Source organism: Urocitellus parryii, chromosome 5 (assembly GCF_045843805.1).
Source record: "Urocitellus parryii isolate mUroPar1 chromosome 5, mUroPar1.hap1, whole genome shotgun sequence".
NCBI lineage: Eukaryota > Metazoa > Chordata > Mammalia > Rodentia > Sciuridae > Urocitellus > Urocitellus parryii.
This window is the reverse complement of record NC_135535.1, coordinates 70,453,512-70,525,600: the sequence shown is the minus strand read 5'-3', so window position 1 is coordinate 70,525,600 and position 72,089 is coordinate 70,453,512. Positions and strand designations below refer to the sequence as shown.

General features: G+C 37.0%; 1 protein-coding gene across 1 annotated transcript; it reads right to left on the bottom strand.

Moving 5' to 3' along the window:
• Window positions 1-18,902: 18,902 nt before the first annotated feature.
• Window positions 18,903-51,292, bottom strand: Dbx2 (developing brain homeobox 2). Its single transcript, XM_026401406.2, has 4 exons — window positions 50,893-51,292; window positions 36,765-36,860; window positions 24,328-24,515; window positions 18,903-19,235 (listed from the first exon to the last, which is right to left on the bottom strand). Exons 1-4 carry the CDS (start codon window positions 51,290-51,292, stop codon window positions 18,903-18,905), a joined length of 1,017 nt encoding a protein of 338 aa, XP_026257191.2.
• Between the last annotated feature and the right edge of the window lie 20,797 nt (window positions 51,293-72,089).

Below are 72,089 nucleotides of genomic sequence, written 5' to 3'. Positions count from 1 at the left end.
TTCATGAGATCACTTCCCCCTCTTTTTCTCTTATTATGGTTTGGACTTTTAATGCCTCCCCCAAAAGCTCATGTCTTAGGCAATTCAGAAATATTCAGAGGTAAAATTATTAGATTATGAGAAATGTAACTTTATCAGTGCATTAATCAACTTGCTGGATTTATATTTGTTTCTTTTAATTTTTTGAAAAGGATAATTTATTGGTCAGCTGATTCAAAGAGAAGAAATAACCACTTCTTATGAATAAGATACCCAGTGTGCTGAACAGGAATCAACACCAAAATAGAATTATAGATTTGAATTCCACTAGCAAATCACCTTCAAAGACTTTGAGTTTTTTTTAATATACTATGTTTATTCTTTGCAACCATACCTTTTCTTTTCTTTTTTAGCCCTTTTGATATTGTTTTTTTAAATACATGACAGCAGAATGCATTACAGTTCTTATTACACATACATGCCACAATTTTTCATATCTGTTTATATAGAAAGTATGTTGGCACCCACTTCAAGTCTTCATACATGTACTTTGGAAGGTGAAATCTATCACATTCCACCGCCCTTGCTAATCCCTTGTGGATTTATAATTTGAATGGACTACTGGTGGTAACACCATGGGCAGACAGGGAATAGCTGGAGGAAGTAGGTCACTGAGGAGTGGTCTTCAGCAACATCTTATCCCTGGTTCTTCTCTCACTTTCTCAGATCCCTGTCTGCCATGAGCTAAGCAGTTTTATCTGTCATACCCTTATTAAATGATGTTCTACCTCATTGTGGACTCAGAGCAATAGAGTCAGCTGACTATGGACTAAACCTCTGAAACTGTGAGCCAAAGTAAACTTCCTTCTCTAAATTGTTCTCATCAAGTATTTAGGTCATAGCAAAGAAAAGCTGAGTACCACATCTCCCCAGCTTCCACATGTGAGAGAAAACATCTGATTTTTTACTCTTTTTGCATCTGGTTTATTTCACTTAGCGTGATGTTCTCCAGTTTCATCCAGTTTCCTACAAATGACATAATTCATTCATTTTATGACTGAGTAAAGTAAAACTTCATTGTGCATTTATAACACATTTTCTTTATCCATTCATCAGCTGATGGACACCTAGTCTGGTTCTATAACATGACCTGGTGAATTGCACTGCCAGAAACATTAGTATGGACTTATATTTAAAAGCAAAATTCTACCACTATATTCTGCATCACTTGGACATTTTTGAAGTGGTTGAAATATTAAATAATTAATATAATTGTCTAAGCTATATGAATATCATGTATTTTCACATTTTTGTCCAAGTTTTTATAGTTGTTTAAATTTTAAAGTCCTGGGCTCTATAACTTAGTATTTTGTGACCAAAGTAGAGTAAATAATGGAAATTATTGTCATGATCAATTCTATTAGGATTTTTTCAATAGCTGGTGATAAAAACCCCATCTCAAACCAGCTTGAGCAAAATAGAGACTTCATTAGCTTAAGTAAATGAAAAATTCATGGGTTTCAAGCTTTGGGAAAAGGAGGATGTGTGCCTCATAAATGGCTCTCACTCTCCCTTTCTTGGACAATTAACTCTTCTAGACATTAAGAATAGTTTCTGCCTGCAATACCCATTAATCATGTTATCATGGTAACCTTTCCAAAAGAAAGTTGCTTCACTATTAGTTCTGGAAGACAATTATGAGACATCTCTTCCCGAACTTAACACTAGGGCCATTCGACTGGGATGCTCTAATTAGTCAGATCTGGGTCATGTGTACTCTGCATCTGGGAGATGTAAAATTAAAATGTAATACCTACTTCAGTGGGTACTGTATAACTAAATGAGCCTATCACAGTATCTGGAACATAGTAGATATTCAATAAGTGGAGAGTCTGTCATTAGTTATTAGTGCTCATATATTTCCTGTGCAGAAATAACCTTCTTCCCATTATTCCCTTGTCAAATCCTTCAATACTTTCTTTTTTTCTACTGATGGATCCCCAGGTCCCAGAACTGTGCCTGCAATACAATAAAAAGCTCAATAGGTATGTATAGAAGAAGTGGTCTGCCTTATGTTCTACCCCAAATTGTTGACTCATTGAGGAGATGGACTTTGATTAATTCATTTCTTATTACCCCAAATTCCTAGTTCATAGCCTAGAACTCGTTGAACATACCTGAAGTGCTTGTTGAGTGAATGGATGAATGGATTAAAACCAAAATGATTGCCTCAGTATTCCATTTTCACTTCTTAAGCACTAATATATTCATTAATGAACATTTTGATGCCAATCATAATTATAATATCTAGGGTTTAAGTTCCATAAGAAGAAGGGGGAAAACAGGGTACAAATAACTGGGCATGGTGGTTCATGCCCGTAGCCTAAGCTATTGGGGAGGCTGCAGCAGGAAGATCACAAGTTCAAGGCTAGCCTAGGCAACATGTGCAATGCTGTTGCAAAATAAAAAGGGATGGTGGGGTAGCTCAGTGGTAGAGCACCTGTGTAGCATGCTAGCTTCCATCCCCAGCATCATAAGAAAAAAGAAAAGAGTACCAATAACACACCATCATGTTCAATCAAAAACACATGCAAACCAAAGTTAAAAGCATAAGGAATGACATTTATTGTTCAATGGCAGTAAAATATAAAGATTGCTCAATGAATTGGATTGCATTTGTCTTAAAGCTGTCTTCCTTTCAATCTCAGAACAATAAATAGCAAATAGCATGCATTTAACAAAACATTTCTGAAGTCAGAGCACATATTCAGTGATGAATAAAATGTGCCTTTTAACATACACAGCACTGACATCATCAGTTCCTTAATGAGTCCCCAGACCACAGAAAAAAGTTTTATAAATTTCAAATTAGTGATATTTTTATGAATATTATTAGCACACTTGTTCACCTAAGAACTTTACACCATATCCTGAAATTCAGAACTGCCTTAATGAGGCAACAGTTACAATTTTGCTTTATTAGCAATTTAATAGAACAAAGATCCATTTAACCATCACTTAAGTCATTTCTCAAGCATTTGCATATTGAATAAGCATGATAAAATAAGGAAGAGATTACATGTTTTCACCAAATCCTGATGGGATTGTGTATATGAACATAGTTTGAACCCATGTTAGTAAATCTCCTAATGGAAAAATATGACCTCCCACCATTAAAAATTAAATAACCCTTTGAGACTTACTAAAAAAGAAGTCTTATCCAACTTTGCTAACATCAAATGGCCCATTCAAAATAACATTTTGATGTATTAGTATATGAATGAAAAGCATCTGTTCTCATGTTTGGCTTAACATATACATTAATTTGAAAATGAAGTGGAAAGGTGTTTTAAAGATGTGTACTTTGTTTCAAAGAATGTAAACCATTAAACACATTTTGATGCTCTTCTAAAATTTAATTTGTTGTTTGAAATACAACTAAAAGAAATCTTTTTTTCTAAGGCTAGATACAACCTTTCAGCGGGGAGTCTTGACCTGAGACCAACTGACTCAAAGTGGATCTATAAATAGGCCTCAGGAAGTCCCTGAAATCTCTGAAACTGCCAATGTTTTAGGTGTTTTGCAGACATGCCTTTAATTAGAGGAGCATTTCTTAACCTTAGAACTACTGAAATTTTGGGCCAGATAATTCCTTGTTTCCGGGTAGGGAGTACTATCTAGTAAGTTGTAGAATGTTTAGCATCATCCTCAGCTTCTACCCACTAGAAGTCACTATGAGTTATTACCAGGGGACTTGGATGCTCTAATTAGTCAGACCTGGGCATATGTCCCCTTCTGCATCTCTCAAACAGAAAAGAACACATGTTTTAATACAGCCCCAATTGTGACTTTCAAAAATATCTCCAGACATTACAAATATCTCCAGAGAACCACTGATCTAGCAAGAGGGTCCATAGTGTTTATCGGATTTCTACATAGGTCAAGAGTGAGTGCTTCTGAGTATAAACAAGATACCTAATCATCAATCTACTGGGCCTCAGAATTAAGTGTACCTGTCTGGCTTTGGGTATTTTCCCAGGTTTTATCCTAAAATAAAATGCATTGCTAACACTCTCACATCAGGAAGAGAGATGGGTTCCTCCCATCCCACTTTTCCCCTTAAGAAGTGTATCACCTAAAGATTAGTTTCCTTGTCTCAGATCTCTCAGTTGCCAAATGGCTTCAGAAAGTCTAAGGACTATGTTTAGAGGAGAAGAGTTTTAGCTGGGCACAATGATGCACACCTGAAATCCCAGAAACCCCAGAGGCTAAGGCAGGAGGATCTCAAGTTCATAAGCCAGTCTCAGCAATTGAGTGATTCTCTGTCTCAAAATAAAAAAAATAAAAGGTACAGGGGATGTAGCTCAGTGATGAAGTGTCTCTGGGTTCCATTCCCATTACAAGAAAGAGGGAGAGAGAGAAGAAGAAAGAAAAGAAGAAGGAGAAGAAGCCTTATAAACATCCCACATTGGCTGAAGTCAGGTATCCCATTTTTTTTTTCATCTTGGTTTGCTTCCCCATCACCGAACTCAGAGTCTGACTCATCTAATCAACGTGTTATTTGGTTAAGTGATTGTGAAACCCATAGCATCTGTGAGTGTTTATTCTTAATTAAAAGATTCATAGGAACAAGGTCGTTATGGAGTAACTGCTTCCCAAAGCCCCGATTTTCTCTACTTACTTTAAACCTATTGCTTCATGGATCCACCCCAGGGAGAACAGAGCCCATTCCATGTCATTAACTTGGATTCTTTAGCAGCAGATTTCCTCTTTGATTGATGCAGGTTTGGACCCATGTACAGATCGCAGTTATCCCAGAAGCTATGCATGGTATCGTGCCAAAGAAACACTTGGAAGTATGTGGTAGCCATCATGCTCTCCTCTTTCTGACAAACAACAACAAAACTTCTCTCCCTAAAACTGCTACCAACACCCAGTTTATCTGACGTTCTTTTCCAAATCTAACTCTGATAACTTTGATAGAGATATTTGTAATGTCTGGAGATATTTTTGAGAGTCACAATTTGGGCTGTATTGAAACATGTGTTCTTTTCTGTTTAGGAGATGCAGAAGAGGGCACATGCCCAGGTATCAAGTCCCCTGGTCCTAGTGCTTAGTTCAAAAGAGTTCTTCTTGGTAATGGCTCATAGTGACTTCTCGTGGGTAGAAACTGAGGATAATGCTAAACATTCTACAACTTACTAAATAGTTCCCCCTGCCCAGAAACAAGGAATTATCTGGCCCAAGCACCCTTCTCCTACCAACCCCCACACAACTTTCCGTCCTATTCCACAACAAGCTAAATGTGTTTTTCAAATTGTTTAATGGGAAAAACAAAAGAAAATTATAAAAATAACTTAATGAGGAGAAAGATAAAGTTATGCTCTTACAAAAATCTCACAATTTTCTCACTGGTTTATATTTCTTCACTTAAAGAAAAATGTTAACTGGAAGCTTTGCTGATTTTTTTCTCATTTTTGTTTATACAAATGGAACTCACCAGGCATATGCCTTTCTTTTTTATCCCAGCCATTATGTAGATCTTTGGCTTTTTTATCCCTGCCATTATGTAGATCTTTGGCTAAATGCTGGACCATTCCTGTTGAAGAATCACAATCATCTGGAAAATTGTAAAAGTAAATACTCTAGGGTCCCACCCAGATGAAATGACAAAAAAAAAAAAAAACAATTTGCACATCTTAAATTGCCAAAGAGAGAGGGGGAAGAGTAGTCTTTTCCATAGTCACTCAAGAATCAGGCTGGTGGAGATTCTATCATCTTCAAAATGGAGCTTCCAAGATTGTTACTATCCACTCTGTAAGAAGGAAGCATACAGAGAAGCATGTGTAGGACATGTAGGTAGGTCAGGCTGGGAAGTGACATATGATCCACTGGGTAGAACTCAGTCACATGGCATAGAAACTGCAAGGTTGACAGGAAAATGCTGCCTACTTGTATCCCCAAAAGCCAGAGGAGAATATGAACCTTGGTGAACAGCTAGTAGTATCTAGGAGTTGAGATAGCTCATATTTTTTTTAGCTTGAAAATGCACCATACTGTACAGTTGAATAGAGTAGACCCCAAGGTCAGGGTACCTTTATATCAGTGGAACAAAACTGATTCAATACAACATCTGATGTTTAGTTAATTGATAATTTTAATTAATGGATTTTTGGAGCACATTAAGGTCTACAGCAAATGTTGTGGAAATATGGAGTTCCCATACATCCCTGACAGCCCCGAGTTATCCCTATGACTCAGCTGGCATTAGCTTATTTTATTTATCACCAATGAACCAATGGCAGGGCCACCAGAATGGTCTGATATGAAGAAGCCACCATGTGTCTTCATAAGCATGCAAAGGAAGTTATCATGCACCTGCAGCCCTCTTGAAAAGTCAGATTCTTATGCCTCCACCCTCAGCAACAAAATTGATTATTTTCACACCTTCTTTAGGGACTGGATCAATAGAAGTCTTACAGGGCTGAATATGATTAGGAAAGTCCAGGTAACATTGTTTCACCCCAGTAGCAAAAGGGAAACGAGGGAAGCAAGTTTTCAGTTTCATCCTTACAGAGGCAGGCTCATAGACTAGACATTTCTGTTAAAGAAGTGGTAAGCAAGTATAAAAAAGGGGGAAAAATCACACCACACAGATAATTATACAACACTTAAGAAATAACCCCAAATATATCAGGAATTATGACAAATACAGGACAGTGATTGCCAGACTTGATTAAGCAAAACAGTTCAGCTACATGCTATTTACAAGTGATGTCCTAATGTAAAAGAACATAAAAAATTAAAAGTACAAGTATGGAATATTACCCAATAGAAAGGTTATATAGTAAGGGGACCCCCAGTACAATAGCATCACCAAAGTTAAAGAGGTTTATTGTACAGTGAAAAAAGTCTTGATCCACTGGAAATGTACAATAAATCTAAGCTTACATGAAGCTAATAAAGTAACTTCAAAATACAAGAACCAAAATTTGACAGAACTATACAAGCAACTTAGCAAATCCTCTATTATAGTGAAATTCTTACCATAACTGTCTCAGTAACTAGATCAAACTAACCCCAAATTAATAAGTGTGGATTTAGCAATACTACTAAGTTTATTCCAACATATGTATGTCTAAAACTTTGTTCTCTGGTCCCATTTGCTTTACAAGATTTCTAGTAAAACTACATGCTATCTCCCAATATCTCCTTTTTGTACTCTTAAATGTGGTGTAGGTGGGCTTTTATAGCCACAAATCCACTGAAACTATTCTTGTCAAGTTCTACACATTGCTAGATCCCATAGTTATTTCTTAAGTTCCCATCTTGGTATATTATTAGAAGCATGGACCCAGTTGATCACTCTTTCCTCCTTTATTTATTTTCTTCATTGATTTCTGGTACACTAATCCCCTTGAATTTCCTCTCACTTCCAAAGTTTACTCTTCACAGTCTCTCACTGGTTCATTGTTTCCTCTTGGACCTCTGAACATTGGAGAGCCTCAGGTCTCCACAACTGGTTCTATTCTCTTCTCTTTCCATATCCATTTCCTTGGCAACTTCATTTAGCCTCAGAACTTAAATGTCATTCATATGCTAACGACTTCCAAAAGTCTGTCTCCAGACCAGGATCCTCTCCTGAAGTCCAAGTTTATAGATACAATTACCTACTCAACACCTTCACTTGAATAACTCAGTGACATTACAAATTCAGCATGTCCAAATCTTCTAGGCCAGGGATGTAGCTCAGTGGTAGAATACTTGCTTAGTATATATGAGACTCTGAGTTTGATTCTCAGTGAAAGGAAGGAAGGAAGGAATGGAGGGAAGGAAGGGGGGAGGGAGGGAAGGAGGGGGAGAGAGGAAAGGAGGAAGAGAAGAAGAAAGAAAGGAAGAAAGAAGGGGAAAGAACAGACTTAACTCTCAATGTCTCCTTGTGAAAACCTAACTCACCCACACACTTCTCTTTCCTTATTAATGATCGTATCCCTCCACGAACTCAGACAGAACCTTGACATCATCCTTGACCTCCCTGTCCCATACCACCTCTATCTCATACCACCACTTTTCTGTCAGGAAATCTGTTTGGCTCTATCTTTAAAATACATTCAGAATTCATCCCCTTCTCTCTGTCACTACCAATGGTTAAGGCCATGGTCAGCTCCTCTGTGGAGTATTCTACCATCCTCCTAACTGGGCTTCTTCCTTTCATCCTTGCCTATTAGTCTATCCTAAACGCAATAGCCTCCGTGACCTTTTAAATTGTAAACACATCATGTCATATCTCTGTTCTCTCTTTCTCAGAGTAAATGCCAAAGACCTCATAATGATCTACTCCCTTATTATCTGACCTCATCTCTTCCTACACCCCTTGTTCACACCCCTGCAGTTACACTGTCTCCCCGCTGCCTTTTGTACTGAGTGTAACACACACACTCCCGCTGACCAACACCTGAATCTGTTTACCATCTCCCCTGGTAGTCTTAGCACTGACTATCCCCTCTGCCTTCAGTTCTCTTCCCTCTGATATCGACATAACTACAGAGTATGCTGCAATGAAGCCAAAGGTGCCAGAGGTTCTGGGCAGAATTTAAAAACATAGCCAAAACCCTGAAGGCAATGGAGACAGTATGAAGAGTAAGATGTGCTGAGAGAAAGTCCAGTGAGGAGATGGTGGTGAATGATGAAGTTGTGCTCAGAATGAAGTACAGACAGTTTACACAGATCTGTGTAGGATCTACTAGAGAATTTAGACTTCATTATAAAAGCAATGGGAATTATCCCAGTTCTGTGACCTCCTTGTCACCAAGGACTTTCCTTCTTCTCTACCCTCTTAGCCATCCATCCTTTACCCCATCAACACTAAACCCTGCTCTACCTTTAAAATTCTAATTTCAAGACAAGCATTGAGACCCACACATATAATCCCAGCTATGTGGAGGCTGAGGCAGGAGCATTGGAAGTTCAGGCTAATCTATATCTATATCTACATACTTTTTAAAAAAAATTAAATTCACATCATAGACCACAAATGGGTACTCAATAAAACCCAGAAATCTTACTCTGTTTCTCTAATGGACTCACTTTCCTACCCCCTCATTTTCTCTATTTTGTCCTCTAACATCCTCTCCCCACCCCCCAAAAAATCCCTTCCTCAGCCTTCACCTTCACTCTTCATGCTTTACTCAGAAGCTACAAGCAGAGACTCTTTTTCTCACCCTCTTCCTACAAAGGGCCTGGCACCTACCCTGTTCTCCACAAGTCCAAGTCTGTGGAGGAAGAGCTCTCTCCTCCCAAGGAAGGGCCCCCACTCCCCACTATGACTCTTTCCCCAGTCCCTCTTGCTATCATGGAACCTGGATCCCGATCTCCCCTCTCTACACTGTCACCATTCCTTCCCAGCTAAATGGCCTACCCACTATTATTCTGGTATTCTCCACTAGCTCCCAACTTGAAAAAAGGAAAACGTTTCACTTCTTTGCATAAAATCCTCCAAGTTTCTCCCTGTTTCTGTGCTTCCTTTCAGACAAAAATGGCTCCAAACTTTTTCCATATTCAGTTCCATCCTCTGTCTCACGTTTAATCTTTCTTCAACACATTGCAGTCTGGTTTTATTCCCTACCATTCCAGGTAAGACTGTTTGATATATCAAAGTCATGGTTGTCAAATTCAAAGAACTCTTCTTTGTTTTTATCTTACACCTCAGCCATATTTCAGAGGACGTTATCCTTCTTGTCATGAAATAATCTCTTGACTATCTTGACACAATAGCATTTCTGCTTTTCCTCTTATTTCACTAACTCCTCTGATTCTTTCTTTATTCCTTCCTTTCTATCTTTTGCAAACGGTTGGTATTACTGAGTCACTCCACATTCCTAGTCTCTTTTTTATCTATATTTTTTCTAGAATGGTCACATCCAATAGTTTAAAACATCACCTGTATTTTGATGACTCCCAAATTGATAGTTCCCATATAGATGTCTCCTCTCAAGCCCAGATACTGATAACTAACTTTGACCAAAATCTTCTTGAATTTCTCACTATCTTGAGTACAAAATCCAATTTCCAATCAAAATCTGTTCACATACCTTCACCATTTTATAAAATGCTTTTGTTGTTCATCTTATTGCCCAAACTGAAAACCTCAGAATCTCCCTGGTTTCTTCATTTCCTTCATCCCTTACATTTAATCCATCAGAGAGTCCTACTGATTCTAGCTTCAAAATCTACCTCAACCATGTCAGTTTTTTTCCATCTACAATGCCATCAGCTTTGCCTAGAGCACCATCATTTCCCATTTTAGAGTCCTTATTCTCTCTTGCACATCCCTTCCCACTCCATTCCTTACAGTAGTAGGTAATATTTAAAAATAGATTATCCTGTCACTCATAAAGGGCTTCCTATTTCACTGAGCGTAAAATCCAAACCCCCCACCTTATAAAACTGAGTCTGATTCAGGGCCTGCACAATACTGTTCACTACTCCCCTTTTCTGATCAATGCTTAGTCCCAGAGGCCTTGCCAGTGTTCCTTAAACAAAGAATGCTCTTTTGCTTCAAAGCATTTGAACATGATTTTTCCTTTAGTGGAACATCATTACCACTACTCTTTGCATATCTAGTTTCTTCTCATCCTTCAGGAGGAACCTGAAACGTTATCACCCCAAGCTTACCCATCCTCACTTTGTTTCTTTTACAGAGGTTATTGTAATTTAAGGAAATCAGTTAGAAGGACAGTTCAGCTGAGAGAGAATGACCTGAAATGGAATATGGATGAAAATGGGCAAATGTTGACAATGTAAAGCTAACTATACGTTGTGAATTAACTATATGGGGGAAAGAGGAAAAATGTATGAGGTCCTATGGGTGAGGCCATAACCTGATAGGACTGGTATCCTTATAAAAGAAGAGGAGACACAAGAGATCATTTTTCTCTCTTTCCACATATCTGCATAGGAAAGGCCATGTGAGGACACAGTGAGGAGTCTCCTACCTGTGAGTCAGGAAGAGAGCCCTCACCAGAAACCAACTCAGACTGTGAGCTATACCATCAGCTGACCCTTCAAACTTGGATTGAATCACGTAACTTTCTTTCCTGGTTCTCCAGCCTGAAAATAGCATATCATGATACTTCTGGGCCTTTGTAATCATATGAGCGAATCCCATAATAAATCTCCTGAGAGAGAGGGAGGGATGGATCCAATTGTCTGCTTCTCTGGAGAACCTGAACTAATATAATCAGATTTGCATACTAGAAGGATTCAATACAGTCCAAAGAAAGAGTTGGAAGGCTGCTAGAAAGAATGCAGAGACTTCTAAGAAACAAGAAGCACAGGCAAGAGAGGATGGTGATGGAGATTTATTAGTGGCTACTGGAGCAGACTGAACAGATGAGGAATAGACAGAGGAAGTGTTTAGGGGGATGCATGGACAAGACTCAGTAATTGCTTTTATATTAAGGGAGAAAGGGAGGACAGAATCAAGTTGACTCCCATGTTGTGAAATTCAACAAGTGGTGTCCTATTTTGTTATTTGATGGGAAAAAATGGTGAAGATTTAAGGTGAAAGAAGAGCTTATTTAAACTTAAGATGTCAAGGAATCATCTGAGGCAAAGTGTACACTTCCTGATTTAGCAGTAATATATGTATAGTAAATTACTTGGAAAATAGAGAACATAGAAAAGAAAGCACTCATCCTTAATCCCACTACCCAAAGATAGCCATAGTTAATATATGAGTGTGTATAATCTCTAAAATTTCACAAACATAAGCACACACACACATGTACACATGTACACATACACAATAGTAGTGTCATTAACATATTATTGTGTAATCTACTTTCCCCTTAACAACAAACCATGCTCATTTTTGTATGTATCATTCTTGTACAATTTTATTTTCAATGGGTGTCAAGGATTTCATTATATTTGTTAAAATTGACTTAACTCTCTTTTGTTATAAAAATATATTATGAGAGGATTTTTAGGGCAGTAAAGCTATTCTGTATGTCATTATATATTTGTCATAACCCATAGAATGAACAATACCTAGAGTGAACACTATGTAAATTATGTACTTTGGGTGATAATGATATATCAATATGGGTTGGTCAATTTTAGTATTAAATATTTCACTCTGGTTAAAAATATTCATAGTGGGGGACACTATATATTAAGGACAAGATTGTATGATAAATCTCTGTACCTTCCATTCATTTTTGCTGTGAACCCAAAACTGCTCAGAAAATAAAACCTGATGTATTTATTGAGAGACAGAATCCTTATATACAAATTTATGATAAATTCCAGCAAGTGGAGATGTCTCATCAAAGGACATGCTCATAACATAACTTTATGTTACCAAATAGCCCTCCAGAAAGTTTTTAATGACTTTTACCCCTACTCATATGGTACACTTGATTCAATTTTCATTTCCAGACTCAATATTGCCCCTATTGCACACCTCCATTACCCTGTCCTCAAAGTTGTACTGTAAAAACATTATTGGATATTTGTCAACATCCCCATTTTCTAAACTAGAATATAGTACAAAGTTCATCCAGTCTTTTTGATTACCAGTTAGTTGCGGCTCTGTGTTGCCTTCCTAGTTGTATGCCATGCAAATTTGTCTTTATTTAAAATTTCAAAGGAATTCCCACATGGATACCAGATGTTGACCATTTAATACAAGAAGGTGTTTCCTCATTACACAAATACAGTATGTGTCCAAAGTATTGGCATTGTTTAGTTTATGAATTACTTAAAATAACTACATCACAAAAAAACAATGGTTCATGTGTGAGTCACAAATTAAACAATGCCAATTTTTTGATGTGTACCACATTTGTATAATAAGAAAACACCTTCTTGGATTAAATGGTCAACATCTGGAATCCATGTGAGACCTTTAAAAAAAAATTAGTGTTGCATTTTCTTAAAATTTTCCACATAGAAAGAAATGCTAAATGGAGTCCATTTTCACAAAAATTTCCCCACTCCAAATATTCTTGCAACTAGTGAATCTCTTAGTTGGAACAAAAGCTTAAATCAAAGCAACAAACATCAAATTTCTTTACAGGGGGTGCCAAGGGAATCTAAGTGTTTTTCTTTTGTTCATTCTGGAATTTTACTCTGAAACTGTAGAATACAACCAAGGGGATTGAACCATGTTCACCCAAAATATATTGCACTTCCTAACCCCTGAAACCTATGTATGTGGCCTTATTTGAGGAGCACACATACACACTGAGATGCAATTAAGTTTAAGGATCTTGCTACATGACCATGGCTGGATTTGGCTCTCATCCAATGACAGGTGTCCTTATAAGAAAAAGGCAGAGGGAAATTTGGGCCACAGAAACATGGGAGGGTATATAGAGAGGACTATCTAAAGATAGAGGTAGAGATTTTAGTCATGTAGCTCAAGCCATAGAGCCACCAGGGAACTGGATGAGACATTTGCTAGATCCATCAGAGGGAGCAAGGACCTGCTGACACCTTGATTTTGAATTTCTCCACGATGTGAGAGAATAAATTTCTGTTGTTTTATGCCATCCAGTTTGTAATAATTTTTATAGCATCCCTAGAAACTGCAACAATTATTCAGTGTGTGATTGAAATGGAATTCATAGCAATTGGATCACATATATGTATATCATACACACACACATATATTATATATAATGAAATAATGACATTACTGTGTCTTAGATTTGACATGCCTGATTTTTTAGCTTTCAGTTAAGATCAAGGACTTGATGGTTCTACTTTAGGTTTAAATAACATTAAATTTTGTCCCATCATTCCAGATGTGGAACACTTAAAAAAACTTAAATTGGACAATGAACTTACGATAACTTTGAAATATTTACTATTTTTAGAGGTCTATTCTTTTGAGAAAAGCAGATGCTGCAGTGAATGAATGTGTGTGTGTGTGTGTGTAAACACACATATAAGTTCTATATTATGATTTTCAACCTTCTTAATACACCTGTGACAATTTTGTTGAAATAGTTGCAGAATTAAAAAATTGGGACCTAATGTGTTAAAGGTTCTCCAGTTCCCTTTTAACTTTGGAATATTCTTATCCCAAAAGATGCTCCCTCAAATTTTTATCATTTAAGTAACTTTGAGAAAATATCCATGAAGTTGTAATAATTCTAGACTAGTTGCACAAACCAGCCTTCTCATTTCAGTCTTCAAAGTGGTGATAGATGACCGATCTCCAAGAGTTTGTCTGACTGCTGCTCACTTTGTAAACCAAAATATAAACTAAAAAAAATGCTGAATAATGCATTAATAAGACTGAAAACTAAAATTAGATAGACTGTTACACTAAATGATTATGTTTGCTGTGGATTATGAGTATTATAAAATCTGAGTATTTATGCCCTTGAACTTGGAGTGGATAGGTACATTTTGATTAGTTTCTTGGTGGCTTTCTGAAGAGACTCTCCCATTGTCATGTGTAATATTACTTTATATCCAACACTAGTGAAAGCATAACTCCAAGCTCCCTCACAAATTTCATTCTGTTTAATTTGCTGAGGTTTTATATAGTACAAAACCATAAATTATTATTCTTAAGCACAGGATCCTATGGCCATTCTTTCTATGCCATGCTATCTTGTGGCCCCAACCCCTGGTCCACCTCAAAAAGTAAAGGATCTACAATGGAATATTATGCAGTCACAGTAAATAGTTTCAAGTAACTTTTAATGACATGGGGAAATGTTTCTGTATACAAAGTTGAGTAAAAAAAAATTGGGAAAAATTGGATATACACTGCGATCCAAATCTGTTGAGACACAAGTATTTACATTAACATACATTTTAAAATGACTAAAATTTTTTCATAAAAGAGCTAAGTTGGCTATCTCCAGAAAGTGGAATTACATATGAATTTTACTTTGTTAAGTGTGTTTTTAGTCTATTTCTTTATAACCTCAAACTGATAATGCAATGTAATGTAATATAACCCAGGCAATAACTGGAAGCTAAGAACCATATTTGTGGCATAAGTCCTATACATCATTATGGTAGTTGCATAATTCAGAAATGGTTTGAAAAGGATATAAATTAATCTTGCAACATTTCCCTCATATATTCAAGAACACTCATCATCCTGAATTTCCCTGCTTCAATTATCTGCTTTTTCTTCTGTCTTCCTATGGAGGCTGAGAAGGCTGAAAGAAAAAAAAGAGAGAGAGAGAAAGTGTCCACCTAAACAAAATGGAACTGCTTAATTCATTTCTGGACTCTTTCTAACTCCTCCTGGACTACTATGGCCTGGAGGAGGGATAGCATAGAAAACCAGCACTGTTGAGCAGCTTGTATTTTCTGAACAGTAGAGCACATAAGAATTCTCTTCCTGCAAATAGAGAGGCAGGGTTTTTGGAGGATATCAAAAGTTTGTTTATTTTTGCCCCAAATTCAACAGATCCTGTCAACAGCAGCAGGGAATATTTCAAAAGCTGCGTGGTGAAAAGACGAACTTATAAACTCTGAGAGGGTAAGGACTATGCTCTTTCTCATATTTGTTGGCACAAAGGCTAGGACAATGTTTCTCATAAGTGCCCAATAAGTGTTGAATTCCAGAAATCAAAAATACTGGGGGGATTTCAGACAGCTGAAAATGCAGTGTTTAACAAGCTTCTGAGTCCAGCGGAATGAAATTCATGGTTTTTAAAGGCCAACAGAGATTGATGGAACCAGTAACAACTGAGGGATGGATGGGGCATAGAACACATTGAGGCATGTGTAGCTTTTAAAGGAAGTGCATTAAAAGAGTTGATACACCCAAAATGCATCAGAAAAAGGGAGTGAACCCCATGTGGGTTGGACGAGTGTGTTTCTTTATGGTTTTATGTTTGAAAAGTTAAAAAAAAATGTGCATTGAGTTTTAAGGGTGGATTGGAAGGTATGGATGTTGAAGGAGTATATATATTCAGATATGTGTGTATATACAAACCTTGGTGGAAGGTATGGCATGATCATGTATATGATTTTTAAACTCTGAGAACCACTGAGTTATTTATATAATTGGGTTCCCATGCAAACCATCTGACTACTAAGAAATATCCTTTAAACTTTAATGATCATGGCCTTCAATGTTTCCAGAGCCAGTGATAATACCTGTTCATATATTTCCAACCCTAAATATTTTTAAAAAATAGAGATAATGCTCATCATTTATTTTTTCTCATCTGCTTAAGAGCCACTTGATAATTTATTTTGACCTCCTTCTACAGCCCTGGTGCCAATTAAAACAGCATTTATCTGAAAAGCAGACAGCAAATATGCTAATACATGATCACCTGCAGAAAAGGAACTGTATCAAGATAACAGGAAAATGGACACCCCAGGCCATGAGTCGGTAGGGTGGGACAGTTAGCAGGAACATGAGCTAAGAGAGAAGGGAGACCCTTGTGGATGGAATATCAGTGCTCAGTCCTTTCCTCCAGCAATTCTGGCAACAGAAAGCAAAATCAAAGCATAAAGAATGAAAGATAATTAAAAGACTGATTTGTATATTCAAATATCAGGCCAGTTTTACAAAGTGAAGCCTCAGCTGGGCCTCAGAGCTTTCTGATGAAAGTCATTTAAGCACCGATTAGCCCATTTCTACGATCTAGGTAATAAGACGGCCTTGACAACTTTCTCTCTTTCAAAATTCAAGTTATTCTCAAGAAACTTTGACCATAGACAAGTACTTCATGATTTTGGGCAGTGAGAGATTAAAAAAAAAAAAAAAAAGCATTTCCGTTGCACACTTAAACACTCCCATGGCACTTACTTTCCCTAAACTTCAAAATCTGGCAGAAAAGAGAATACTAAAGAGAAAATCATTAAGAAAGAAATTATAAAATATCATGTGCTTCTGAATTTCTTTAATAAATCTCACCAAAATTGGCAGAATGTATCTTTTATAAAGCATCCCACACAATGTAAATACATCCCATAGTGCTATGGACCCCTTGAGTCTGGTAAAAAAAACCTCGAGACTTGAAACTGGACTGGAAGGGTCCAAATCCCATTTATTAACCTCAGGACCTTATATAAGCACTTGAACCCTGATAGTAATACTGTCTACATTATAGAGTTATTTCTGTGAGGATTAAATGAGTTAATATACCCACATGCTTAGCACAGGGTCTAAAACCTAGAGAGGACCCTAAAAATGTAAATGAGGTTAACATCATATAAAGAAACTGTACTTTAAAACAACTCTTAAAATTTAAACCGTTGTTAGCAAATCCCTGCCCCCCACTCCCAGCAAGAAGGCATTGAGATGAGCTTCCAAGATGACTCTTAAGTGAAAGTAAAAGATCATGCAATAAAGACATATACCAACAACAACAACAAAAATCCTTTCATAAAAAATAATTTCCTGATGTTGATTAAAACCATTATCTTCTGAAACAGTGCCTTTTCTAAATGTCAACCCTTCAAAGGCTATAGCTGAGAAGGTAAGCACATTAGAAGCCACCATCATTACGTAGCTTGTTCACTAACAAAATGCCACATAATGAACTTCTAGGAATGTTTCTTATCCACAGATCAATGACAGCTTGGTTCAAAACCACATCATTTCCTTTTTCTGCTTCATTTCCTTCAAAGTGAAACATAATTTTTTGTTGGACATGAAATTAAAATTGCTGGATTAACTAAGCAAATCGTTACCAGAAATGTAATTTTATAAAAACACTATTTCGGGGTTGTCAAAAACATAAAACATCTGTGCGGTGTTTGTTAATACATAAAATAACCCAATATACATAGTGAATGCCAACTAAGTGGAAAATTGAGCCTGTAACTAGAAGTGCAAACAGAAATCATCATAGATTCCATCAGTATTGTGTTTTTAAGTCCAGTTGGGAACATTTTAAGAGCCATAACACTGCAGCTTTCTTTATTTTTGGCCAGAGGTCACAAACTACTTGACACAGATGTTTTGTTTGGCCAACACAGGGTTGGAAAATTATTGAACTCAACTACCTTTAGGTAAACCATGACCTCTGTTTATCTACTAGGCCCTCAAAGGCATCCATTTCATTTTGCAAACCCTGCTCTAAGCCTATCTCTCTTTTTTTGATTCTCTTTGAGAAAGAATAAAAAAATAATTATTGGTTAAATGGATACCTCTCTCACTGATGGCCTGATAAAGTCCAGAGACTTGAAAATTAAGCATACTAACAGTTATATTCAGAAATTCTTGGGTTCATTTTAATGTATATCTTCAGTGTATGTAACTGTGGCTCATTTGATTAGGATTGCTGAGTTGCAATTATTCACTTATAGTTGGATACTAAAAGAAGTCATAAAATAAGAGAATTTTGTTTTCTTTTTTTGCTATTCTGGGGATTGACCTAGGGCCTTATGTATGCTAAGTAAACAGTCTACTACTGAGCTACAGCCCTAGCCCCTGAGAAATTATCAAAATATATTCTTGTGGTATGAAAGTTTGGATAAAGTTCAAATTTTACATTATTTCCAAAAAATTTATAACATTCTGTCAGTGGTTTATTTTTCTTCATAAAAAAAGGAAATGAATTTTCTCAATGCAGTATTTGAAGATAATTGAGTCTCTACCAATGTATTGTAATGAATATTTACATATATATACACATACAGACATATGCATATATACACATACTCAGGGAAGGGACTGAGCCAATGCTTGCTCTTATTCTTTTTAGTTCCATCATCTGTCCTGGAAGATTCTATTCCACTTACAAGTTAAGTCTGAGTATAGGGCTAAATAAGAGAACACTGGAGTGGATTTTTCTAAAGCATTAGTTCATGCATCATTCTGAAGATGTTAGGTTTTAGGCAATGATGAGGCACAAGCTAATTGGCTTTAGATTTCAAATGTTGTTGGTTAAGTGTTCTTATAAATTAACATGGAGGAATGCTTCCATTCATATGGCCCTAGTAAGTGCACCCTTGTCTCCAGCTTCTTCCTCAGAAGACAAATACAAGGCACCATGCAGTGAATTTGCTTCTGGGGGTGGTGCCCCTGAACTCTCCTGGATTAGTTTTTCTGAAGGTTCTGGAGAATTCTCCCTCCATCCTGGACTTGAGTGCTGTTGGGAGACTTCCCATATTGAAGGACATGGAGAAGAGAAACCCAGAGCAGATTGTGAAAGAGGATCCTCTTGAAGGCTTACATCTTGGATGCACCTATTGGAAAGCACTTCCTTTTCTTTGGAATTCCGCCATTTCATCCTTCTGTTTTGAAACCAAATTTTCACCTATTGATAAAATAATTGGAAAAAATAATAATTTATTCTCTGTTATTCCACGTAAACATTTTGTTTATTCATTTATTTGAAGCATTAGGGATGGAACCCAGGGCCTCAACTGTGCCAGGCAAGCACTGTGCCTCTGAGCTGTACCTCCATCCTCTTATTTTAGCATTTTAAACTGTACTTGCTTCTATATCCATTCTACAGGACACCTTATTATGAGACCCAACCTAGAAAGTCCCTGTGGCTTTTCACATTGGCTTATACAAAAATATCTAAGAAATTACTTTAACATAATATCCCCACATATATTCTAAAACAAAATAACCGTAGTAAATTGGTTACATTCTATAAGCCTCATGTCTTTCAAAATTGACTTTCTCAGGTATTTAAACATATCATTTGGTCTGTGCTAAATTATTTATTCAAGGAACTTTATGAATTCACATAGCATATGAGCATGTATTTTGTACCAAGCATCAGACCACGCACTGTAGGTGGATTTTACACTTTGATCCTTACCATGGCTATAAGAAGTCTTCATTTCACATATAAGACAACTGAGGTTTAGGGAGATTAAATGCTCAAGATTAAATAGTTAGTATAAAGGAAACGCTTAGACTAGAATGGATGACTATCTAAATCCAGTATCCAGGCTCTTGTAAAAAAAAAAAAAAAAAAAATGCAACCTCATCATATTTTTGAGACTAAATTGAGAATATATTTTATAATTCTTTGTTAAATTATAGGCTTTATGTATTCCTTGGACTTGTCACACCGTGATAATTAGGTTTAATAAGTAACAATTGGTTGTAATTAAGCCCAAAGTTCTTATGATGGGTTCTTGATTAGAGCCACAGCGTCCCCCAATGCACCCAGCATAATGCCCTCTATATTATTAATATTATTTTACTTATATATTTTTGTTGGTACATTATAATTATACATAATAGTAGGATTTCTTGTTGCATTCTCATACATGCACACAATGTAACAATATAATCTGGCTAATTTCATTTTCTAGTACCACCACTTCCTTTCTCTCCCTCCCTCCTTTCTTCTACTCTACTACTAACTCTGTTATTAGCTATGCTTTTTATTCACTGTGTACTCAATGGTCCCTGAGCAGAAGATTTCCCAATTGGTTTTCCTGATATTCTGAAAGTCAATCACATTATTTTTACCAGTTCCGATTTCCCATTCTACCCTTACACTAACAACTTAGATTTTCATTTTAAAAACACAACTAGAAACTTTTTACCTAGATAAAGTATATCAACCAAATATTTCTCTCAATGAAGAAAAAAATTCTATCTGAAATGGTCCTTCTAAATTGACAAAATAATTTTTTTATTCCTTCAACTTGATTGACAATGTTTAGAATGGCTGCAAAATAAGTCTACCCAGACAACTGAGTGTAAAATACTGCCAGCCCAGTTATAACTTTGTGATTAAGGCTTTTCATAAGAAAATAGCTCTGAAGTACACATATCAGAGCATTTGGTTATACTCATGAACTTGTTTTTTATTTGAAGTTGGCATTTACTTCTACAAAGCAAGCAAAATATTTCTAATGGGTTTTCACTGAGTTATTTGTTCCCATTAATGAAGCTGGTCTTTCTCATCATATTCGTTATTTTCTTCTTCTCTTAATCATTCTGTATGTTTAGAAATATTTAAGTGCTATCAAAATTAAAACACACACACACACAAAAAGAGTTTTTTCACAATCAGTGGTCTTGGGACACATACATATATTTGTGACAAGACACTAAAGTTCTACCTCTTTCAACAAATACAAAAACATATTCCAGGTAGAAACAATAAGAAAACAAAACTATCAGAGTCCTAGAAGAAAACATAACAGATTGTCATTATAGTCTTGGAGAGATGAATGTTAGCATGCCATAAATTACTAAGGCTATAATGGATAAGACAGATAGAACTGATTATATGAAAATGCAAAATTTCTATATAAATAAATATATCAGAAACATATGAAAAAGCTAAAAGCTATTCAAAGAATTAAAATCACGGACTCAAACAGATATCTGTATGTCTATCATCATAGCAGTATTATTCACAATTACCAAAACATGGAAACAACCAAGTTTTCATTGACAGATGAATGGTTAAATAAAAATGTGGTATGTCCATATGATGGAATATTATTCAGTCTTAAAATTATGAATATTCTGACACATGCTACAACACATATGAACCTTGAAGACATTGTGTTAAGTGAAATGAGCTAATCACAAATCATATAGCTAAGCACTATATGGTTCCATTTATATGAGATTCTTAAGAGTAGACGTTCATAGAAAAAGACAGTATAAAGGTTGTTGCCAGGGGCTGAGGAGGGAGAAAGGAGGAGTTGTTTTTGGATACAGTTTCAGTTTCATAAGAACTAAAAGTTCTGGAGATGGAGGATGCTGATGGTTGCACAATAATGTCAGTTACTGAATGCCACTGAGTGATAAATCTTATATTTATTTTACCACAATAAAAAAATCACTAACTCAGGGATTTTTATAGCATCTATAGCAGGAAAATGTAAGTAACTGTAATATTCCAAATATGTTTATTAATATCCAAAATAATTGCTATACATCAACAAGGCACAATATGATAGAAAAAAATGCAGTATGGAAAGGCCAGTGACGAAAAGACCTCAAATTCTAGAAGTTAGAAAAATTCAAACTAAAAAATAATAAATACCATTGTCCATAATATTGCTGATATTATTTAAAATGATAAATGGTAAAGGGTTTGCAAAAAATCATTTTTGTTAATAAGAGTGAAATTTTTACATAATTCATCATCTAATTTTATATAATATTGTTTTAGAAAGAAATTTTTAATCTGTCACACTTTAAAAATATACATATACCTTAACAAATAATCCCACTCCTAATTCCCTAATTTGCAATAATATTTTAAAAGTGCATAAATAGATGGAATAGTGAAAACTAGAAGTAACTTAAAAGTTGATGGTAGTTAATTGAATTATTCTATATCTACACGATGATCTGTAACGAGACACACATCAAAGAATGAATTGATAGGTACCACCATGCAAGGATGCATCCTGTAACATTTGAATGCAGGGAAATAAAAAGTAAAACAGTACAATCCTCAGTAATGTTATTAACAATAGTCAAAACTGGGAACAATACATATGCTCCCTTCGGTAAAATGAATTAATCATTTTATACCATGTAATGATAATACAAACCCAGCATAAGTAGAATGATCTGCTACTACATGCAACAACATGAAGAATCTCATCATCATAATATTAAGTGGAAGAAGCCACATACAAAAGAATACATACTGAGTGCTTAAGTTATAGTACAAAAACAGGCTAACTTAATCTGGGTTGTTAGAAATGGGAATAGTAGATGTCCATGGAAGAAGTAGATGATGACTGGGAGGGAATCTTTGGGGTCTTCCCGTATCTACTGCTTGATCTGTGCACTGTGTTACTCAGGTGATCTAAACTGTTCTTTAGGAAAAGACAAAATATATGCATAAGATTCTGTTTATAGGAACACAATACACACACTAACAGATTTTCACACTTTCTTAGAGTACTGTAAGATGGAACCTTGCTACTTTTCCATCTTTCAACAGCTATGTCCCCTTTAATTATCATATGGTCTTGTGTTGTTATCTAACTTTTCATGAGCTTCTCCCAGGTGTACAAGTTTCTGGGGTACAAAAAAAAAGTATGTCTTTCTCAGTACTCACCATATTTCCTCTTCCTGCCTTTCTCACATAGTATCTTGCACACAAGAGACCAACCATCAAGATGCAGCTACTAATTTATCTGTTACATACACAAAATTGCTCTGAGACCTAGACAGAATTCCTTAATTGCTCTTGTTCTTTTAAGTGAGAAACCAAGGCACAGGGCAATCAGTTGAGGTTGTGGACTCATTAGTATCACAGTTCAAGAAGGGCACAGACTGATGGATCTAGGTCAATTACCCTGTACCACACCATGTGCTGCATCCTACCACTCCCAAAATTTGGACATGAAAGGCAGTCTATGGAAACAAAGCACATCCCTAAAGAAAGAAAGCAATCTTGAAGAGAGTGCCATACAATAATAACTGGTTTTAGTAAGGTCCAAAATGTAGCATAGGTCATCTATAGTGAGGAAGAGGAGGATGGCATGATTAAGACAGAGCCTCTGCTAGCCCTTCAGTTTCTTTACACTAACTGGCAAAATGCAGGTGGATGTAGGCCTGACCAGGAAACCTATTCCCGCTGCCATCCTCCTGCTAGCCAAATGCCTCTGAACAGTGAACACCCTGCACAACTGTATACAGGGGTTCTAGTTTGAGGAAAACATAAATCCAAAGTCAGGATGCCTAAGATAGAAGCCCAACTCCCAAACAGCTTTGCTACATGACACAGGACCTATATTCAGTTCTGCACATTTATTCATCTAGAAAAGAGGCTTATTACAGTGCATTGTGATGAGAAAAGGGATTAAATAGGAAAATGCTACAGTCTTATGTGTTAACTATTTGTAAGTGGGTCAAACTTTAGAGTAATCTTCACTGTCAAAAAGGCAGAAAGTCTCATTCACAATTACATTAAGTGCAAGAAAGGTGTGTAAGAGTTGCAAATGTGAATGACTAAACTGTACATGACATAAACCCAAAGTGCAAAATAATGAGACCCATTAATGAGTATTCATAAGTCACTTATTCATGCTTTGATTTTGGGTTGAAAATGAAGAGAAAGACAAGAAAATCGTTCCTGCTTTTGAAAGAAATTATTTAGCCTGCTTCTCTGAATATAAAGCAAAAAAAAAAATATATGCTATAAATGCTACATCCTTAGCATTTCACTTTGTTTTGGAAGAATCAATCAGTCCAATGGCAAGACCTAAACCTCTCAGCAATGGTTCTCTTTCCAAACAGAAATCATCTATTTCTACCCACTAACAAATTATGAAAAGCATTTTGAGAACACTTCAGGGTTCTGCACTGCGCCTAGCACAAGAGATATTTACCAAATAAATGGATTTCATTGTATGTCTTCAGAAAGGAAAAGCAGGAGACATCTTCCTGATCATTAGTACCTGTGACTCCTTTAGTCCCAAGTTGATGGCAAGTTTCTTTCGATCTGTTTTGCTGATGTATTTTTGCTTCTGAAACATTTTCTCCAGAGCCTTTCTCTGGTCCTCGGAAAATACAGCTCTTCTTAAAATGCCCCTCCGAGTTTTGGAATTAGAGTCCTGGGTCAGCAAAGGCAGCACACTCTCTTCTCCTGCAGAAGGTGGAGATGAGATACAAAAGCCCAGTTAGCATTGGAGAAAAATCAGTCTGGCATCTTCCTACTCTGCCTTGGCCAAAGGATTTCATCTCAACTCCACACACTTAGAGCAGTGCTTCCTAACCTCTTCTTGGGGGGTAGACTCCTTTGAAAATCTGATGAATACTCTTTGCTTCCCACAGGAAGGGAAGAGGGGCACATGTGCTTGCCCTCTGATTTTGTGTGCTTGTCAGGAAAGCCCAGGGTTTCAGGTTACAAAGCCCCAATGCAGAACAAGTCCTAGGTGGTTTAAACATTTCATTTTCATCTAATCTTTGCTTATTTATTTTTTCATTCTTTTTTTCAACAACTATTTGAATTCTTACCATATGCCAGGTCCTCTGCCCAATACCACAAGTTGAGAAATAAACCATATCTGTTTTCTCTTTACCTGTAAAATCTAATAGATGGGAACTTACTAAACTAGCATCACACAATCAATAAAGTGTGCATTCTTTTTTATTAAATATTTATTTTTTGGTTGTAGTTGGAGAATACAATACCTTTATTTTATTTATTTATTTTTATGTGGTGCTGAGGATCAAACCCAGGGCCTCACACGTGCTACGCAAGTGCTCTACTACTGAGCCACAACCCCAGCCCTAAAGTGAGTATTCTTTATAAAGGCACTTGGAGAACACAAAGCAAGGTGTCTGATCCAAATCTGTGATATCAGAGAAAGTTTGCAAGAATCAGAGATGCTTAATCTAAGAACCAAAGGGAGAGCTAGAGGAGTCTCAGTAACCTTCCTCACCAATTGATTCCATTGACAAACAACTTCTTGAAGACAGAGACATTTTCTCCTTTTTTCTCCCTTTCTGTGGCTAGCACAACACTGGTTGCTACCCTCTGTGTGTTTGCAAGCATTCATCAGCCATTCGCTCATTCTGTTTGCCAGGTATGTCAGGCAAGAGTAATACTCCCTGCACCCCTTGTGCCTGCAAAGATGTCTGTGTTCTAACCAGAATCTGTAGGTGTGGCAAGGGGTAACTAAGGCGGCAAATGGAATTAGGGTTGCTAATCAACTAATCCTGAGCTGAAGAGAGTGCCCTGGATCATTCAGGTGGGCTCAATGTAATCACAAAGGTCCTTGTAAGTAGAAGAGAAAGGAAAATAGGTCAGAGTCAGAGACAGATTTGAAGATTCTATGACTTGCTTGGAAGACGGAGATACAATTTGTAAGCCTCAAAAAAAAAAAACAAAAACAAAAACCACACAAGGAAACTGATTTTCTCCAGACCCTCTAGAAGGAACACAACTAACACTTTTATTTTAATCTAGTAAGACCCATTTGAGACTTCTGGCCTCTAGAATTGAAAGACGGTTAAACACGTGTTGTTTTAAGGCACGAAGTTTGTGACAACTTGTTACAGAATCACTAGAACACTAAGGCACTTAGTATCAAGCCCATTGGACTAATTGCTAAGGAAACCAGACAAACAGCACCCAATCCCTGCCCTAAAGGCTCTCACCTTCTCATGGGAGGATTGACACATGATCATTCACTCCGAAATTGACGTTCCAGTAGAACAGGGGCTCTGGTTTATGGTTGTAGTTGGTCTGTGTTTTGGTGCTTAATAATTATTTACTGAATAAATAAGTGAATAAATGTATTAACAGAATAAAAATGGCCGCAAGATGTTCTGATATGACAATGAAGGAAATAATGAGTTCAGCAAATATAAGATTGAGCTACATCTAAAAGAACAGTTAGAGAAAGATCCAAGGCCAGTCCAGACACAGTGGCCAGGGTGTCTGAAACCATCAGGCACAGGGGAATCAAGTCTATCGAGGGAAAAAGAGCAGTCTGCAAGAGTGGGAAAAGGCATGAAGCAGAGGGTTTCCAGGTGCTACTAACCCTAACCAGCCTGCAGATTGACTTTGTTTGGTCTTATAGTGTTATTTAACAATTCTAATTTCATTTAGATTTCTGAGAATCCTCCAGCTCTCCCTTTGGTTCTTAGATTAAGCATCTCTGACTCTTGCAAACTTTCTGTCACATCACAGATTTGGATCAGACACCTTGTTCTGTGTTCTCCAAGTGGCTTTATAAAGAATACTCACTTTAGGGCTGGGGTTGTGGCTCAGTAGTAGAGTGTTGTTTAACAATTCCAATTTAATAGTTGGGGGGTTTCACACGAAGTTTGGGTTTCTGACACCTCTTCAAAGGTGATGAACTCACTATACCAAGCTCATCTTCCAATGCAAATATGAGAGTCATATGCCCACTTTAGATGGAGCATGTAGTCCTCAGCTTGCCATAGTCTGATTTTTATCTTCCAAGACCTTGAAGACCTTTGGACCTTTGGTGAAGAGATTATGGAGTGGAATGGAGCCAGATCACAGAGAACTGCAAGGGTTTGGGGCAAGGAGGTAGTGAATATCAATGGAAGATGAATAAGCAGAACATGAAATGATAATAAACATACACTGAACTGAACTGTTACATTTACTCCATGTTAAGCCACTGAAGCACAATATTCCATTTAATTCTCACAACAAATTTATGCCATGAATACTACTATTATTCTCCCCATCTTACAGAAATAAAATGAAGCTTAAGAAAGTCAAGGGACTTTGTCCAAGGTCACATAGCTAGGGTTTCAAACCCAGGAAGATTGACACCAAAACAAAAGCTCTTAACAATACTGATATGATCGGATTTGTAGTTTAGAAAAAAAAAAAGAGGCCAATAAACTTGTTACTTCTACTTCTGCAATGTGATGACTTCCTTTTCTATTTATCTAAAAGATTATAAACATCTCCTGGCTATTCTCTCTGCCCTTAGGTATCTCTCATTCCAGTTCATCCTCACCCTGCAAGAAGACCCATACTGCCTCTTTTCTGCCTGTAACTCTACATCTCCACAGAAACACTGTAGCTCTGGGATGGAATCAAGCCTCATGCTTCACCAACGTTCACTTTCAGTGATGTTCCTCTCCATTCATCCTCACAGAGGATCCTGACTATTTCCTACTGCACTCATTCTTTGTGCCAAGAACATACATGGAAGTCAGGTTTTGACAAATGGACTCACTATTCTTTATAAGAGATTTAAGAAGTTTGTTGTTGTTGTTGTTTTTAGAAGTTTTATAAAATATTGGTCAATTATAAAAAAAAATACTGTGAATATCTCAACATGCTCCTTTTTTCATAAATGATTTTCTTCCATGAATATTCTTTGGTATGAAGGTCCTAGAATTGCTCCTTCTGCTTTTATTTCAGAGTATATCTTCACCAGTGGGACAACATCTCTCGAGGAAGCTTAAGGATAAAGGACTATGGAGTACAGAAGAACTGGGTTTGGTCTATGGCCATACCACCCTGATCTCGTCTGATCTCGGAAGAAGAACTAACTGGGTTTGGATCTTGGCACTTATTGTGTGACCTGAAATAAGTTGAAAACCTTTTCCAGCCAATCTTCTAAAGCCGCCCCAAGGATTCAGTGAAATAGCATAACAATATTTGAGTGCCCAGCAAATATTAAGAATCCCACAAACCTCTTTCATTTCCCCTTATTAGATTTCATTACAAGAATCATATGCCACATTTATCAGTACAGATGAAGAAGATCCAAAGCCACACAAAGGACACAGCTTAATTGGCACCAAGACCTTCTGAACTCAATACTTGGCACTTTCCTCCACATTCTGGCATTCTTAATTTGTAAATATATCCCATCTATCATTATCATAGTGATACGTCTTAACAACTAGGATAAAAACACTAAAGTTTTAAAGGCAAACAAATGCATAAACTATCTACTTGGTGACATTTTTAAAAACTGCTAAAGATGAGGACTATGAAGGCCAGGCAGCAGCAAAGAAATATTTACACTATAATTTTTAAATTATGATACATAAGAGATATGCTAGGTTTACAACTAAGGAAAATTGCAAAGGAAAATACTGAAAAGGCAAGAATAAATATTAAGGTAGGCTATTGCAGAATTATGGGCAAATAATTCATGTCCGCTATCTATATTTTAAGTTTGGTTCTATTTTCAAATGGAACAAATAAATAGCATAGCAACCTTTGGGGGAATAATTAGGCAGTCATTTAGTGGATGCTGAGTGACAAGCGAAGGTGAAACCAATCCATCCTTAAGGTACTCACAGTTGATAAGAAGAGGCCCACGAAGGTTACAGACAACCCAATATAGAGAGATGAGGATGGTAGACGACAGCAGAGAAGGCATCAGAGTGCTGGGTAAGAAGCTGATGAGTCTGGGAGGTCCTAAAAGAGCAGCGCTCAAAGCAATTCCTCAGCCGGCAATCTTGGGAAAGTCAGGCAGAGGCATGAAGCCAGGTGTGGACCAGCGTGAAGCAGGTTGGGGATGAGGTCAATCACACAGCCTGGTATTGCAGACTGCAGGGTCTGACTGGAAGGACATAGGAGATAAAGTGGGAGGGTAGATAAGGGCCAATGGCAAATGAAACAAATGTGGGTTTTAATTTGACAAGGGCAACTTTTCAAGAAGACAAGACTAACGTAGTATTTCAGAAAGGCAAATATTTTCTGAGTTAATAAAATATTTTACATCTCTATATAGGATCCAAAACAAATTTATAGACCTATAAAGGTAACAAAAATATATACATTTATTTTTTTTCTAAGTAGAGCTTTAAGTAAGGCTCATGACTATGATTCCACTTAATTTAACCCCTTCTTCACCAAGATCAATGGGTTAAAATAAAACAAAGGGGAATGAAGCTCATATAAGTGCCCCTAAAACTCTTAATTGAAAACTGTAGGTTTTCCTAATAAGTTATTTTTATTTTTTATGTATATTTTTAGTTGTCAATGGACCTTTATTTTATTTAGTGATACGTGGTGCTGAGAATTGAACCCAGTGCCTCATATATGCTAGGCAAGCGCTCTGCCACTGAGCCACGATCCCATCCCTAATAAGTTATTTTTAAATAAAGAGAACCAAGTTCCCATCAAGTGCTGCAGTCTGGCTGGGCAAAATAACGGGGGGGGGGGTGACAAGCAACTTGTGAAGGTTGATACAGCGGGAGCCGCTTTATTATGGGACAGAGAAGTATATACCCAACTAATTACACACAGCTTAACTTAAACTAGATACAGCAGTCAACCAATAAGGAATCCTCATCATCTTAATGATTACACACAGCTTAACTTAATTGACATAATCTAGACACAGCAATCAGTCATTAAGGAATCTCCATTGTCTTAATGGCTCGCTGGTGTTACTTCTCAAACCACTCCTCTTGGCAAAGTGCCAGGCACCATCTTGACTTGTCTGTGGCCGTCATCAAACAAGGGGATTTACAAATACATTATTCTCACCAGTGTGATAATAATTTTAACATTTCAGAGGCATGAATAGAAACCAGATCTCAATCTCTAAAAGAAAGATCTGGTACAACTGTGACGGTTAAAGTATTAACTTCTGGGTCTGGTTCTAAGCTTTTAGTGCCCTAAAATAAACAAGAGTACATTCAGTAAATAAGCAAGAAATGCTACAAAGATAAAGAATATTGCATTCTTCCTTGCTTTGCTATTGCCAAGTCTCACCTACTGTGGTTCTCAATATATAAATTATTCTTGTTTTCCTAAAGTGGTGTGCCCAGAGTTCCCCCCCAAATTATATTACAATGCTGCCATTACTACCCTTGGTGTTCCTCCCCATGCCTCACCCATGAGTCTTTCACAGGCTATGTCTGAATCCCATCATAAATCACATTGATGAACCCACAACATTTTCATACCCTGTAAATAAGTGCCCAAAATTTACTCCTGCAAAGCACTTCAAGAACTTGTTGGTGACTCAAAAGTCACTCAGAAGTTACTGAAAAGCTATAAGTAACAAACACTTCCAACTATTCCTAAATTCATGACAAATGTCTTGTACGAAGACTTCCAAGTGACAAAAAATAAATAATGCAAAAATGAAATAAACAGATACAGGGCACAAGGTATTTAGGCACCTCTATTTGAGGAAATCATTAGTATTAGTGTTATTTAATACTGTATCTTCCATACACATGTGGGGCTCAACAGGGGTCTATGTGTGTGCCAACTACATGCATCATGTCATGTCATCTTTACAACAATAGATATTACTATCCTCATTTTCCACAGAAAATAAACGAAGCTCCAGAAAGAAATTGTGTGTTCGAGAGCACACATCAAAGCAGAATAAAGCAAAGCAATGTTCTTCAAAATTACATTGACATTTTTCAAAGTTCTAAGTGAGCAGGGAAAGAAGTAAAGAGATGGGGAGAACCATTAAAATGGCAGAAAGACTTAGGGTAGAAAACGTTTCAGAGGCACAACTCTCTGGATCCTGAGTCATTCCCCTACTGCCTCCTCCAGATAAGCCCTGTGTGAAGGGCCTAGTGAAGGGCATGGCAAATGGAGGTGTGCCCTAGGTGCTGCTACTCTTGGGAGGAGAGGAGGGAGAGACAGGGAAACCAGCATTAGAGAATTCTAGTGACATTCATTGCCTTTCACTTTGGCCTTGACCTCTAGAAAATGACAACGCTGTCATTTTGCTGTCCTAGCAACTGGACAGCCCTATAGAATAAAGAAGGACCCCTGTCATTTTCTAAATATTGGCCTAAGACACAGTAGTTGCAGCTCTGTCCTATCCTTTCCCACTGTAATCCAGCAGAATCCTATCCCAAGAACAGTAGGATGCCAGCAATCTGTGTGGCCTTTACACTCACCTAGGCTCATCTGAATCTCTAGATTACTTCCCCCATTTGGGGCGGCACCCTTTGTCCCATATCCTTTTACCTATTGCTTCAGGAAGTCCTATAAACGTTTCTGGATCATGCCAGTTGCCCTTTGTCCCATCGTAGCTTCTAGCCCCCGCTGTGGTCCTGGCCCTGATCTCTGTTCCCTGTTCTATTCAGGCCTCTATGCCCAATCTATGCTGTGTTGGGGTCACAGCAGGCCAAGAAGTGCTCTCTCCTGCCATTCCTAATAAGTTGCATAACTTCAGGTTTTCTTTCTAGTTTCTCATATTAAAAACTAATTCCTATCACAGTAACCCCCTGACTTTGTAAGAAAAGTGATAAAACTAGTCTACGAAGTACCACCAAATCCAAATCTATCCCGACTTTTATTAAAAAAAATATTCATGATTATTTCAAGACAACTGAAGCTCAGGGCTATCAAAACCCTTTCAGAAAGAGAATTCTTTCATCCTTTTAGTGTATTCAATAACTTCTCAGAGATGGAACAGACAAGTGGTCATGTGTTTAATCTAGGCCTCTGCAACAGGCCAGCTAAAATGCCATCAGCATTTACTATTTACTCAAATGTACATTATTTCAAACCTCACATTGCTGTTCCTCTCTTCTGGGATCAGTGTCCCTCAAAAGTGAGGGAGCTCCCCTTGGTGGGCTCATCTTTTCCTACAGAAGCATTCTAACAGCTGTAACTTCCTGTCTCCTACGTTCAATATTCTCCTCTAGGATTTTCTCTTCCATGAAAAGCTTCCTCACCTTTCTTATTTTCTATCTTTGATGTGTGTACTCATGCATGCATATGTACTTGTGTATTATCAGACATAATTTTGGTAGATTTGAAGTTTGGAGGGAGAAGACATAGTATTTACCTAACCTGTCTATTTAAATTAAAAACCTGTCCTCCAACCTCCACATAGTCTAGTGATTGGGAATGCTATAATACTTATCACATACCTTGAATTGCTATAAATGTCTCTTATATTAAGCCCAAGTTTACCTTCCTCTATTCATTGGTCTTAATTCTACCCTTTAAATCCGTATTTCAGAAGGAAATAATATTTTTGTTTTCAAGCCAGGGATATTCAATTACTTTAAAAATTCCTTCACTATTTCAGTTGTTGCCTATTTCTTAAGCTGGTCTTTATAGGAGAGTTTGCTCAATATACCTTTCAAAGTGGGTCTCCAGAACTGAATAGGGTAGGCAATCTGAATATTTCAGTGTCCACTAGGACTATGGTCTTCCTTGTCTGGACAGCTGATCATTTAAAGCACAACCCAACAACCTCACATCATTCTGTAGGCACACAGAGCTCACAGTACATTCCTTCCCAGTTTTGCTCTACCCAGCAGTTCTCTCCCTCCTCTACCCTGTACTTGCATACTTGTTCTGGGGAACCTCAAATTAGTGTAAGCAGCCCTGTTAGATTTCATGTTCTGCTCAGGCAAGGACTACCTATAAGATCAGGGACAAGCACTCATATCTCCAAGCAGTTACTCCCCTCATCACCCTCTGGACTAAACATTTGGAGAAAAAAGGAACTCCACTCTAGGAATGTAACTGCAACACTTTCACTGCTCTCTTCAACTGCTGAATAGAGTCATCAACTTGGAAAACCCATTGTCTTTGAGCCTCTGACTTCTTTAAACATTCTTCTTGGTTGACCGAATGTCATTTATCTATGGAATACCCCTCCCTTCACTTTTGAGAAGACAATACCCATATTCAACTATTGCACAAACTCAATTACATTTTAGACAATATAATTAGGCTTCTTGTTTTATTGGAAAAAAAAATGCTACATCTCTCTTAAGATCCTACAGTGCTAAAGTTAAACATTCTATATATTTTTTAAAAAATTATGTGTGTTTGTGTATGCAGCCTTGTGTGAGTTTCCATAGGTCCTGGTTCGCTTCCACAGCCGGCTCACCACTCCAGCTGAGAGAGTAAAAGACTAACAGGTCAGATGATGAGATCACTAATCAAAATACAGCCCATTGTTGACAATTAAACTCACAGAACCAATCTACATTTGCAACAATAAAAAGAGTGTCCCTTCCCTGTCACCTTCAACTAAATTCTAAACTCAAACTCAGAAAGTATATTATGTTCTCTTCTGTTTCAACAAGGCAGGTAAGATGGTAAAATGATCTCAAAACACAAAATGTGAGTTCCTATCCTAAGAAAAAGGCAGAGTGGTTTGTGTCAGAAAAAAAATGTTTCCCCTGTTCAGACTTGCATATTGCTCAAAATTGAGGCTTTGTCTTTTAAGGCATAAAATTCTTGAAAGGTCAAATTCAAGTTGGGTACTTGAAGACAAAAATGGAATAATTACCTGATTAACTCAATGAGCTAACCTACATAATTAAGATTCCTATTTTTCTCAGGTAGTTTTTAAAAAGTCATTCTCCACATCATATCTGGAACTTGCCCTTTTATTTTATCTGAGAAATGTGTTATTTTGAAAAGAACTTCATGGATGTAATATCAAAGATTTTTCCATTCACTGGGTTGGGGAAGGGGAGAACTATTACCACTGCCTTTTAATTTCCCCCTCCCCCATAAGGGTTGTGCTTAAATAGCCTGTTAAACTATTTACTGCATGTGAGAAGGGCACTGGATGAATGACTGTTTCCACATTACAACAAGGAGTCAATTGTAAACCTAAGAAGTTAAAAATTAAATCAATATTAAACAAATGAATCATGTTCAGAGTCAAAAGGATATTCCACTTTCATAGTTACGACTGGGTTGATCTGATCCTTGGCTTTTGGAAAAAGTGAAGTCAACTTGTGAAACTGATGAGGGCCATCGATTTCATCAGTTATTAAAATTTTTAGTATAAACCTTAATTTTGGCTGACCAAGCAAAACTTAATACAAGTTCACTTGGACAGTTCATTTTCCTTCCTTTGTACGGTGGAAAATAATTTTAAAACTTGGGTATAAACATTGTTCTTATTATTAAAAGAAGTAGGGAAAAAAAGAAAATCTAGTAAACGCCTTCAGTAAAAAGGATTGTGCAGATTATACACCATTAACTGTTCTTGGTATCATGGTTATTTATGTAAAAGTCTTTACTGACTGCATAATTACACCATTTCATTATTAGTTGCTGCCAATATGAGTGAACATTATAAACAAAAAAGTAAATTCATTTTGGTGCATAACTAATAATGAGACACCAGTCTTTATTAAAAACATTTGTGTCATCTCTAAACCATCTTAAATGCCAACTTTAGAAAGGCAGGCAAACTAAATGCATCATTTATTATCCTAGATCAGAGGTGCACTGATTTTTAGCTTTATATTTATTTTTTTTTAAAAAAATATAAAATGCAAGACTTCCAACCTGCAGGGATAAACACAATAATTTACGACAATTATGCAAAGGACATAAAATAGGAAAGACCAAGGAATAGATGGAAGAAAGGCCATCTTACCCTCTCAAGCAGTCAAAGAGATGAAGTTGTCTAGGAAGTGTTGTTAGCATTACTATTATTTGTTCTATTTATTAAACTGGCCCAAACTTCCATGGCTCAGAGGCTCTTAAAATGCCACTATAAAATAAATACACGTACACACACACACACACTCACAGACATATGTGAATGTCCATCAGTTACGTGGCATTTTTCTTTGCCCACTTCTACTTACCTGAACTGTACCACCAGAGATTTTCTAAAGCAGAAGATAGTAGCATATCAGGGTGAAACAAATGAAACGAAGTGTGGGATCCCTTTTAACCTCCTCCCCCAGAATGTAACACCAAAGATTTAATTTTGCAGAGATGCCACTGTGGGCATGGTATCAGATATTTGGGTTTTTAAGGCCCCGCTCCCGAAATCTTGGCCTGCTACTCTAATATATGGTGATAAATGTCTCCTTAATTTGCACAACAGCTTTCAATCTTCTTCAGAGCAGACCACCTTGAAGGAGCGAGTAAAAGGTTTAGTCATGGTTTCTATTTTGCTATTTGAATTCAATACATTCTAATTAAATGGACAATTAATAGGTCACTTCCAAAATAGTAGTGTATCAGTCCTGGTTAATAAACAATCCCCACAGTTGATAATGGGCCCTATGTATTCAGCAAGTCCCTGTATACACTCAGCTCATCCACTAAATCCCTTTTCAGGTGGACAGGGTTATATGGGAAGATGAGCTAGAATGAGTCTATAAAAGTCAGTTTCATTCACTGCTTTATTTTTCAGTCAAGTGCTTTAAATGGTGTCCAGAAATTCACTTGGAATGTGAGACAGGAGAAAAGACTGACACACAGAGCCTTGCTTTATGACCATACAAAAGGGCAACTGACCCTTGCCCAAGCCTTTTCCATGTGAAATGGCTCCTAAAGTTCATCTGCAGAGTGAAAAATCGTGGTGAGGTCGCGTGTGGATGAGTCAAGTGAAAGTGATGATTGGTCACGGGTCTGTCACCCATTGTGCTGGGTCCCAGCCATGTAAAGTGCTCTGTGGGAAAGTATCAGCCCCCTAAAGAGATGCTCAGAAGCTTGAAGCTCATTAAACGGCCAGCATTTGCTGCCTCACTTGTCAGGAATCATTCTGTTGAGCAACTGCTCTCCTGAAACATTCATAAAACACATGCACTGAGGCAGCAAGGAGCTGAATTCAACCGTGATAGAGCTCTGTACTTTAGTCTGACTCAACTCTTATTTCACTTTCACCTGACAGAACTGTTAACTGAATCAATGTTTTCTCCTAGGCAGCTGAGATAAACGCATCCCTCCACTGGACTTCTTTATCATCAACACAAATTCTCTACCTACAGATTCTTACCTTAGCAAGACATCTCAAGACCCAGGTGAACTTTACTTGCAGCTAGACATCTGTCTTTGCAAGTGACAGTGTGTGTGTGTGCACGCGCTGTGAGTTTTGGAAAGTTCATCCTTCTCTTTCCAGGCCCCCCCCCCACCCTGTGCTATTAAATTTTTGCTTGTATGATTTTTAATGTCTGCCTGAAAGCATGTCCTATAGCTCTGGCTGGTTTTCTTCACGATGATAAAGAGGAGGTATTTATCCTCTCTCACAATCTTGGCAATTTTTAATGTTTTTCTACAGACACCTTATGACTTCGTGTCACATTTTAAACTGGATGGAATTTTACACAGCAGTTTCTTTGCCTGCCTTCCTTTCTTTTTTCTTCTTTAAAGGAGTGTTGTTACACATTTCAGAAAGAGCCAAACTGGTCCCTCAGAGATCTTTTTATATCAAATGGAAAACAAGTTGCTTTCCTTGGTATGTCAGCCCTAGGTTTCAAAGCCATTAGAAACTGCTCACAATTGCTCACTGTGCTGAGGTTTGATAAATCTCTGGAAGCCTTCTGAATAGGATCGCTGTGATTTTTAGTGAGGAATTAGCTCCTTGCCATTGCATTACCAATTAGCTTCCCTGAGCACATTAAATCCTGCTGCTCTGGTTTACAGAATAACTGAGGCATTGCTGATGAATCATTAAAAACTTACTTGGAAAAGCGGAGGGGGATGCAGGGCGCCGACAGGACCCACCACAGCACGCAGAGTAGAATGCTGGAGCACTCAGAAGAAAAGGTTTGGGAGGCCCTGCAGAGAAAGCATTGGTCTCCTTGATCAGCCATTCTTTTAGACAATATTCAAAATTCCACTTTTCTAATTTTCTGAGTAAAAGCCCTTCATTTTCTTAGTTATTCCATTATAACTCATACTGAAATTAAAGTCACATTAAAGTACACTTCATCTGTCAAAGTGCTTGCTAAATAATTTCAGCAAGATTTGGAAGATGTAGTGGAGATATCAAAATTATAAGTTCTTGTCCTGTGAGGTCATAATTACAAGTAGTGAATATCTAATATTCCTTTATTTAAGATATCTAGAGTAACACCGTCCAAGAAAAAACTATCCGGGATGACGCAAACATCGGTGTCTGTCCTGTCCTACATCTTAACTACTAGCCAAATCTAGTAGCTCCTGAAATGTAGCTAATGTGACAAAGCAACTGAAATTTTAACCCAAATTAATTAAATTAAATAGACTCATGTGACTAGGGCCTATGACATTAAATAACACAGCTCTAAAATATTCTACTTACCAAGGAACAATTTAAATGTTATGTGCTTACATTTAATTTTGAAAAAGATTATATCACTTTATTAAGTTTATTTGAAATATATACTGAACTAAATTCCCAAGTTTGTGATAATTCATTTACTGAACAATTCCTCAATAAAAAGTGGTGTTTCTGATCATATGTACATGTTTTTAAGTATTTGAGAATAATCCTATTTTATCTCCAGAGAAATTCAGTTAAACTGAAAGTCTTTATAGTGTTTATAGTGTAGTGATTTGCCAAAAAATTCTGTTCTCATTTTATTAAATTGTTACTCATAAAATTTTCAAGAGATATGCATGAAACAGTTATGATTAGTCTTGTAGCAAATGTATGTAAAGGAGACCCATTTTTGTGTCCAAAAAATTCTACAAATTTTTTGAAGTTTCATTATCATTATAGACCATTCTAAAATTTTGAGTATAAATACCATCATAGAAATTATATATCACTTCAATTGAAATTAACATTTTAAGTGAAATTTTTTACTGTATTCCCCAGTTGATGAAAAATAGTTATAAGGGTGTTATAGAATTTAAACAACAATTCTCCTTTATTGAGAACTTCCCATATGCCAGGCTTTGGTTAAGTAGCTTAAATATACTGTCCTTAATACAGTGGGTTTAATACAATATAAATGTGGTTAAGGTTTCCTGAAGGCGGGCACTTGCTTTAATCACAGCATACCAGGCAGAGTGCCTAGCACATCATAAATTATCAATATTTTGTAACTAAATGAATGTTCTTCAAGACTAAGACATTTCCCTCATGTTCTTAGGGAAGAATCAAGGATCAAACTTTAAGCCCTTGCTTGCTCCCCCACACACCTCCTTCATGGTATCTTTCATAATTGATGACCTTGGAACTTAAAACATGACTTGAAAATAAATAGTTTTGCTATTCTCCTGTCATATTCAAGTGACAAATTCTTTCATTTTCTTAATTACACAAGGGAATATTGTCTTGACATGACTACATACCTTTCTGAAGAACACAGTACTTTCAGATTCACATTTTAATCAATTGATAAATGCATGCTTATTTTCATCAATTATTTAAAGCAGATGTCAACACAAACATATTTCCCAGTTAAAAATAATTATAGTATTTTAGGGTCCTGAAAACCCTTACAAATTAGTCATAAATGCAGATTTCTTCCTTTAATACAATGGAGAGTTTGGATATTAATGTTCTCAGACTTTTTAAGTATCTGGATTTCCAGAGAATAGTGTTTAACACTGTTTGGAAAATATGGCAACTAAGGCAAAGGTATGAAAAGGAGAATATTTTGGTGTTCAAAAAGTTCAAAAACTTTTTTTAGTTTTATTTTTATCATAAATTGTTCTAATATCAATTATAAAACCATCAGAGTAATTAAAAATCATTTAAATTTTATCTCTTGAATTATATTACAAGAACATGACATTATTTAGGCAGATTTATATTTCCATAATTACCATGGACATATGAAGTACTTTGAAAAATTGAATTATGTTTCTAAATATAAAAATTGCCTCATTGTATTTATTATCAAGCATTTATGTTAACTCCTTCTTTCTTTCTTTCTTTTTTTTTTCTTTTTAGGTAGAAGGAAAAAATTCAGTAATGTTGCATTTACATACATAAAATTAAACATTTATTATGCTAGGAGGAAATGCCAAAGAAAATCTATTTGCTTATTATTTGCTGTTCAATATAGAACACAGGAAATAAGATCGTACCCAAGTAAAACCACTGAAATAATAACGCAAGGTATATATAAATTAGATAATTTCTATTCTAGCCAAAATGTTTCTCAGTCTACCATCCCATTTCCCCTAAAAATGGGAAAACAAAAGATTAAAGAAAACAGATTATTTCCTTAAGTAATCAATTAAATACATTTGTGATAAATGTGGTTTGAAGATGTCTGATTTTATTATTAAATTTTTCCAGAAAGAGTTTTAATGGAACAGCCCATTACCCTACATGAAAGTTGTAATTAAAATGACAGTTTCAAAATCTGTAATTACAAAAAATGTCAAAGTCTACAGTAACAATTCCAGTTTGGCTAAAGAACTGGCTTTCATACTTTGTGACAAGACCAAGCTTGAGGTTCTATTGTATAGAAGTTCTTCACCATTTTAAATCATCTCTTTGACACATATATTTACACAGGAGATTAGTCAATTCCTGATTGCTATACATAAATACACCTTGTTTAAGCTGGTTTATGTGGAAATCACTGTGAAATTCCAATTAAGTGCTCCTTTTTTTTCACATGCTCCTACTCTGACATAAGTCAAATGCTAATCTATCTGAGCATGTGATTGCCTTGGTGCTCAATGGCAACAGGAAATAATTATTTAAAATAATGCAATGCATTTAAAATATATTTTGAACTTTTAACATTTGTAAGCCACATACTTTTTTTAAAAATGAGGAAAAGAGAAAACTCAACATTCATGAAAATAAAGTGACAAGTGAACAGATGTGTGAAAACTTTTGTAAGCCTTAAGATCTACTTCGAAGACGCTCTGAAAAATGCAGGGGGGAAAAAGGCCATTTAATACTGGATGATAAGCATTCAAACCCCATCAATGCAGTTTAGATGCAATTACTTCATCATTCAACTGTGTTAAGAATGACTCATGGTAGACTTACTGAACAAGAGTCATAATGATAATATTTAAGGAGTGTTTACTATAGTCAGGCACTGGACTGGCTACGAATTTAACACAAGCCATTTCATTGCTTCATTCATTAACATTCAACTTCAAATGGGCCTCTGTCCAGAATGTGATTATGATCACTTTCACCAAAGTAAAAAAGTAGGCAAGAGAAACAATAAGGATTTTTGTAATTAGTTATTAGCCATGAGGGGTAGGGATTTCATTTACAGACTCTGCCAGTTATTCCAAGCTGGACTCCAGAAAAATAGACACACCTCCTAAGATCCCCAAGAGAGAAAAAGAATGTCCTTTCCTATGAAAAGAGCACCCATGGGACAGGTTCTAAGCATGATCTCGGGTCCTATTGGTACAGCATTTCAAGATACTCCAAATTTCATATTCCACCAACAAATCAAACTTCCATTTTCTATGGGAAGTTGTTACAACTCACAAACAAAACGATTTAAATTTTTTGGAACTAAACCAGAATCTTCCTGCAACCAAATGACTAAATTCATTCATTTCCAGAAAACTTTATAAACTTTCCACACCTCATCAAAGGTTCTAATTTATTTGAAGACACAGATTCAAAGTGTCTTTTAATTATTTTGAATATCAATTTTAGATGGGAACTTAGAGCCAACTTAAAGGTGAACTGGCCTTACTTTTTCAAAACTAAATAGATCAAAATAGATCGCTATATGATGTAAATATCCCAAGCAAAGAATAGTTACAAGCCTAACTATAAAGAAATTATTTTCAACATTCTGTTGTCTAGAAAACAATTATTTTAGTTGACTTTTGTTATTTTCATTCTTCTTTATTGATGGAGAAGAACCATGGAGATCAATTGGTGTGAAACCAATTCTTTTTATTATCACTGCAAACTGTGGTACTAACTGACTTGAGGTGACATTTCAAAGACAAAATACCAAAGATCACCAATAAAACTTTTAAATAAATTTCAGCGTTCCATTGTAATGCTACGCAGACTGAAGCACATTTCAAGGAAGATGAGGAGAAATGAGACAAGGTTCCAATATATCCTACTACTGCAGAAGGTCAAAATAGTAAAAATAAAAATCTCTGGGAAAGAACAACAGGGAATTAAATAATTTTGAAAGGTTAGTTTTAATGATCTCCTTCAAGTACCAGGTACACAGACTCTGGGAATAAAGAAACCTAAACTTCTGATTTGAAAATAATATACAACTGAACAGATAATCTAGAGAAAAAAACTCTTAAAGAATAGTGAAACATTTTCCTTGAGTAGTTAGATCTAAGAAATATCAGTTATTTAATGAGATTTGATTTATTTATCACGCAGTCAACCTAAAAGCAATTCATTTAGTGATTCAATTGCAATCCTTGCCCTCAATCAGCAGGGAAAAAAAGTTAGATAAATTCATCCTTTCCCCTCTGTTCATTGAGAAACAATAGAAGTCAGTATTTTTTGCCCCAAGAGTATTTTCCAGACAGAAAAACATAGGTCTTAATGTTTTTTTAAATTTTTTATATTTATTTATTAGTTGTAATTGGACACAATATCTTTATTTCACATATTTATTTTTATGTGGTGCTGAGGCTCGAACCCAGAGTCTCACACATGGGAGGTGAGTGCTCTACTGCTGAGCCACAACCCCAGACCCTGTCTTAATGTTTTAATACAGCTCTTTAAGAAGCCAAATCAAGTGCAGTTTGATTCTGTCCTTTTAATTCAAGGCAAATAATATGGATCACCTATCATCTATCAAATGCCAGGTGTTGCACTGTGTACTGGGACAAGTTTCCCTTCCTACAAGAATTTATGATTCTAAAAAAGAAAACAAAACAAAAACTTCCTTAACTTAAATATCTGACTATGTTAATGAAAAATGAAATATAAAAATTTCTCAGTACTCCACATTAAATATATTCTGTCAAAGCTGAGGCACTCCCCAAGGAAAGATGAAATTTAAGAATTTCATACTGTGCATTTCCCTAACCAGTGGTTCTCAACACATTGGGATTACCTGGGCTATTTTTCAAAGACACAGATACCTGGTCCCCACACCAACTGGGTTAAATCAGAGTAGGTAGGAGTGGGTACCTTGCACAGAATTTTTTTGTGTGTGTGTGCCAGGGATTGAACTCAGGGGCACTCAACCACTGAGCCATATCCCGAACCCTAATTTATATTCTATTTAGAGACAATGTCTCACTGAGTTGCTTAGTGCCTCTCAGTTGCCGAGGCTGGCTTTGAACTCGCAATCCTCCTGTCTCAGCCTCCCAAGCGGGAGGGATTACAGGCATGCACCACTGCCCCAGCTTGCACAGCATTTTTTTAAACAAATTCCACAAGTGATTATAATGGCTAGTGAGTATGAGATCACTGAAAAGAACATAAAACAATTTCTGATACTTAACAGTCACTCAATAAATGTTAGCCTTTCTCCTGCCATTATTACGTAATTCCAGATCCATAATAACATAACACATAAAAAGAAACAATATGGTCCAGACTTCTACTGAAATAGAAGCAAATAAAAAGAATATTGTTAGGAAGGTTTGGTCAAAGAAGGCTTTAAGCAGGAGAAACATCTTAATTAGGACCTTTATCTATTTTGGAAGTATTTGGAATGACAAAAAGAAAAGAAAAGACCGCATTGGGGGTTAAGTCATATGAACAAAGGAAAGGAGGTAAGAATGGTTAGGATGCATGAAAAAGCTTAAGAAGAACAGTCTGGTACTGGGACAAGGTCAAAGGGACAAGAGTGGCTAGAAGAGATCAATGTTGCTGAGGGAATGAGGTCCTGAAAGCCAAAGAGATTATTTTCTTTGATTGTCATCAACGAGGATAATTTATGTTTTCCTGGGTAGCTGGGTAATATGATGAAAGCTACATTTCAGGAAAATTCACCTGGAGTGGTGGCTGAGATGAAATGGGAAAAGGAAAGTCTATAGGGAAGGTTGTGACCATAGTAACACTGTGTAGCAAGAGGCAACCATAAGCATTACTTGTTTGGACACTTCCATCAACATTTTCTCATGAATCCTCACAACTGCAACTACTGGATAGAAGCTGGTTTCCCCTCCAGCTGTGGGACATTAGTCATTGTGACTGTCCACTGTTGTTGTTGTCTAGGGTCACCAGCTTTGCTGCCTCACCCTTTTGAGAAGTTTTCATTAGCAGCTCCAAAACAAAAAAGCTAAATTTTAGGAAATGTTTTGCTCTACTTTATTTATAAATTCAGTGTCACAGAAGAGAAATGGTATCTGTAGCCCTTGAAACTCTACTTCTAAAAGGCTTTGCTTTCCTCTCTGAGCATCTAGCTATACACCACTGTATGTGATTAATTCCTACCTGGTCAAAATAAGATGGGTATAGTGGGAACTGTGTCTGATGTTCATCATCCTTATTTCACCCCCTGGAAGATTTTAAATGCCTGCAAATTATTTGGTATTCCTTCCATTGAAAGGTGTGGTCTCTCTCCCCTCCTCTTGAATTTGGGAGGGTCTTAGTGACTTGCTTAATACAGAAAAATGACAGTAGTGACATTCTGGAATTTGCTGGACTAGTTCATAAGTTAAAAAGTATAAGACCTGGTCTGGGAGGTTTCCAGAATGTCACAGAAGTTCCAGAATGTCCGGAATATCGACAGTTCCAAAACCGTGTGGGGTTTTTGGAATGTTCGCTCTCTTGGAAAGCTCTCTTTAAGAACCCAGACTCTGCACAATAAGAAGGTCAAGCCACCAGGAAAATCCAAGCATGGGTGCTGCAATGAACAGCTCCAGTTGAGCACCTAGTCTACAGCCAATGTCAACTGCCAGTCAGGTGAGTAGCCCTAGACATCTAGACAGTAGATCCTCCAGATGACTGCAGCCCCAACTGGAAACCAACTGTAACTGTACCAGATTCCAAGTGAGAATCTCCCTACTGAACCCAGTCAGTGCACAAAACTGTGAGGGAAAAATAATATGGTTTCTTTTAAGCCACCAAGTTTTGGAATGGGTTCTTGTACAGCAATACCTCTTTTTCTAACAGTTTATTTATGGTGAAGTAGTGGGAAGAAGTTTTTCACATCTTTTCCTGTTCCTTCTCAATGGGCTCTGACTTATGTGCTTGAAAGTCAAGTGCTGACCCGACCATCTGTTCACATTTTGAAATTTAAAAAAGCAGAGGTTCAAAGAAGTTTTAGGAATTGCTTAGGGTTATTCAATCGGTAATATAAAGAGCTTAGACTTGAATTTAAACCTTAAAATGACACAAATGCTGATAAAACTAGATCAGAAAACCATATGGTTGTTAAAAATTTACCAAACTTGTCACTTATGCTTTGGAGGAAGCATTGTCAATGTTTATTATTTTTATTATACTTTTTTATTATTATAAAGGACCTAAAAGTAAATATGTTAGGCTTTGTGAGCACAAAGTCTCTTGGATTAATTGCAATGCAAAAGTACCTATAAAGAATTCATAAATTAGAAGGTATGATTCTATTCTTGATTGAAGAGTCAGATTGTGTTTTTGTTTCAGACCCCATATGAACTACAGGATTGGTACAATGCACTTTAACTCAACTCAGCCTCAGGTTAGTCTATTTAAAAACTTGCCAAGCAGTCATGCTTTTATTATCTTGTGAATATACATAAATTTTCTCAAAGAATAACAAACTCCTTCCCATAGTTTAATTGAGAAAAATATTAGAGATTTGAAGTTTTTAAGAACACATAATTTGGCGTCTTCTCAAGCAGACATGTAGAAATATAATATATATTTTATTTCTGATGGTCATTTAGAATTATGAAGATTAAGGTTTTATTGAAAAGTGAAAAACCTAATTCATCTTTGGAATATTTATAAATAACAAGTCAATTAAATATCCCACAATATATTTTAAACAGGTTCATCACCCCCCTCTTTCTTTCTTCTTCTTCTTTTTTTTTTTCTCTTTCATTTTCCTGGATTCTTTGGTTCTGAAAGAAAAGTCTAAAAACTTCTAGAGGCTTTTTGATCTTTGACTTCAGAGAGAATTTTAGTGCCTCAAGTTTACTGTTCACATAACTCACAAAACTATGCCCCTGAAATATTCACAACTAATAACTGGTTGACAAAATGAATAATGCTATTAAAAATGAAATCAGTTATGGTAACTTTATATAAAGTGATGAATCATTTGGCATTGCCAAGTTAAGAACTGACTGGAGGCTAAAAAGAATTAAAGGGAGAGATTTCATTAAAAGTGGAAACATTACTTAAAGTGAAATAAAATATTTTGGAATAAAATATACAAGGGTCTGGTAAGCATATTATGTGCTAAGGCAAAAATCCAATTTCTTACTAAGAGAGTATAAAATAGAAACATGATCTAATGAAGTCTTAAATGAGGATTCTAACAAGCATTCCTAGATAAAATCATATTGTTTTATTTTACAATTTGCCTTTCACTCCTGGCAGACTCCAGGTGCATTTCAATGAAAACTTAAGTTATTTAAACTGATCTAAAATGTGTACTTACACTGTATATAAAGAAAAAAATAGGAGCTGGTGTAGTGGTGCACACCTGTAATTTCAGTGACTCGGGAGGCTAAGATAGAAGAACTGCAAGTTCAAGACCAACCTCAGCAACTTAATGAGGCCCTGTTTCAAAATTTTTTTAAAAAATGGCTCTGGGTATAGCTCAATGTAAAACACCCTTGGGGTCAAGCCCCACTACCATAAAAAACAAACAAACAAACAAAAAACTGTAAGAAAAAACTTTAAGGGCAGCAAATAAAATTCCCTCAAAACAAATAAGATGGATTCTCAAGTTATGAACAATGTCAACAGAACATTTTACTTCTGTAAAAACCTTTCCTATGTCAAAGAACCTCAAAGCATTTTATGAACAAAACTATTAAACAGAAATGCAGAGAGGTTGTCTCCTTGGATACTTTCAAGTTGTTATCATTTCTATCATTGTTCAGCGGCAAACAAAACCATGAAATATCTACTTACAGCAAAGAGAGATGTTTTCTGGTGGGCACAGGAACAAGAATGAAGTGACACATACAAAGAGGAAGTCCAAAGCACAGCTTAGGTTCCAAGATTTGAGCCACAATGATGGCAAGCAAACATAAAGTGCTAGGGACAGAGTTCAGTGGTAGAGTGCTTGCCTAGCATGTGCAAGGCCCTGGTTTCTGTCCCTAGCACCATTAAAAAAAAAAAAAGTCTAGATAGATAGGCAGATCAATAGATAAAGTCAACTTGACAATCCCTTTAAATAGCCCATCACATGTGGTACCCTTACTTAGTATCTTTATTTTTAAATTCTACATAAGCCTGTACTTAAATTTCTGGGCATTCAATCCATTTTACCTCTTAAAATTACCCCTCAAATATCTAAAGTAAATAAGAGTTAGTACAAAATACTAAATGTTCCTATTTGACTGCTGGATTTACTCCTTTATTTTGTTATTAAACCTCAATAGCTTAAATATAAGTTACCATATTGTGATTGACTTGGTTGAACAAAGTAGAGAAGCATGTATTGGGGGTAGGAGATGAACAGATGCTAAAGTTGAAGGCAAATTAAGTGTATATAAATTGTTGTCCCACTGCAGCTGCAACTCAGATATTATTTTCTAAGGAGTGTGGCTTACTCCATCAGTACCAAACATAAAAGGACTACCTATAAGTTCTATTAGTACTATTTAATGCAAGAATTTCTCAAACCTGAAGGTATTGATGAACTTAGAGGCCATTTAACAATTTGTTCACAGCAGATTATTCAGAAACTATGTAAAAGGTATTGATATAAGTTACCTACAAAGATATATTAAGCAGAATAAAAATATATACAGATAGAGCAAAATATGGTTCTGATATTATCTATAAATTCTACCAAAGGAATGCTGGGCTAATGGCCAGAGTAAAAAACTGCTAGCATAGGTACCATCATTGTTCTGTTCTGGGTCGACACTCTCATCCTGGTTCTGGGTCAGCATTAACATTTAAGATTGCAATATTTCATTTTTCCAAAACAAACCTAGAGCTTAGTTTGACAACAAAAATTACAAACTGAATTAAATTAGATCACAAAGTCTTCAGTTAGACTGGAATCCTCGCTTTGAACACAGATTCATCCTTTATCCATATTCCAACTGCCTAAAATGTATGACAGTCTATATCACTTCCTATTTTCAGTGTATCTCAATAAATGAGGAATAAAGTACCATTTTGAATACAAAACATAAATGTATGTAATTTCAGACAAAATCAAGGAATAATAGGTAAACAACCCTAGCTGAATGACAACAAAAAATACTAAGGATCTTCCATTTCTGTCCTATGGAGTACCACTCACTTGGCAAAATTACTTTTTAACAAAAAATAACAAACTTACTTATCCAGAATGAATATCGTCTTTCCAATCATTTTATATGCAGCACAAGATTTAATACAAAATAGGTTTTGTCAATTATTTCTAAAATAACAAATGTTACTAAAAAGCAAAACTATTTGCTCTATTTATTTTGAAGAACACCGATGTCATTACCATCAATTTGAAAATTCACGGCATTCTCATAACCAAGATAAATTAAAAATACTCAGCTTTTCGCATTCCAAATCCTTTTATACATAAGCATGTGGGTATTTAAATCTATAACAATACTTTCCAAATACTGACATTAGCGAACTTTGGAGGGAGGATCTTTGACCATTAGGATTTTACTCAGAAAGCCTCCAAATTTCCACTAATAAACTATAACAGGTCTGAGACTTTTTTTTTTTCTCAGATAAAAAAAGTGGAGGTGAATCTATTCATTACACACTACTGCACTAAATGTGCCCCTCTCAAACCTTCCAGGATATTCTTTGATTATAAAGGAATGTGTTTAAATTATTCTATATAAACAATTGAACAATACATAATTTGAAGTGTTCCTTTTCTTGCTCTAAATATTCAAACCTGCCAGTTTTCAGGATGAAGCACTGACAGCTATACTTTCATCCATGACCTGTAAAGCTGGGTTACCACTCACCTGTCCCCACCTTTCAGATATGTCTTATGACAAGAAAGTCAATTTCTTTCCTTATAAGCTGAGATATAAAATCACAATCTGATTTATTAGGGTGACTGGAATACAACTGGTTGTCCCATTCCTTTTCAGGTTATCATAGTCAATGAAGGCAAACTAAAGTGCCAATTTGAAGATTTGGAGGAAAAAAAAAAACTTTTTCTGCTTCACAACACCACAGATATTTCAAGTAATATTTGGGATGGAAATAAAATTAGTAAGTGAAACAATATTTTTCATTGTAGAAAGAGATGAATCCCAACAGCTAACTTGTTGGCCCATTATGAAGATTAAAAAAGCTAATGAATGATTGATTGGTAACCTATAGAACATGGAATGTAAGCCCCCACATGGGTAGTTATTTCTTTTGTTCCATTATTATGCCAAGATTCTAAAACAGAAGTTGATACATGAGACACCCTCAGTAAGCATTTACTAAATTAAATATATAGTATAATTAGTAGTAGGTAATCAAAATTATGAAGCAAAAATACACATAGTGGCATAAATCCCTTAAATTTTAAATAATGCAGTATTTCATTAGTGCACTTAAAAATAACTCTGCATGTCCTTATTCAACATCTAGACAGATGCAATCAACAAATTAAGTTGAAATAAAGCGGGTTGTCAATATGTACAAATTATTAAAATCATATTTTATAATTTTACCCCAAGTTAGTGTCTAAAAGATTAGTACTAATTGTTCACTGATATTTCAAAAAGAAATATTGTTATCTTTCTGAAAACAATAGCTCTTTTATGCTCTCTACAGAACATCAATCACTAGTTCATACTCACCTAATTTCCAGGTAACAGCTAAAATCATTGGCACTCATTACAACTTCATAATTTACACTACATAAAGAATTTCTATGACATTTAGTAAGACAAGAATCTGTCACTTAAATAAAACTAGGACAATGTTCAGAAAATTATATCACTTGTTAAATTATAAAAATAAATGTAAATTCTGGTTTTAAAAAGCACAAACTTATGGGGCTTTTTCCTTCTTTAGATATTTTCCCACTTTCAAAAATTGGATGCATTCTTTACAAAAATGCCCTTTGAAACAAAAGGTTGTTTGTTCAAGTGAAAATTAACCTAGGAACACATCAAGTCTTCATGAGGGTTGACCAAAACATTTGATAATATATACGCTTAATCTTTCATTTAAAAGGAAATATATATTCTTGTACCCTCTTATTTATTCCAAAAAATAATTTTTGAGTTTTTATACTTTAATATGTGCACAAGAATGAATATGCTCCTGAAAATAAAAACAACATAGTTAGAAAATCCTTTGCCCACCCATTGTGATATTTTGAAAGAAATGGATACATACATGAAATAATTTTAATAGTTATTGAACAATCTGAATTTGATGTGCATTTGGTTTATTTAATTGGTAAAATCCTCACAGTTTAAATTATGTATTTTTTCATGGTTGAGAAGCCAATCACTAACAATTTAAGAATTCTTGAAAAATAATTTCTACGAACACAATACCGGTAAATCCATCAAGTTATTCAAATCAACAAAGTTTCTTGACAATTTATGAGATTAGTTACTAATTCTTTGTTTATGTAACCCTGCTTTACATGTTTCTAATTTTCCTCATATTTCAGAAGCAAAGCGATCCACACTTACAAGGCACATAAGCCTTGCCTTAACTTTATCTATTCCTGTTCCTAAATGCATTTAGGTTTTACACTATGTGAATGAGACCTGTGTTCATATAATTATATTTGTTCCATTCTGTTAGTAACCATTTCAAGCTGAAAGACTAGGACAGGTTCTAAACATGTTAAATTCTATAAAGCCATTAGTAATAAATTTGATCCGGCAGTTCGCTGGGACAATGGAAAATGCTGAAAAAGCATCTATTAGTCATTCTGAACAAACCCACTGGGATTAAAAGAATGAGTTAAGATCGTCTAAGGACGCAGCCAAAAATTAATCCAATTGGATCTCAGTTTCCAAGTCTCTAAGAAACATATCCTTTTATCATCGCTAATTTCGGCAGCCTCCCTATAAACTTTACCTAATGTTTGACTCAACAGTCTGCATTCTTCGTCCCAATCCAACGCAAATAAATAACACGGTACAAAGCTAGTTTTTATACGGTAAAACTAACGTAAACCCAAACTGTCCTTCTCTTGGTAAATTCCCATTTATTGGTGAACTTCCTACTCCAGTTGCCAATTCAGCTGTTTTTCAGCTCAGCGCGAAGAAAAAAAAAAGTCGGCCTTGATTTCTTTGCGCCTAAAATGTTAAAAAAGAGGAAAGAGAGCCAAAACTTTGCTCAACTCTTCTTCCAAAGACCTTTTCCTGAACAACCCAGACCGTCGCAACGGTGGATGGCAACAGCCCGCAAAGCGGACCTCTGGACTCTCCTTGCCAAGAACTTTCCCGAGGGCGGCCTTCCGGACCTGAGCGGGGAGACTAAAAACGCTGTACTTGGGAAACCCCATGAAACTGGTCCAGCCTCACAGGCATCGCGGAACTGAGATGCCCTTTCCGGTTAGAGGTGCCTTCAGGGTTTTCCCGTTAAAGCCCCAAAGTCAAGGTAGCCCTACCACCTGTCCAAAGAAGGAGACAGGACAGAAACTATGGGCTGAGATGGGGCAAAATAATAATAATAATAATCACAAAAAGTGGTGGTTCCCTCTTACTCCCCAAGTGGCATCTCCACTAAATCTCGACATGCTCCAGGAAGGTCCCAGGCTGGCACTCCCTTGGTGCAGTGCGCCCTGCTGGCGAGCCCAGTGGGGCGCCCGCCTGGGCGTCGGCGCGGCTGAGAAAGGAAGAGCTGGCTCACCTGGGGCAGAAGGCTGGAAAGCACAGTCTCGGTCCTCCGGAGCCCGGCCCGGCAGCCTCGCGCCGTCCGCCGAGGGGCTGAGCACTTGAAATGCCCACCGCGTGCCGTAGGGTGCCCCGGCGGGGCCGACTTGCTCGGCTGCTGGGCACAGCTTGAGGGGAACGGGGCTGGCGGGCAGGGGCCGGAGCTGCGCGCCCGCAGCTGTGACTAGGGAGGCCGCGGGGCCGTGGGGTGGGGGTGGCTGCAGCCCGTCGACCGGGGAGCCTCCGACCCGCAGCAAGTTCTCGATCAGGAAACTCTTGCCCAGGTTGCCAAAGCCCGGCGCTGCCGGGAGGTTGAGGAGCGCGGAGGAAGCCACCACGTCCCAGTACGCGCCCGCTGCCACGGAGCTGGGGAGCATAGTGCGGCGCCCGCGGGCCAGTTGCACCCGCCTGTAGCCCGCGCCCCGTGCCGGATCGGCCACCGCTTCTCACCGCCGCCTCCCCCGGGCTGGAGTGCGCTGAGCCCAGCGTGGAGGAGAGGGCACCGAGGACGCCGCAGGCTTGGGACGGTATTATTTATTTGCGTTGGTCGTTTCTTTTTTTAAGGGATGGGAGGAGTGAGGGTGGGAGGGGGAAGCGGTGCGTCCCCCTGACCGGCCGCGTAAACTCTGGGAGCGCTGGGGGGGAATCTATACAAATCGGGAAGGTTTTTTTTTTTTCTTTTTTTTCTAGAAGGACAGAAGGTGTGCCCAGCTCATCCATTCATGTCACACGGCCCACAAAGTGACAGACACGGACAACAATAAGGGCAACCCGAGAGTCCGTGCAGTGGCAATGGGAGGGGACTCTTGCAGGAGGAGGTGGGCGTGGAGGCGACGTGAATGGGGGCGCTAGCCTCCTCCCGACGACGGGCTAAATCGTGGCCCTATCATTGGAGCCCGGCTGGCCTGGGCGCGAGGTCCCATGGACACCTCATGGAGCTCTGAGAGACATGCGGGCCCTCCACCAACCACCTGATGACCCTTGGCATCCCTGTGTTGGCTGTCACCTCAGACACTAATGGGCATCTAGAAGACATAAACAGGAGTCACTGAAGGGCTATTGTCATCAGGGAAAGTGGAACATTGGATTGAGACTTGTGGTTGTACCACTGAAAATTACCTTTTAAAGAGTGCATTGTTTGTGTGTTATATGAGACCCTTGTTTTGTAAGGGGAAAGGAAATATAACTTTTCTTGGGGGATCTTTTGAGAAATTCCTTAGTTTTAGTAGTTCATTTTAAGATTTGTTTTAAGGATTTTGGAGAAAACTGCCTACAGTTCCTTTGCCCTAAAAGAAATGATCTAATAAATTTTTATCTAGAGAAGATCAATCACTTGTCAGAGTTGGTTATGCCAAATGATAGATGGTTAAGTCTAATCCCAGGGAAGAAAAGCTTCTTAGCCATTTGTGGTGGGTACTGTTCTGCAAAGAGATGGGGATGAAAACACTGCATTATTCAAGATTATAGCTGCTCCCTTGGTTTCCTGAAAATTTAAGTATTTTTAATTTATTAACAGTTTGCTAAGTGGAGACAACTGATGAAAAGTGTGTGTGTGTGTGTGTGTGTGTGTGTGTGTGTGTAAGAGGCTTTTAATTAAAAGGCAACTTTAAAATTTTCTCATTTTGGAAAGTATATCAATGGAGTGTTAAAACTGCGACTTCTTTGACTTCTTTGTCCGTTAACACTTAGAATTGCCACTCTTCTGCCCAAATTTAGATGAACTTATTTAGAATAATGTTGTGTAAGGATGTTTGCAAAGTTAGAAGTCACATGTATAGTTTTTCTCTTTACCCTAAAAATAATTTAGTCTCTGACTTCAGTTTACTTAAAAGCTTAACTGGAGTTGCCAGGCTACTGATAATGAAATAGGTTTCCTTTAAAAAATTATTTTTTTTTCTTTTTCTTTCTTTTATTTAGTGTGTGTGTGTGTGTGTGTGTGTGTGTGTGTGAGAGAGAGAGAGAGAGAGAGAGAGAGAGAGAGAGAGAGAATTGGTTGATTTTATTTCAATTTACACTAGCTTTGTCTCAAGTTTTGTTTAAAAGTCCACCTTTTCCAAAAATGACCATAGATTGCTAAGTTGGTAAAATTGGAATTGTTTTTTAATCTGATAGAGTTTTATCTTCTGATCGTAAAAGGGAGTGCAGTGAATTGCAAGATTGTTCTATGCTACCAATATTCATTCACTCATTAATTTAGTCCACAGACTTTTACTGAACATTTAATATGTATTGAACACTTGTGGCGGTCCTAGAGAGAAAGATCGGGTCCTTGCCTTGTAGGAATTCATAGCCTAGGAGCAGGAGGAAACCAAGTAAGATCTGAGAAAGGCCTTCAAATTGTAGAAAGGAATAGGTGAGAGGAAAATTTTCTAGAGGAAGTCTAACCTGAACTGAGTCAAAAGGTGAATATTGTAGTCATGGGGGATAGGATGTGAAATAATGATATTTGAGATGACAGAGAAAAAAAGATTACATGATCACCATCATCTTCATATCAAAGCCACCATTTTTACCCAGTGTTTGCTTCCACCCACAGTACTAGACGCTTTGTACATATGTTATGCTCGAATTCAGGACCCCCAAAAGACCACCACAGATCCAAGATTGATGTAAGCAGCAAAGAGGTATTTATTGCGAGCTAGCTCGGTCCTCCGTGCGCGTGCACACACAGCAACTGGTGACGCTGAGAGGCCCAGAGCTCAGAGTTTGCAGCAGTTTTATACATTCTTTGGAGAGGGCAGGGACTTCATATACATCATAGCATCTCTTAGCAAATCATCACACACCTCGGGAAAATCAAATAACAACTCTAAAACATGATTAGCACATTCATTGGTGGGAACAAGTTGGGTAAGGCTGATTGGTCAGTACAAAAGGGGTATTCATTTGAACTGGTTGGTTTAAGCCAAGAGGGGGTGTACGTGCTGAACTGCGTGGTTTCTCAACACCATAAACTACTGGGAGGGTCATCTGGCATCCCAGGTATTTCCCTGTCTCATGCTGATTGGTGGCTGCTAGGGGGTTGCTATGGATCCCCACCTAGCCTGACTGAGTCAGGGACACCTGGCACAGCAGATCTCTCCTGTTATTTGTAGATAAACAACTTAGCAGGGTGGGAATGTGCCTAGGGGTGCTCTGTGGGTTTTTCCAAGATCAAAGGTGATGTCCCTTCCTTGGACAGGCTTTGCTCTGAGGTAGAGGCTGGTTTTTCACATATTAACTCATTTATCTTCACAATAGTACTATAAGGTTGGTACTATTATTATTCCCAGTCTCAGTGGTGTGGCACAGAGAATTTAAGTAACTTTGCTAATGCTACACAACTATCAGAGTGATGAGGCCGGCCGAGTTGCAACACAAGATGAATGACTCCACAGTTTGACTGTCATGCTGAATTGTGTCACCTGGCTATTCCTAGATGCAAGTGAGGCTGAAAAACAAGTATTTCTTTCTTTTTTCTTTCTTTCTTTCTTTCTTTCTTTTCTTTTTCTTTCTTTTTTTTTTTTTTTTTTTGTGGAAGGAAGCAAGGAAGATTTGAATCAATATGGAGTATTGTGTTAGTTACCTTGTCTTCCACAGCCAGAGAGGAGGCAATTGGAGAATGTTGACACAGAGCCATGTGGAATTTAATTGAATGAGTTATAAGAAGAATGACAAGAAGGAACAAATGCCACAAATGTTAAATCTACAGGAGTGGATGATGATATAGCATAGCTCTTAACCAGATGCAATTGCCCACTTCCCCAAGGAATATTTAGCAGTATCTGGAGATTTTGGACCTTGATACAACACAGGGAAGGGATATTATACCTACTGGCATCTAGTAAATGGAGTTAGGGATTTTGCAAAAGATCCTACAATGCACAGCATAGGTCCCACAACAAAGAATATCTGGCCCAAAATGTCAATACCTTGGTTATGGAGGATAACATAGTTATGTAGGATCATTTCGAGGTAGATGCTGTCTTATCAAGATGGGAACTTACAAGAAGATATGTAGGTTTTATGTGCAGGAATGAACAAAAAGATGGAGATAGTTGCTTTGGCCCTCTAGGGATCTTCCAGAGAGACTATGTAGTGAGAAGAAAAATAAATCAAGAACAAAATCCTGGAGGAGGGGGCAAAAGTGCCAGCACTTAAGGGGACAGATAAAAGAGGAACTATGAAGGAAATAAGCAGCCAGAATCTGGAGACAGAAACTGCCATGGTTTGAATAGTGATTAGGCCATGAGAACTCTGCTGTCACGAATAGACTAATACTGATTATAAAAGGGATTCAGGCTGTAAGTTCATTCTCTTGAAATCGTATTCTCTCTTTTCCTTTCTGCCATGGGATGACAAAAGAAGAAGGCTCTTTCCAGATAGAGATACCTTGACATTGGACTTTCTAGCTTCTAGAACTGTGAGAAATAAATTTCCTGTTTTTATTGGTACATTATTATAATTATACTTAATAGTGGACCCCATTGTTACATATCCATACATACACATAATATTATATTTTAATTTCATTCCCCATTACTTCTCCTTTCCCAGTACCTGTCCTTCCCACTGCTTCTACTCTACGGTCTCCCTTCAATATTCTACAAGACCAACCCCCTGCACGCCCCCTTTTCCCACTTTTATCCCTCTGGTTCCTACATATGGGAGAAAATATATAACCCTTGACTTTCTGGGTCTAGCTTATTTTGTTTAACATGATGCTTTCAAGTTCCATCCATTTTCCTTCAAATGACGTAATTTTGTTCTTGTATATGGCTGACTAGAAATCCATTGTGTATACATACATATTTTCTTTATCTATTTACCTATTGATGGACACCTAGGTTGTTTCCACAATTTGGCTATTGGAATTGTTCTTCTATAAACACAGGTATGCATATATTGCTATAATATGGAATACTATAATATGACTTTAATTCTTTTGGATACATACTGAGGCATGATATAACTCAACTTTTTTATGAATTACCTAGTCTATGTTGTTCTGTTATAGTAAAGAAAATGAACTCTGTGTTGAAAGAGATTTGATCTTGAAACTTATTTATTCAACTTATTAGCTATATGAGGTAGATAAGTTTCATTTATAGTCCAAATTAATGGGTTATTTTTGCCCAGCATTTTGTAGTCTCCTCTCATTATGATTCTGGATTCAGTCATGTGCTTTGCTTTGGTTCAAATGATAGCAAATAGAGGTTTGGAAAAGCAGTTGGGTGTTTCTCCTTCCTTTCTTGAGCACCTGTAATTTCTATGAGAATAAACCTGGTAGAAGGAGGTAAGAAGCTACAGGAAGCAAAGCTGAATTGTCCCCAAATCCCACTTGACAAGAGCTGAGTCATTCCAGCCCAGAGCAGTAGATCCAGCCAGTGGACCCATAAGTCTTGAGAAATAGTAAAGAATTATTATTTTAAGCCAATAAATTTGGGTAATTGGTTATTCAAAATATACTGTACACTCATTGGGACAAGTCATTTTAACTTCTCATAGAATCTGTTTCCTTTTTTGGTGAAAAAAGGATAGTTACTCTAACTCACTGAGCTATTGCCATGTGTAAACAAAATAAAGCATTCAAAGCTTTTTGCTCTACACAAATTTGTCATTGTTAGGAATCAAATTTACTTAGGAATCAAATTTGTCATTGTTAACACAAATTTAAAAACTAGGTTTCTGCCGAGAATGAAAGCAAGAGATTAGAGACAGCTTAAGTGAGGAAAGAAGCTAGGGGAAGTTTGGGACTGCCCTTGAGAGGAGAGAAAGGTCTGTGCAATGACCTTTCAGTAAACACATACTGTTGTCTGATTTTCTCCAAAAAGACCTAGGAGTAGAAGGGAGAGAATAGACTGTTTTCATAATGATTTAGTTGCTCAGGCAGGCTGTGGTAAAAGGACCTAGGAACAATTCATGCAGCTGAAGACAGGGATCTTGTAGGAGAGGCTGGAGAAGGAAAATAAGAAAGAATTAACAAATCCTGAGAAGTCAGTCAGGGTCCAGTGATCTCAGTAGGAGATCAAATTTATATTTCAGAAATGTCATAGTGAGAGTGCTGGTGAAAATGATTGTGATCATTGAGATGGGCTATAAGGGCCGAGATTTCAGAGGTAGAGCACTTCCAATTAATGAAACAGTTCAATGTGTGGTCCTGGGAGGGAGAGGTTAAAGTAAAAGAAAGTCCAAGCCAAGGAGCTTGAGAGGTTGGAGATAGCTGAGATCGCGCAGCCTTAGAGGGAACATCCCCGTAGACACTGAAGCCACCAAGGATGTCAAACCAGCTTCTTATATGTGGTAGAAAAATATAACTGGTGACAGCAACAAAGCTTCAATCTCTGAATGTTTTCATTCCTTTTCCCCTTTTTCTTTCTCTCCTCTATCCCTTCCTCCTCCTCATCTTCTTCTCCTTTTTTTTTTTTTTTTTTTTGTAAATTAACATTATTTCAAGTTCAAATATTGTTACAAGGGGCTTTGGTGACATGCCTGCACTTGGACCCAGCAGGGCAGGATGTGATGGCTGGAAACAAACAACTGGACTGAGAAAAGGAGCACATCCCCAGATGATGGAATGCTGTTCCTAGAAGAATGAGATGGAGGTTGGTACACTGAAACAGGCCAACAAATGGTGTGTGTATTGTCCACCATGTATGCAAGACTATGTTGTCCCTGCAGAGAACCTATGGTTTTAAACTCTAGTTCTAGGACCCAGATTGTGGTCTCTAAATATTCTCTAGAAAAAGGAACTAGGAGTCCTCAACATAGAGACACATCCTAAATAATTACAAAAATTCCAAGTATACCTCTATAATACAATAAGCTTAGAAGATCTAGTCATCTGAGAAACAGAGCTATCTGGAACCACATCAAAATGATTTGTACCCTGACTCCTTCTAGGAAAATACAGGACAACCTGAACATAAAAAGGACTAATGACTACAGTGAACTAAGACACATTAAATGGGTTAAAAATCCATGAATTTTAATAGTGACATCTAAAAAAAAAATAACAAAATTCACTGGTCCCCTCCTTGGAATGCTTGAATGCTAAGGTACTGATCGCTATTCTGAAAACAAGCAAGTACCTAGAAACAAGCATCTATCCTGTATTTCAATATAATCAAATAATTGATGGGGGTAGTAAGTATTCCTTTACAGAAAAATTTAAATGCAGGAAAATAAATGCAGAAGTAATGGTAGAATTAATGTGTAATCATTAATCAAAAGAGAGGAATCAGATAACACCTGAATCTATTGATCAATTTAATATGATAATACAACCCAATGTTGTAATATTTCCTGAAAAGGGCCTAAATAAACTGACTTCCCATTCTTTGAACTCAGTCATGTGACCTACTTTAGCCTGTGTCAGTTAGAACAGGCCTGAAAAAGCGCTTGGGAGTTTCTTCTTCCATCTTTGGGCCATGACAATCTCTGAGAATAAACCTGAGGTAACCTACTCCAAGGAGAGACCACATGGAAAAGTGAGAACTGGTCCAACTGGGGCCATCCCAGACCTGACAGATCCCAGACCCTGAACCAAAAACTTGAAATAAACCTTGAATCTAATCACATCTCTACAAGGAATGCAGAGAATAGAGAAACATATTAAATGGCTCATCAGGAATACAACCGCCAAAATCCGGAATATGGGACATTCTAGACGATGAATAACTAATTTCATTGATAAGTAAATGGAAAAAAAGGGGGGGGGAATGTTACAGATTAAAAAGAGATAGACAGATTAAAAACATGGAAATTGATAAATGAAACAGAACAAGAACAACAGGAAATATATGATTGTTAAAGCTAGATGATGGTAGGTTGGTTAAACTGTTCTGTTTTTGTATATTTTTAAATTTCCATTATAAAATAATAAAGTTCTTTTATCACCCACCAATTATTTCCCAAAAGAAACTACTATTAATATTAACAGCTTCCTGTGTATTTTTCTAGACTCCTTCCATACATATGTAGGCACATTCACGTTTATGTATTGATCAATCAGTTTATATCGTTGTTAGAACAATGGAATCATACTGTATGAGATCAAATAAAATGAAATAAATCTCACAGGTTTTGTTCTATGTTATATAAACAAACATCTGAATATCTGCATAGTAATATGTATAGTAGTTTGAAGGGAGATTTTGGCATTTATAAAACTAGCCTGTCAGATTTTACTGTTTTTTACTGTGATATTAAAAGTATAATATAAATATTTTTATATCAATAAAAGCCCTCTCCATAAATACAAATATATTTTTGAATTAGATAATACATATTTTGGAGTCATGGATAGACAGGCCTAGTGTACACTCTCCCTCTTCACCAAATAGATGTTTAAAAAAGATTTTTGAAGTCTTCTAAAATATTTTCCTTAAGGATATAAAATTTAAACATACTTTTAATAAAATAACCTCAAAGTCTATGTGTTTGGCATGTTCTGTGAACCCCTATATAAACCTTATACATAGCCTTACACTTAGGAATAATTTGAGAAATATGTCATTGCACATGATGTGCTGTTGATGACAATGAAGTAAATGATGATAAAATGTGGATCCTAAGTAATCTATGTAATGACAGAAAGGGAAAAATCAACTTGATTGCAAATCATCCCATTGGAAGCAACGTTAAGAACAAGATATTCTGTGGAAAGTACAGCAAATTTATTTTCTCATCAAGGCCAAGCCAGAACATTTACCTTAAAATATCCCAGGCCAAAATTGGCTTCAGAACCCCATTGTGAAGATCTTACTGCAGCATGATATCTAGTACAGCCCCTGAACAGTATCAACTGTTGCTCTAGAAGAATTTCACAGCTTAAAATTCAGCCCTCTGTCCAAAATGCTTCTGTATTTTTAGTTAATATCAACTTTGCCACCAAAATAAAGCAAACCAATCATTTTTCAGCATACACAGGAAATTTTCTGCTTGAAAATTCCATCACACTGATGTCTCTGCAAATTCTATTAAAATACAGGTAAAGAAAAATTATACATTTGATTACATGTCTAAGAAATATGTTCATCTATCTCTCATCCAAATTCTATTTCAGTTATCTTTCAGTATTATTATAGCTTTCTGGAATGCTGCATGCCTATAATGTGGTCAGCAATTTACTTTAAAATTTTTTAGCCTAAGAAACTGCCTCCATAGAAGTGTGTTTTTAGTTTGTGGTTACACACACTTCAGTGCTGGTTAGTTGGCATTTAATAAAAAAGAGAGACTTCCATGGCACTTCAAATACCTTTATCTACAATTAACACCAGAAGACATTTTTGTTACCACAGTGAACATAATTAATGATATTTCACTAGATAAATACGAAGTGGTTTGGATGTTGAGAGAAGCACATAGTTCTATATCAGTCCCTCTGTTCCGCTGCTGACTGAGCAAACTCATGTTGCCTAAACCAAACATGATGTTAGCAGCAATCTTGTTTTCACACCTCTTAGTGGGATCATGAGAATGATTCATAACTAATTATTAGCTAAAAACTAATTAGCTTAATTAGTTCTTAGAAGCTACAGATATTCAAGGAAAAGAATCTAATAATTAAAAGAATATAATAATAATCTAATAAATAGGCTCAGACACTTTTACTACAGATTAAGAACCACTTTGGGCTGTGCTGAAATCTGGCCTCCCAAAAGAACATCATTGAAAAGTAAAATGCCTTCAGATCAGATAGTAAAATCTATGGGGCATCCAGGGGTAAAACAATGGGGGTGTGAGTTAGCTATTAAAGGAGAGGAGAGAGTGCCCACCAAGCAAAGCCCATGCCTGGACTCATGTTGTCATTATGCTAGAGAAGTGGGCTGGGACCAGATGGTGCCAGGCCTTGTATGCAGCACTTAGGATTTTACATTCTGTCCTTCACGCAATGAGATGTGATTATATTTGCATTTTTAAAAAGCACTGGTGAGCCTAGATACTACACTAGAATCTGAAGTCACTAATTGGAGACTGTTAAAATAATCCAGATGAGAGATCCTGGTAGTTTGGAGTGGACTGGATTTGAGTCAGTGATGATAGAGAGAAGCCAGAATTTGAGAGTTGAGCTAGAAGGTGAGGAAATTGTCACTCCTGAGAACTAGCATGCTCAATTTTATCAGACCACGAGAAATATATAGTCCATTGTGTTTCCTGGTGTGTTTTGACTGTCAAGAAATTAGGCTAACTTTAGAGCGCAATTGCAGTAATGCTCCTAGTCTGTATTTTTCTCATTTTTATCCTCTCTATTTGACTTCATATCTTTTGTTCATTTTTAAGTGTGTGTGTATGTGTATGTGTGTGTAGTCCTCCCCTGCCAAGTCCTAAAAATCAATAAATACAACAGGCAGGTATATCTTTTGTTGTTTTTCCACAGGAATTGGACTTACAAAAAGAAGTCTGAAGAAGCTCTTCCCTGTTCTCCCTGGTCAGATGAATTCCTCCCTTTGGGCAGAGATGTCTTGGTGTGTAGTAGAGAGAGACTCCTTCTCATGACCCTTTCAGATGAATTCTGAAAGGTGACACCAATAATGGGTTGCTTACCTCTCGCTGGGTACCTTGGAGCACCGGCTCCAACAATCAGACCCCCTTGAAAAGAAGATGAGATTGTGAAGAGCTAGGTTCTGTTCTCAACTGGAATGTTCAAGAAAATCATTGTAGCAGCCTTTTTAGTAACTCACTGGAATCTAGCTGATGCAAAGTTACCCAGGGAGAGATATTTCCCAGTGACTGCTAACTGTGTGAATTCCCCTCCCAGCCCCAACACTCACTGGGCTGTGGGCAGGGGATACTTTAATCCTCAAATTCTCTTTGAAGAACAAAAAACACTCGTATTTGAAAGAAAAGTACAGTAGCATATTAAGAAGAATACTCAACTATTTCAAGAATCATTACTTGATTAAATTTATATAACTCTGTGCCTTCTTAAATATTCTGTTTCCTCTACCCCATCCTGTCCCCCAAATATGCCTTTGTCATTGAAATTCATTCTAAAAAGCTGGCTCACCTGAAAGACATTTATAAATGCATTCTCCATTTTGACCGGACAGGACTCGTGCTCCTGTCCTCCTTTTCCTGCACATGTCTTTTCTGGCAGGCCCTGTTGGCCTTCTTGTGCATTATTTTGCCATGCCTCGGGCCTTGTTCATCTCCGTGCCCTGCATTCTACCTCAACCTCTATTTTACTGACTTTCTTCTGTGACTGGGAGACTTCCCAGTTTCTCTCCAGGCCATTCAGTTTCTTTGGCATTACTCGCTCATTGATCATTTCTAACCACTTTTCCACGTCTGCTGCTTGGCCCAAAGTGAAATGTGAGACTACTGAAAGATTTTGAGGAAATTACTCTGGATGCTGCTGAGCAGCAGTCTTTTCAACCGTTTTTCATTATTTCAGTGTCTTCAGAGTCACAAGTATCTCTGAAATCCTACTAAATTTTCTAATTTCACCTGAATTAGTACTTTGACAAAAGTACGGATTGCATTATGAATTTTGTTATGTCCCCCAATATTTATACCAAAATATTCTTTTCAGATGAACATAAATTAAATGGCTTCTCTTATCTGCTAGAATGACTAAGTGTACACAGAAAAGTTAATCCCACATGAAGCTCTGCTCTAAAGAGGAGACTCTGAACCAAATGCAGATGTGTTAATATCTTTACTCCCTTTGCTTTAGAATGTAATTTCTCTGTTAAGAATTTGTCCCAAGTACAAAATAATAGACATTTTAGGAAGATTAAAAGAATTAATCCCTCTGGGCACTGTCTACTCAAGTTGCTGAGGCGGAAGGTTGTGAGTTCAAGGTCAGCTTGGCAAAATAGAGAGACCCCATCCCAAAACTAAACAAAAACTAAATAATTAATCCCCTTTTATGGTAGGGGTATGAGGTGTCCCCCAAAAGCTCCTGTGTTATTACAGAAACATTCAGAGGTGAAATGCACGCACGTAGGTGTATCTGGAGATGAATCACTAGGGATGTACCCTGAAAGGTTTGATCTTCCTCATACACACACCTCCATCAAGCTCTCATTCATTTTCTTCTCTCTCTCTGTCTCTCCCCCCTCCCCCCCTTCTCCTTCCTGTCCAACATGAGCTGAATAGCTTTCCTCCACTGAATCCTTCCTCCCTGATATTCTGTATCACTTTGCACCCAGAACCATTTTATCATTAAAGTCCACTTTATCCATGAACTTTATATATTACTTATATCTGTGATTCTAAAATCCCTAGAATTTAAGATTCGTTCCTTGAGTCCAAGAGGTCAAATAATACTAAATGTTTTTATTTTCACTTATTCTCATTATAGTACACAGTGAAGTTTTTCAAATATGTGATGTCTCATGGTATCATAGCTTTAGTGATTCCTGGGTCATAATGGCTATTGGTACATATGACTATGCATGCTTGTACTTTAAATATTTCATATTTAGTTTCTAATAGAATAAAAATCAATAAATACAAACTACTTAAACAAAAGCTCTTCAGAATATTAATAATGTTATTAGTGTATTATAGTGAGGATTCACTGTGCCGTATTAGTATAAGCATACCAATATTTATAGTAACACACACACACACACGAGTTTTACTCAACCATAAAAAAAATAAAATAAAATGTCATTTGCTGGAAAATGGATGGATGAAACATCATGCTAAGTGAAGTAAGCCAGATCTACAAACTCAAGGGTTGAATATTTTCTCTCACACGTGGAAGTTGATTTGAATGTATGTGCATCCTTCATTCCTGCTACTTTATTCATTAAAAAATTTCAATTGTAGAGGTTCTTGCATCCTCTAGGTTAGCCATTGGAAAGGTTCTTGACCTACTCATAAAAAAGACCACATATTCTACTTGTCCATATACTAAATTTTTCCTCTTAACTCTGAAATTTCTTATAAATGACAAACACACTCCTGTGGAAGATTCTCAGACTTACTGTTAGCCCTGCACAGTGGCATATACCTGTAAATCCAACAACTTGGGAGGCTAAGGCAGGGAGATTACATATATAAGACCAACCTCAGCAATTTATCAAGATCCTGAGACCCATATATCAGGTAATGAAAAGGAAGAAGAGGAAAAAAAAGTCTGGATTTTAGTGTTTTAGGAAGAGTTTCAACCATGTCTTTACTTTAACTATGGTGATTTCTTTTATTATATAAAGTTCTATTTTCTGGTTTCTCATTGTCATATTTTGCATCTTTGCAGAACAGCAGCAGCAGCTCCATGGTACTTGAATTGACCCTCATGAGAGCAGCACAGGGGTCATGGCAAGTCTCAGAGATGAAGTTCCCTGCTTAGCAGCATGGTTGCCTGCCAAGGGTGCTGAGATGTGGTGGGTGCTGAGGGCCCTGGCACATGGGCTAGGACATCAAAGCTCTCTGGGCAGGTGTGTGGTAGGTTACCAGCAAGGCTGAAGTGAGGCAGCTACATCAGACTTTTATACATTTTGTAGATTATTCTATATAAACTACAGTCTTCATTTCTTTTTCTTTTCTTTCTTTTGTTTTTTTTTTTTTTTTGGGGGGGTGAACACTGGGGATTGAACCCAGGAATGCTTTGACACTGAGCTACATCTCCAGTATTTTTCATTTTGATATGAAGTCTCTGAAGTTGTTGAGGCTGGTTTCAAACTTACAATCTTCTGCTTTAGACTTTGAGTTGTTGGGTTACAGGAAGGTGCCACTGTGCCTGGCTAGTTTTCATCTTCAGTATTTATAACAACTACTTATTCTCTAAAAATATGTAGTTTAATAGGATATTTTAGTTAAAAATAGAGGAGCTAACTGCACCCCCATCGTCCGTTTTTTAAGAGTTAAAGATAGAAGGATTGGGAGGGAGGAGAGAGAGAGAAAGGGAGAATACGGGGGAATGAGATTGATCAAATTATGTGACTATATAGACATGTCACATGAATCCCACTATTATGTATAATTATAATGCACCCAATAAAAGCCATAACAAAGGAAAGTAGAACTAGCAAAGAAGGTGGACAAGAAGTAAAAAAAACTTCTCTGGTAGAGATATTTTAGGCTTTCCAAACCATAAGAGGTTTCTGTTAACAACTGCTTCTCTCTGCAGTAATGGTATAAAGCAGCTATAGACAAAACATAAGTGAATGTGCATGACTGTGTTCCAAAAAAAGCTTTCTTTATGAACACAATTTAAATTTTACATAAATTTTGACATTTCATAAAGTAGTATTATTCTTTTTATAATCATTTTTCCATTTAAAAATATAAAAGCCTCTCTGTGCTTATAAGCAGTACAAAACCAGGTGGTGGGCCAGATTTAGTCCATGATCTGTAGCCCCATATTTTAGTTATCTATGACTAACAGATTACTCTAAGATTTTACAATGTAAACCAACAAGTATTTATTTTCTCACAGCCTGTCTGAATAAGGAACCTAAGCTCAGCTTAACTGGGTCCTCTGGACCAGGGACTATTACAGGTAGTAGTTGAAGTGTTAGCTGGAGCTACTGTCATCTCGAGACTTGGGTGGATGTGCTTCTGAATACACCAGTTGGTTGTTATCAGGATCCAGGTCCTCACTGGCTATTGCTCAAAGATTTCCTTCAATTTTGTTTATTATTATTATTATCATCATCATCTTCATCATCATCATCATCATCATCATCCTCACTGCCATGCAGACCTTTTCACATCATGGCATCTGGCTTCCACAAAATGAAAAAGAGAGCAAGACAGAGTGAGCAAGATAGAAACTAGAGTCTTTTGTAATCTAATCTCAAAAATGTCATCACATCCCTTTCGCCGTATTTTATTCATTTAGCAGTAAGTCCCTAAGTCCAGCCCACAATCAAAATGAGGGACTCTTACAAGGCCACATGGAAAGTGTGAATCAGTGGGAGCCAGCCAGGCACTGGAGAGTGTGGAGTTGCACATGTAATGATCGGGTGAATGTCGGAGGAAAAGACCACCAAGAGACATTCTCATGCAACAGCAAAGGGTTTATTGGGGGTCCAGCATGCTGGGGCTCAGAGCTCACTTCAGAGGAGCAAAGAACAAAGAGCCCCGAGAACAACTTGAGCAGAGTTTATATACATTCTTTAGAGAGGGCAGGAACTTTACATACATCATAGCCTCCTTTAGCAAATCATCATATACCGAAGGAAAATCAAATAACAACTCTAAAACATGATTAGCACATTCATTGGTGGGAACAGGTTGGGCAGGGGGTGATTGGTCAGCCCTGAGAAGGGGTATACGTTTAAACTAATCATCATCATCTTCATCATCATCATCAGGTTGAAGCCCTGAGATGTATACGTGCTGAGCTGCACGGTTTCTGGGAAGGGGTTGTTAAGTAACTAGGTGGTCAGGGAAGATTTCGACACACATCTAATGGGCAGTTCTGGGAATTGTCTTAACTGGCACAGGAACTTCAGGTTCTGAGTGCAGCTTGGAAACTTTACAAAACCTGGTTCTTTACGTTTCAATTTCAATTTCAATTTCTTTTATTCTTTCACACACAAAGACTGAGAGGAGTGAGTGGTTCCAGAATGTGTTAGTGTTCAAAGCATTAAATGTTGCTGAAGTGTTTATGAATCTAAGAATGGGAAAGTATTCATTAGGTCGAAGGGATTGGAAGGAAGAATGAGGAGAATGAAGAGTAAGAGAATCCAATGAGAATTGTGAAGTTTAACTTTCAAGAATTTTTTTGCTATAGAACTAAGTTGCTGAAAAAGAATATGGAATAAGGAAAGGTTAAAAGAAAAGTTGACCAATACTGGAGCATTTTTGCATACTGCTGGGAACAATTCAATAGCAAAAGAGGTTCTTGAGGTCAGAGAGCTGAAGAAAAGTTCTGTCCTTCAGAATATGAGAAGGATAGGATCCAGATTACTTGAGAAAGGATGGGTCTGATTGTTGGAAGAACACACTCTCCATTGTAACTCTGCAGATGCTGGAAAAGAAATTAATTAATACAAGTACTTTGTTGATTTGGTGATGGAAAGATAAATGAGTTCCCTAATAACTGATATATTCAGATACATGTGAGATGAAACAAACTGGTAGGGGAGGCTTGAGGATGGAGGTATACATATGAAATAGAATGCTATTTTTTGGAAAGTAGAAAAGTAAATATATTTTAAGGAAAACTATTTTTTTTTTTTTATATTTATTTTTTAGTTCTCGGCGGACACAACATCTTTGTTGGTATGTGGTGCTGAGGATCGAACCCGGGCCGCACGCATGCCAGGCGAGCGCGCTACCACTTGAGCCACATCCCCAGCCCAAGGAAAACTATTTTTAAAGGAATATGTTTTAAGATTCTGGAATAGTGTTTATGAAAAACTTGAGCCTTGTGTTCAAGTTTTTAACAATTAATTATTCAGTCTAATAATCTGATTACCCTTAGTCTTTTTAGTTGATCATATTTGTACATAGAGAAAATGAAGTTTCACTGATATGTACAAAGATCTGGGATAGGATAGAGCCACTGACTGTGCTAAAAATGGGTAAAGAAATCAGAGAATCACACTTGTCCATAAAAAAGTGAAACCCAGGCCACTTTGATAGTAAGAGAGCAGTAGAATAATAGAAAGTAGAGACTTCCTTATAGAATAAGAGAAATGTAGCTGGGTGCACACCTATAATCCCAGAAGCTGTGGCAGCAGAATCAGGAGGATCACGATTTCAAAACCAGATTCAGCAACTTAGTGAGGCCCTAAGCAACTCAGCAATACCCTGTCTCTAAATAAAATATACAAAAAGGACTGGGGATGTGGCTCTGTGGTTAAATACTTCTGGGTTCCATCTCCAATACAGAGAGAGAAAGAGAGAGGGAGAGAGAAAGAGAGGGAGAGAGAGAGAGAGAGAGAGAGAGAGAGAGAGAGAGAGATATTTATTTAAATGTTAACCATTTATAAGCATTTTCCATAAAATATCACCAGTAAGGGGACATTTTATATGTGAATTCATGTTTAACTTTGAATTAGTTTGACTTGATGGTTTCAAATTACTAAGAAAAAGGGGAGTCTTTTCCTTTATTAAATATGGTACTAAATGAAAAAGTGATTCACATAAGAAAAGAATCATGAAACTGGAAAAAGAATCATGAAACTTAGGATCTTTAAAAGGAAAGGGAAGTTCAATAAGGAAGAGGAGGGGAAGGTTGATGCTTAGATTCAACAGGGACAATCAGTGCTCCTCCTCTGGTTTTTAACCCTATACTTTTCTTTTCTTTTTTAATTGATTTTTTAAAAATAAATGACAGTGGAATGCCTCACAATTCTTAGTACACATATACAGCACAATTTTTCATATCTCTGGTTGTATATAAGGTATGTTGACACCAACTGGTGTCTTCATACTTGTACTTTGGATAATGACATCTATCACATTCCACCATCCTTGCTAATCCCCTGTCCCTCCCTTTCCCTCCCACCCCTCTGCCCTATCTAGAATTCATCTATTCCTCCCATGCTCCTCCCATGCTCCCCTCCCTACCCCACTATGAGTCAGCCTCCTTATATCAGAGAAAACATTCAGCATTTGTATTTTTGGGTTTGGCTAACTTCACTTAGCATTATCTTCTCCAACTCCATCCATTTACTTGCAAATGCCATGATTTTACTCTCTTTTATTGCTGAGTAAAATTCCATTGTGTATATATGCCAAATTTTTCTATCCATTCATCCACTGAAGGGCTCAATAAATGCGATGGAATCAATCTAAAAAATTTCTTCTCAGCAAAAGAAACAATCTGTGAGTTGAACAGAGAGCAATTTTTTTCCCCTCACACATCAGATAGAGCGCTATCTCTAGGGTATATAAAGAACTCAAAAATCTAACCACCAAAAAAAAGTAAATAACTCAATCAACAAATGGGTCAAGGACCTGAACAGACACTTCTCAGAAGAGGATATACAATCAATCAAGAAATATATAAAAAAATATTCAAATGCAAATCAAAACTACTCTAAGATATCATCTCGTTCTAGTCAGAATGGCAGCTATTATGAAGACAAACAACAATAAGTGTTGGAGAGGATGTGGGGAAAAAGATACACTCATACATTGCTGGTGGGACTGCAAATTGGTGCAGCCAATATGAAAAGCAGTATAGAGATTCCTTGGAAAACTGGGAATGGAATCACCATTTGATCCAGCTATCCCTCTCCTTGATCTATACCCAAAAAAACTTAAAAACAGCATACAGGGACACAGCCACATCAATGTTTATAGCAGCGCAATTCACAATAGCTAAACTGTGAAGCCAACCCTATAATTTCCAAGCCTGGCTGTACAAAAGAACTACTGTGAAGAGCTTGAGATTACCCTACCAGTTTCAGGAATTTGGGGTGAAAACTTTTTTGTATAATTTAATAGGCCTGGTGTTTTTTGAAGGGAAGATTTATACCTACTGATTCAATTCCTTTAAAAATTAAAAACTAATGAAAAACCAGCCTCTACCTTAGAAGAAAACCTGTCCAAGGAAGGGACATCACCTTTGATCTTGGAAAAACCCACAGAACACCCCTAGGCACATTCCCACCCTGCTAAGTGGTTTATCTACAAATAATGGGAGAGATCTGCTGCACCAGGTGTCCCTGACTCAGGCTAGGGGGGGATCCATAGCAACCCCCTAGCAGCCACCAATCAGCATGAGACAGGGAAATACCTGGGATGCCAGATGACCCTCCCAGTAGTTTATGGTGGTTGATAACATGTTGGGAAACCATGTAGTTCAGCACGTACACCCATCTTGGCTTAAACCAATCAGTTCAAATGAATACTCCTTTTGTACTGACCAATCACCTCTACCCAACTTGTTCCCACCAGTGAATGTGCTAATCATGTTTTAGAGTTGTTATTTGATTTTCCCGAGGTGTGTGATGATTTGCTAAGAGATGCCATGATGTATGTGAAGTCCCTGCCCTCTCCAAAGAATGTATAAAACTGCTGCAAACCCTGGGCTCGGGGCCTCTCAGTGTCACCAGTTGCTGTGTGTGCGCCTGGAGGACTAAGGACCGAGCTAGCTCGCAATAAACACCTCTTTGCTGCTTACATCGATCTTGGGTCTCTGGTGGTCTTTGGGGGTTCCGAGTTCGAGCATAACACTAATCTGGTTTTGTTGATTTTCATCTTTTCAATATTTCTTCAATTGTTGATTTCATCTCATCAGCATCCGATAGCACCCTAATCCAAGCCTTTCTTATTTTCAGCCAGTTCTACCGTAAGAACTGCATCATTTATGTTCCATGAGGTCAGAATCTGTCTCTTATTGACTTCTTTATATTAAAAAATAGAACAGTTAATAAATACTTATTGAGTGAATGAATGGAGAACAATTCTTACTAGCCTTCTACTATTCACCTTTGTGCCTCCAAGATTTTTTTTATTTATATATGATAGCGGAATGGTTTTTTATTGTTTTATTAGTGCATTATAGTTATACATAATAGTGGGTTTCATTTTGACCTAATCATAATGCATGGGGTATAAGACTCTACTGGTCTTCCTTCTATTTATTCATTACTTTTTAATTGGTGCTTTACAAGTATACATAAACATGGAATTCACTGTGGCATATTCATTTATGTACATAGCATAGTTTTTTCAATTTCATGATGGATTACTTTAAAGATAGATGTGTGCTCCTCTAAATAACATTCCCAAGTTTCCCTCTAATGTTGACACTCCCACTAGCAGTGTGTAAAAGTCCCATATGCTTTGTATCTTTGATATTTCAAGACTTTTTTCCAATCTGATATATATATATTATATATATACAATATATATATATATATAATGATGTCTTATTGTTTTATCTGCATTTCCCCAATTATTGATAAAGTCAAGAATATTGCCATCTCTTTGTTGACCTTTGGGACTTCTTTTTCGGTACTGATTGTTTATATCCTTTGTGTACTTTATTTTTTGCTTGATTGTATTTTCCTAGTTTTCAGTTCTTTTTAATCAGATTAAGATAATAATCATGAATCAGTTATATATATTTCAAATTTGTTATGCAGGTGATAGCTTTTATTTTTATTTTTAAATGTCTCTTTATGTAAAACCTTTGAGTTTTCCTGTTTTGTTGTAGTTTTTTGTTTGTTTGTTTTTGGTACCAGGTATTGAATCCTGTGTCACTTAACCACTGAGCTACATCCTCAGACCTTTATCATATTTTATTTAGATACAGGGTCTTGCTAAGTTTCTGAGGCTGGCTTTAAACTTGAGATCCTCCTGTCTCAGCCCCTTCAGTCCCTCAGATTACAGGTGTTTACTTCTGTACCTGGTGAATCTTTGAGTTTTTGTGTGATAAAAACATCCTCACTTTCCTATATTTTTATGACTGAAACCTGTTTTATGAATCAAAGTTCATAAATATGACCTCATATTTTCTCACAAAAGTTTAATTTTTTTGCTTTTCACCTATAACTATTTAATTCATCTGCAGTTACTTTATGGGTCTGGTGTGGGATATGGATTTACTTTGTCAAAAAATGAAACCACTGCTTAATATTGTATAAAAAGATATCTTTGTTTATTACTGATCAGGCAGCATCTCTCAGAGCAGACTAACTATTGATTTTACATAGGGGTTTTGGCAATATGAAGTTCAGGGTTTGGCAGACTTTAGAAAACATAAGGGAGTTGACATCATCTATAGTTGTAGTAATGTGATTAGTTGGGTAAGACCACAGTTTACTTGTTGGCACTTGATATGTAATATTTTTTGAGTGAAGCTCTCCCCCACTAGCTGGTTTTCTGAAGCAGATTGCTGATACTCTTTGCTTGACTTATAAAAGTGCAGTTCACTGAATTAGTCAGCTTTCTTTTACTATAACAAATACCTTGGATAAGTTTTAAAAAGAGAAAAGGTTTGCTTTGGTTTACAGTTTTGGAAGTTTCAGTCCATGATCAATTGACCCCCTTCCTTTTGGCCTGATGCAGCACATCATGGGAGAATGCATAGTGGGAAGACCCTGAATGATCAGGAAGTGAAAAAGAAAGACCAGATCCCAAATCCCCTTCAAGGGTATAGCCCAAGCGACCTAAAGATCTCCCATTAGACCCTACCTCTCAAAAGTTTCTACCACCTCCCTAAAGCCCCAAGCTGGGGAACAAACCAAAGATAAGGGCTTTTGGAGGATGCTCAAATTTTAAACAGGGCATTTCTGAGGAGAGTAACTATTCATATATTGAAAAGATTTC

What these genes read in the sequence shown, in the direction of transcription:
- Dbx2 (XM_026401406.2), bottom strand. Translation starts at nt 51,292, where the DNA reads ATGCTCCCCAGCTCCGTGGCAGCGGGCGCGTACTGGGACGTGGTGGCT. An exon ending in ATCCCCCTCCGCTTTTCCAA is followed by an intron (nt 24,516 to 36,764) that starts GTAAGTTTTTAA and finishes CACCTTCTGCAG; the next exon opens with GAGAAGAGAGTGTGCTGCCT. An exon ending in TGGGACTAAAGGAGTCACAG is followed by an intron (nt 19,236 to 24,327) that starts GTACTAATGATC and finishes TTTTATCAATAG; the next exon opens with GTGAAAATTTGGTTTCAAAA.